The sequence below is a fragment of the Camelus dromedarius genome, chromosome 8 (assembly GCF_036321535.1).
Source record: "Camelus dromedarius isolate mCamDro1 chromosome 8, mCamDro1.pat, whole genome shotgun sequence".
Classification (NCBI taxonomy): Eukaryota; Metazoa; Chordata; class Mammalia; order Artiodactyla; family Camelidae; genus Camelus; species Camelus dromedarius.
The window spans coordinates 77024244-77096332 of record NC_087443.1 but is presented as its reverse complement, the minus strand read 5'-3'; the positions used below and the strand labels follow the sequence as shown (position 1 = coordinate 77096332).

The 72089-nt window shown below is 40.8% G+C and overlaps 2 protein-coding genes across 3 annotated transcripts; one reads left to right on the top strand and one right to left on the bottom strand.

The window, feature by feature from the left end:
- Positions 1-24434: 24434 nt before the first annotated feature.
- Positions 24435-47744, bottom strand: ABRAXAS2 (abraxas 2, BRISC complex subunit). The gene is made up of 9 exons (XM_010993273.3): positions 47632-47744; positions 43814-43904; positions 39966-40002; positions 37542-37608; positions 31788-31978; positions 30837-30956; positions 30219-30303; positions 28504-28618; positions 24435-26596 (listed from the first exon to the last, which is right to left on the bottom strand). The coding sequence occupies exons 1-9, from the start codon at positions 47728-47730 to the stop codon at positions 26127-26129; spliced, it is 1275 nt and encodes a 424-aa protein (XP_010991575.3). The 5' UTR covers positions 47731-47744; the 3' UTR covers positions 24435-26126.
- Positions 47745-51396: 3652 nt separating this feature from the next.
- Positions 51397-68280, top strand: EEF1AKMT2 (EEF1A lysine methyltransferase 2). Of its 2 annotated transcripts, none has more exons than XM_031461959.2 (6): positions 51397-51552; positions 52669-52734; positions 53232-53346; positions 59988-60095; positions 62286-62502; positions 66448-68280. In XM_031461959.2, exons 1-6 carry the CDS (start codon positions 51443-51445, stop codon positions 66540-66542), a joined length of 711 nt encoding a protein of 236 aa, XP_031317819.1. In that variant the 5' UTR covers positions 51397-51442; the 3' UTR covers positions 66543-68280. The 2 variants fall into 2 exon arrangements, with proteins under 2 accessions (XP_031317819.1, XP_031317820.1); XM_031461960.2 differs by having other exon boundaries at positions 51483-51552; positions 53232-53350.
- The last annotated feature ends 3809 nt before the right edge of the window (positions 68281-72089 follow it).

Here is a 72089-nt window from a genome sequence, read left to right as displayed (position 1 = left end):
CACTGACACCACCAAATGCTGGTGAGAGTGTGGAGCTGCTGGAACTCTTGTTGCTGGCGAGAAAGCAAAATAGTCCAGCCTCTTTGGGAGACAGTTTGGTAGTTTCTTGCAAACCTAAATATGCTCTTACCATACAGTCCAGCAACCACAATCCTTGTAATTTACCCCAAGGAGTTGAAAACTTACGTCCACACAAAATACTTAATGACTGCAAAGGGGAAATCAGTAACTTTACAGTGAAGAAACCCAGCAGATACCACTTCAGCCAAGTGAACAAGGTTAACATAACACCGTGGGCTCGCGATGCACCAGAAGGTACCTCGCTCCTCAGTCTAATCAGGAGAAAACACCAGACAAATCCAAGCTGAGGGACATTCTACAAAATATCTGATCAGCACTCATTAAAAGTGTCAAGGGCATGAAAAACAAGGAAAGACTGAGGAACGATCACAGATGGGAAGAGAGACCAAGGAGACAGGACAGCTAAATACAAAGAGGAGTCCTGAACTGGATCTTGGACCAGAAAAAGGACGTTAGTGGAAAAACTGGTGAAACACGAATTAACTTCAGTACTTTAGTTGATAGTATGTACCACGCTTAACTCTTAGTTTTGATAATGATACTATGGTTATGTAAGAGGTTAATATGAGAAGAGTCTGGGTGACGGGAACATGGAAATTGGATTATCTCTGCAACTCTTCTATAAGACTTCAGCTCTCTCAAAATAAGGCTTTTTAAAAAAGGTATTTGTATTCTCTTTTCTGCGAACTGTCTGCTCACGTACACTCACTTTTTAAGTTTGGGTTTTTTTCCCTTTACATCAAAATTTCTAGGAATTCTTTCGTACATTAGGGAAAATGGGCTTTTGTCCTATGTGCTGCTTTTCTCCTGTCATTTACTTCTGATTTTGTTTCTGGTAAGTTTTAAGGCAAAAAAATTATTTCCTTTTTATATGGACAAATTGATTAGCCTTTCCTTTATGGTTTCTGTCTCATGTCTAGAAAGTTCTTTCCCACTTGGAAAATTTCCTTCTAGTATTTTTATGGGGTTTTTTGGGTTTGTTTTTTTTTTTTTTTTTGACATTTAAACCTTTTGTCCTTCTGGAATTTACTTTGGGATTTTTTTTTTTTTTGACTATCTAGTTTTTTCAATATTTTTACTAAATTATATACCTTTTTTTCTCACTGATTTGAAATACTACCTATATTATGTACATAATCATTGTCGATGCTGATTTTTTAAAAATTAGACAAACTGCTTCTGAGGCTTCGGTGAGTAAATATCCAAGAATAACCAGAAACATTCAGAGAAGGAAGTATTATGGAGGTAGAACTAACCCAACCGGGTATTAAAGTGTGTTATAAAGTTACTAGTAATTCTGAAAACTTGTTTCCTAGGCTGTGAGCTCATTAACCGCAGGACTGATTCATCTGTGTGCCTAGCACAGCCCTGGTGAGAGCAGGGAATTGATGTTTGTTGAATAACTAACTGACTGACTAAATGAATGAAGAGATTAGGAGAGATGAAAGAAACAATGTTGTTGACAGCCTACTGTGTCTCAGGTGCTTTACATTTGTGTTCTCCTTTTACCTCCATTTTTTACCCTGAGTCTACTCCTGAGCAAACAGGCTCATTATAGTCAGACCAGGACACTCAGCTGATGATAGGGTGGAGCTAAGATTTGGCCTGGACAGATGGCTCCCTGAGCTCCCAGAGCCTTGGAGAGGCATCACCTGCCGCTTGCCCAAGGGGGCCAGTTCCTCTAGCCTGGCCCAGGCCTAACGGAGCCAGTGCCTGTCTGGGGCTGGGTCTGCACCTCCAGACTGGCTGCCCACCCTGCTACAGAGTCTGACTTGGGCCAAGTCCCAGCTCTGCTGACAGGGGCTGGACCCTGGCCCAGGAGTCTGAGCCCAGCTGTCAAGGGGACCAGCTGCCATGCCCCAGGGGGCACCCAGGAATTTCTGTGGCTGCACCGGAGCCTCATGAGTCAGTCCTGGAAGCCACAAGACACCAGGTCTCAGATGGGCATGGACCAGGGGCCGGGCAGGTGTGGTTCTAACCCAAGCCCAGCTTCTGTGAGTCTCCAGTAAACCCTGAACCTCCCTGAGCCTTGTCTATACAGCGGGGATGTTTTCCTTTATTGAGCTAAAATTTACAAACTGTGAAATGCACAGACTTTAGCACAATTCAATGAGTTTTGCCAAAGTATAACCAAAACCCAAATCAAGACATAGAACATTTCCATAAGTCCAGTGAATTCTCTCAGTAAATTCCCCTGACGTTCAACCCCTTAGGCACTCATTGTCACCAGAGACTAATTTTGCCTTCTTGGGTTTCCTATTAATGGAAGCCTAGAATACACACTTTTCCGCGTCTGGCTTCTTTCTACAGAGTATTTTTGAGACTCATCCACAGTGTTGCAAGCCTGCATCAGCCCTTCATTCCTTCTGAGTCATACCTGCTGTTGTCTGGACAAACCACTCACATTCATGCATCCACCCATCTATGGATGGTTGGGTTGTTCCTAGTTGGTATGATTATGATAAAGGTGCTAAGAGCATTTTTGTTTAAGTTTTGGTGGATGTATATATCCTTTTCTTGCAAGTTAATACTTTTGTGCCACAGAAACACTCTGTTTGTGTCTCCTCTGAGAAAGCGTGCTGCTGGAGGTCCAGGTGGCCAACACCCCAGCACCGTCCCTCGGGACCCACCTCCCCTAGCTGCTCCCAGCCAGTGACTGAGCACAGAAGAGGGAGGCAATTTGCATCTGCCCATTCCTGCAGGATGCAGGATGTCCCCCTGGGAGCTGGGGCTCAGGGACTTTAGGGACTTTAGGGACTCTTCTAAAGCTGTGCCAAGAGCTGAGGCTCTTCCGAGCTCTTCTGGGATGCACTGTGTCCCCCCAAATCCATGTGTTGAAGTCCTAACCCCCAGGACCTCAGAATGCAACTGTATTTGAAGATAGAGCTGTTAAAAAGGTTTAAATTAAAATAACGTAATTAGCATGGGCCCTAATCCAATCTAACTGATGTCCTTCTAAGAAGAGGAGATTACGGCCCAGAGATGCATGCACAAAGAGAAAGGACCAGGTGAGGCCACAGAGAGAAGGTGGCCCGTGCAAGCCAAGCTCGAGAGAGGCCTCAAAAGAAAACCAAACTGCCAACATGTTGATCGGGGACTTGTAGCCTCCAGGACTGTGAGCAAACAGATTTCTGTTGTTCAGCCCACAGTCTGTGGCATTTTGTCCTGGCAGCCCAAGCAGACCAAGACACTACCCAACCTTCCTCCTGGCCCTTCCCTGGGCTCAACACTGAGGGCTCCCCACCCTCCAGCTCCCTCCCCCGCATCCTGCCCACGCATTTTCTCCCATCACTCTCTGTGTGTCTGACCCTGCCCCAGGTCTGCTTCTGGTGTCTGGCACAACCTGGGTTATGCATTACCCACATTTTGGGAAGGTCAAGGAATGAGGCCATGCCTGGCACAGGGTGGGTCCTCTACCTGGCAGGGTCAGCTGGGATTCTGGTCTAGCCGGGCAGGGAGGTGGTGTACGAGGCTCCTTTGCAGCCTGGAGGTGAGGCCAGATCCTTCCTCTCTTGCTGAGGCAATGCTGCCCTGGAAGGAGCAGGAACTCCCTGATTCGGGGGCAGCCGTCGGGGGTCTCCTCCCCTCAGCCTGGGACTTGCCCCAGCAGCAGGCGAGAGCAGCAATTGCAGAGCAGGCAAGGGCCTCAGAGGAGTCTCTGGAACGTGGAGAAACTGAGGCCAGGGTCAGGGCTCTGTGATGGAGGTCATCGGGCACACAGGCCTTCACGTGTTCCTCAACGGGCCCAGCCTTGGCCGACATGAGGCAGAAATAACACCCCCAGTGGCACTGCTCACCTGAGTTTGAGGTGGCCCTGCAGGTATGTGAGCTCTGGAGGCTGCGTTCAGCTCCATGCCCACCACCACGCTGCTTGAGCTGGGCCTCACCCCCACCAGCCATGTCCTTTAAGGCTCAGGGGAGCCAGTCCCCAAGCAGGAAGGTGATGCTGTGGGTGGGAGATGCTCAGCAGATGCTGCAGGGCTGGCTCAGGGATTCTCCGAGCTGCCATTGGGAGAGAAAGGTGGAGAAGCAGAGGCTTCCCCCAGAGGGAAGCCGGGGTCAGAGGCATTGCTGTCAAGAGTGAGGAGCGCAGGGCAGGCAGGAGGGGCGAGGTCTGAGGGGCTTTAATGGGAGAGAGAGAGAGGAAGGAAGGGAGGAGGAGGGAGGAAGAGAGGGAGGAACTTAGACACTGACAAATCATCTTGCTCTTTACAGGTTATGAAACACTTTCCCACACATTAGCTTTCTGATCTCACAACCACCCTGTGAAGAAGACAGACAATCACCCCTCATTAGCAGGTAAGAAACTGGGGATCTGGGGGGAAAGGTTTGGCAGCCCGTATGGGTCATCTCAGGTCCTCGAACTCCAGCCTCCAGCCTGTCCAGCTTCTAACCAGGCCTCTGTCACACACGCCGGCGCCCCCACCCACAGCGGGCTCTTCACACCGCCACGGGCTGGTTGGGAGCCGCTAGTCCCCACTGTCCACGTTTACTGGCCTTGCTTCAAAATGCTCATGTTCTGGGCTGACCCCAGCTTTACAGAGGAGCCCGAAACACCAAAGGCATCAAGGAAGTTCTGACATTTCTGAGAGAAGAGTTTGCTCCTAGCATCCTCCAGCCCCCACCCCAGGGTGACCGTGTTTCCAGGGCTGTGGCCCCGCATCTCACGCCAGGCCATTTGTTCAGTCATTCCTCTTGAGACCTCACTAGGCACCAGGCATTTTGCTAGACCCCAGGAACCTGTGGTGACCAAGACCAGCTGGACAGAATGAAGGAGCTGGGCCCACAACTCAGGCCCAGGGCTAACGCAGAGCCCCCGCCCACTGGGCCATCCTCTCCAGACTGTACAGCTGACACTTGAACAACAAGGATTTGAGTTGCACGGGCCCACTTATGTGCAGATTTTATTCGATAAATACATCGGAAAATTCTCTGGAGATTTGTGACCATTTGAAAAACTCACAAATACCAAAAAAATTAAGAATAAGTTAGCTATGTGGTAAATGCATAAAATACATGTAGATCTGGTCTAGCCTTACCTTGGCATAAGGTAAGTGAGTTTTTTTTCTTTATTAAAAAATTTTTCCTTCGTTCCAGTTTTATTGAGATATAATTGACATACAGAGCTGTATACTTTTTGAGGTGGGGTAGGTAATTAGGTGTTTTGTTTATTTTCTGAATGGAGATACTGGGGATTAAACCCCAGACTTCATGCTTGCTAGGCACGCACTCTACCTCTGAGCTGCAGCTTCTCCACCATGATATTTAATATAGAATTAATAATGTTTTAGTTTTCTTACTGTTTTATAACTTGGCTTTCCAAGAATTTCCTTATCATGCAATCTGCCTTTCTTGTAGTTGAAGAAACTGTTTACCAGCCTATTGTCTCAGGTAAGTGGTTTAAAAAAAAAGGTTTAAAAAACAATATTTCCAATACTGTATTATGAATAGCACTGTAATACTGGATGCCATGAAAATTTGTTTGTTTCTTTTTTTAAACATAGATGAAAATATTCTCATCAAAATATTAGCAAACAAAATTCACAAATACATTAAAAGGATCACACACCATGAGTAAGTGGTATTTATTCCACGGATGTAAAGATGGTTCAATATCTATAGATCAAACAATGGGATACACCACATTAACAAAATGAAGGATAAAAATCATGATCATCTCAACAGATGCAGAAAAAAACATTTGACAAAATTCAAACTCCATTTATGATAAAAAAAAAAATCTCAACAAAGTGGGTATAGAAGGAACATGCCTCAAAATAATAAAGGCCATGTAAGACAAGCTCACAGCTAGCATCGCGCTCCATGGTGGAAAGCTGGAAGCTCTCCCTCTCAGATCAGGAACAAGACAAGGAGGCTTACTCTTGACATTAATTCAACATTGCATTGGAAGTCCTAGCTAGAGCAGTTAGGCATTCAAAAGAGAAGAGGATGCCATAAAAATTATATAACGATTCATTCATTAGCGTATGGGCCAGGCTACCGTGACACAATCACATTGATTACACTAGGCGGCCACAGAGCATCCATATTACTGCTTTTCATTATCAGTGCAGGAATCGTTATACCTGTAAATAAATGTGAATTTCCTTTTCACATTATCTTTTCATTTTGGGGGGGAGGTAATTCAGTTTTAATTAATTCATTCATTTTTTAGTGGAGGTACTGGGGATTGAATCCAGGACCTAATGCATGCTAAGCACGGTCTCTACCACTGAGCTAGACCCTCCCCACCTTTATCTTTTCATTTTTGATGTCTAGTATCAGTAGCTCCTTAGGCACTCTCTCCCCAGTGTTTGGTCCTTCAGCCTCTGATGTGAATGGGGGGGGGGCTGACATCATTTCTGAGGGACCCTTAAGTCCGATTTTCTCCAGCTCCAGGTGCCTGAGCCCCACATGCCCATCATGTTGGAAGCTGAGTTTGACCGTGTGGCATCATCCATCTGCCCAGGATGCTCAGGCACAAAGCAGGATGCCAGCCTGCTCAGGAAGGACAGAAGGACAAGGCAGCCACACATCTCCAGCTGGAATTTCCTCTCATGCTTGTTCTGTGGTCACGGAGTAAAAACACTCCATTTTGAAGGTAAGGTCTTCACTCAATCAATATTTTCACAGTTGTTGGGGACGGTATCCATGTGTGAGCATCAAGGCGACCATTAACCACTGACATCGACCACGTAAACTGGGGCACCCCAACTAACGAAGAAGTTAATTCCACTGCTATTTCAGCAGCTGACTAACCGGGCTAATAGGGGGCATGTGGTCACATCATGACTCTCGACACCAAGGAGCCCTATGTCTAGAATAACAGGCTGTAAGGAAATGTGTGAGCATTGTAACAGCCAGAGTTTGGGAAGAATCTAGAAGGGATTTTCTTCTACCTTTTTGAATTTTCAAAATTTAGTGCATATGTATTACTTTTCTTATGAAAAGTTCGAAGCAATACTCTGCCCTGTATGACGTTAGAAACACAATTTTCCAGCTGTTCTTTTATCTCTATATCCCACCAGTGTTTGGTTGATGGGGTTATTAACCCACTAGTCATACCACATTTGTTTCATTTGCTAGTGTTCTTAAGGAAATGTTCTTAAAGTCCTTGGCTTTCATTTAGTCGTTTTGAAAAGCTTCATTTATCAAAATGACACACGTCTATTATAAAAAAAATAATAAAGAAACGTTCCAGGAAGAATGGGGAAATTGTCCAAATTCCTATACCCAGAGATAATCTCAGTGATCATTTTGGTGAATATCTTTGGTTTGCACAAACCCAGTCATTTTTCAATTGATTTTATTACATTTTTAGTGAATTATTTCTTGAACTAGTTATACATTCATAAGGTTCAAAATCAAATTTCAAAATATGCAAATGGATATACATATGTGCAAAAACTGAAAAGTGCATCTTCCTTACCAATGGATTTTGTTGCATTTTGGTAAATATGTAGATACACCTGGTTCTTTGGAAGGCAGGACCATATTCCATGGTATGGAGGTACTATAATTTATTGAACGCATCCTGGCTAAAAGATGTTTTGCCGAAATAATTTCACTCCTTTCACTCTGAAAGCACACACCACATGAGGAGCTTTCTGAAGTACACCATCAAGGCCTTTGCTTTGAAACTGGCCTGAATGAGACCCTCACCCTGTCCATGTCCAGCCCTCCTTGGCTTCATCAAGCCCAGCCTCGTGCATTTCAATGAAACACTATCTTTTGTAGGACCTTGATATCTGCTTTCCAGTTTTGCACAATGTTTGAGTAATAACTTGGCAAGAAGGAAAACTTCATCATCTACACACATCAAAGAGTTCTTTTCTCTCTCAATGTCTTGCCTCCCCATGAGGTTAAGGCCCTTACAAGGCAAATCCAATGAGCCGCACCTCTCACTGGTCTCACAGATGGTAAGATGTACACCTGTATTTTGCAAGTCCGAGACAAACTGAATGGGAAAAAAAAATCCATTTGGGCCTGGGGTGCTTGAAATTGTTCAGACACCTAGCACATTAGTAACAATCTTTTTTGGACTGTTGGCTCCCCTCGTTCAGAAGAGTAGTCACTGGCATGTGATGTTGTGGCTTTGACCTTTCTTCAGCACCCCCACCCCCGGAAGCAGCAATCTTGAGTCCGTTTCCTTGGCTAAATATTTCTCCCTCTCTTCCTCAAGGGCACGTGTATCCACACACATTTGTATTTGAGGGCCTGGACCGGATTGATTGTGGTTTGGAAAGATCAAATTTAAAAAAAAAAAAAAACGATAATTGCACATCAAAGGTTCCTTGAACTTTCTGGAGCTGATAGAAGAGCTGAAGGGGCCTTGGATACCAGACAAGGTCTCCCGTGTGGCAGGCACAGGAGAGGTGCCCTCGGGTCCAAGTGCAGGACCAAGGGCAGGGATGGAGCTGAGTAAGTGCCTGGCGGAGAGACAGGAGGTGGCAACCACACGTCCACATCTGCTGACACTGGTGATGTGTGATGTGCCCACGCTCTCACCACTCACACTTCCTGTCCACGCGAGGGGCATTTTCCAGAGCAAGCTCCTCCAGAGTCACAGGGAGGACAGCGCACAGGTAACCGGCCCTTTTCAGGAGGAACTGGATATTCAGGGAATTAGTCATTGTTATTCATCACAGGTTGAACCAGGAACCAGGTTCCCTGCCCACCTTTTCTGAAGGCAGTGAAACAGAAGTCAGGACACATCCGGGCTTGGGGAGGGAGTTCACGCTGTTTTGGGGAAGGCTGTTTCCCAGCTTGGATCAGCTGGTATTTCTCAGGATGGCCCCATGACTTTAAAGAAATGGCAGAGTGACTCAGGCTACAGGTTTAGAGCTAAGCTACCCGAGTTCTAGTCCTGGCTCCACCCAGCACTTAGAAGTCCTGTAGCCTAAGTTCATGCCAGTTAATTAATCTCTCGGTTTCCTTCACTGTACAGAGAGCTGACAATAGTAGCTTCCTCCTAGGCTGGTCTGAAGGTTAAATGAGAAAACTGCATGCCCTACAAGGCCGACTGTCCATAAGGGCTTGACAGATGTCTGCCATGGTTCTTACCCTGAGCATGCCACCAGGGACTGACCAGACTGGTCATTACCACATGCCAGGGATGAAGCGCGCAAGAGATCTCAAGTTTAGATGTGCTGTTCCTGCAGATGCCGGAAGTCAGAACCAGAGGGCCTTGGCGGTCAGCTGGCCAGGAGTTCAGAAGAGATCGAAGAGTTTCAAAGGTTAACAGACCAAAGAGCCCTCCGGGGCTCCTGATGGGTGGCCAGGCTAGTAGACGACAACGCTAGTCCAGTCCCCTCCCTGCACAGCTGGGGGATGGAGGTGCAGGGCAGGCAGGGGCCGGTCCGAGGGCCCACAGCCAGCTGATGCTCAGGCTGGGGCTACAGTCTGGTCCTCAGAACCCCCAGGTCTCTTCTTCCCCAGGGGCGTCCTGCAGCCATGAGGCCACGTGGGAAGACCAACAAGGATGCCTCGTGTCCTTCGAAGCATTTTTTTAACCCAAGAGGTAGAAGAGAGTATTTCCCGCCAGTATACTTAAACGCTTTCCTGTAAAAAAAAAGCAAGCCTCATGATGTTCAGATGCACCTGAATCTGAGTGGGAGGTGAGCCTTGCGCAGAGGACCCACTGGTCGCTGGGCTGCGCAGAGACCTGTTGAATTTAGAGGACTATTTCTCTTCAAATCAGGAGGATGTGTGCTCAGCCGTCTGTTTAAGAATTCGCTTATTTTCCGAGGATAAATATCAGCCTGTCGTTTTGAAAGGGAACATATGGGCATCAAATGACCATCATTTGCTTTTAACAACAGACACGTGTTAATGAATATGTAAATATCCAGAGGTGAGGCTGGGAAAGCTTGGCCGTCACTGGGCAGGATTTTGTAGTATTTTTTGTACGAGGACCAGATGGCATTTGGACTTCCAGAGACTGAGGGTCAGAGGAGCAGTCTCTACCCCTCTCTCCTCATCCTCCAGGGGCAGCCCCAGGGAGGGGCTCTGTTGTCTGACTTCTGTGCTCGTGGGCCTCCCTGGAAGGGAGGGTTAAGAGGACACACACAGGCTTCCGTGTTGGGATGATTCCTCCCACGTGGCCTCGGCCAAGTGGGCCTCGTTGTCATCACCATGGGGTGTGGGTGATGCCATCGATGTGACGCCTGTCAGGTGCCCAGGGCCAGACAGAACAGGGGACATGCCAGGAGTGACAACAGCTGCGGTCACTCAGGCCTGGACTCCACCCACCGGCGTGCCCTGGTTTAGGGCTGGGATGCTGGCTCACTGCCATGCTGTGCTCTAAAAAAGGGAATGGAGTGTCAGGCCACAGCCGCAGAGTGGCCAGGGCCGGAAATAGAGCCTGTTTGCCACCCTGTCATTACTGGCCCAAGTCTTCCCCCGAAGCCTGGACCGAGGTGCCCGGGGGCCCCGCCTGCCTCAGTGGGCTGCATACGTGAATGGCCGTGCCGACTGCTCGTTACAGCACCAGGTGAGCTCCTAACTATACCAGTGGCCCCAGCCCCACTCCAGACCAGGGAGATTCGCACCCCGGCGCTGGGGCCTGGTGTTGTTACAGCTAACACTCCCTGAGGATTAATATAGAGTGCAGCCAGGGTGGAGAACCATTGATAAACGTCCTTTCATGGAATTGATAGTTTGGATTCACAAATCCAAGGCCAAATGCTTTCAGGTGTGAATTTGGTGCCGCTGAGCCAACTAGCTCCATCCCCGCCACGGGGCCAAGTTACAGACTGTTTCACAAAGGCAGGACTTCAAGGCTCAGCCAGCAGGCCCTGCACTGCCTTAGACTGGAAGAGGTTGGGCACTTGCCCAGGATTCTGTTTTGGGTCAGAGGTCAAGCCTTACCTGGGCTGTGATCCTGGTAGGGCTGCCTTACACGTGCCCACAGGCCGTCCCTAAAAGGGTCCTGGTTCAACAGCACGCCTGCCCATGGCCTGAGAAGGGCAGCCCATTGCAGGATGGGACCAGCCTCATTCTGGCAGCTGGGCCAGCCAGGCCTCAGCCCTTACAGGTCTTTGGTGGTCTGGAAAATGCTGAGGATTGAGGTGTAGTGATTTTAACAATTTCATTATCATCCGTTTCTTGAAGGCTGCCTTAGAGTCTAACCAGTCCTACCTACTTCACATGCATTGGGCAAATTCTAGTTCCCACAGCATCCCAGCGAGGTAGGGGGTATGGTCCCTATTTCACAGATAAAGAAATAAGCTTGGTAGCTAGCTCAAGGTCTTACCGAGAGTAAGATTGCTAAGACACAATTCATTCCCTAGTCTGATGGGCCCAGTTGCTCCTGATCCTTCTGCCAAACCACCCTGCCCCCTGCTCCGCGTGTGGGCCCGAGACCACTGGGTAGCGAGCCCACTGCCCAGACTTGCATCTTGTCGGGACAAGTGAAGCTGGGATTCAAGTTCTTCACGTTTCATTTTTTCAGCCACTTGCAGCAAAGCTCAGTCTAAGAGATGGTCAGAGAATTCTGCTTCCAGCTCAAAGGCAGTAGCGTTTTTCCCACTGGAAACAACTAGAAAAACTGGGCAAAACCGACACACACAGACACACACACATACACACTCCAGGTCCATCTGGTTTCACCAGAGAATTCTTTCAAACAATGTAGGAAGACATGACTCCAGTCTGGCACAAACTCTTCCAGAAAATAGAAATACATGAAACACTGCCCAACTCATCTTGTAAAGCCAACATAACCTTGATTCCAAACCTGATAAGGACATTACAAGAAAGGAAAATTACGAAGGAATCTTTCATGAACACTGACGCAAAATCCCTTAGCAAAATATTAGCAAGCTAAATCGAGTGATATATGAAAAGGATAATGCCAGACAAGAAAGTTTATGCTACAAATGAAAGATCGTTTCAACATTAAAAAAGATCAATGTATTGTACTCCATTAAACTAAATAAGGGGTAAAATCATACACATTTAATAAAATTCAATCTTTATTCACAGTAATAAAAACTCTCGGAAAACTAGGATTAGAAGGTTATAGGAAGGTAAGAAAACCTCTTCAATCTGATGGAATATCTGCAAAAAAAGCACCTTAGTAAATGTGAAATGTTGAAAGCTCTCTCCCCGAGTTCAGGAACAAACTCAGGATGTATCCTACCAACGCTTCTACTTAGCATTAGCATTACCTGGAGGTACAGGCAAGAGCGAAAGGTAGGAGGGGTAACAGGTATGCAGGATGGAAGGGAAGAAATATGACAGTCATTATTCACAGGAAGCATGATTGTGTGCATAGAAAATCAAAAAACCTGTAGACAAACTCTTAGAATTAATAAGAGATTTAGCAAGATTGCCGAATACAAGGTCAGTATCAACAAAAATCAGTTGTATTTCAGTACACTAGTGACAAACCAGTAGAAATAAAATTCATAAATACTACTATTTATAATATTATGTGTGCAAGCACACCTCCCACACACACCCCCCACATCAAATGCCTTGGAATAAAACTAATGAAAGATAGGCGAGATGTCTACACAGAACGTTGTCAGTGTTGCAAGAAATGAATAAAGCCCTAAATAAATGGATGGGTGCATCTGGCTTGTGGAGTAGGAGACTCAGTATTGTAAAGATGTCAGCTCTTTCCAACTGATCCATAGGATCAAGGTGACCAAAATCCCAGCAAGATTTTGGGGGGGATGTGAATTCTAAAGTTTAAATGGAAGCGCAAAGAGCCAAGAATGGCCAAGAAGGACAAAGCTTAAGGATCTACACTACCAGATATCAACTGTGAAAACAGATGAAAATTCAGACACACTACGTGCATTTGACTTATGACAAACAAATGTGACAATGGGATGTTATGGGGAAAAGATTATTTTTAATTACTGGTGCTGAGTCCATGGGTTATTCATAGAGAAAAGATAAATTTTGACCCTTAGGCCATATAACATATAAAAGCTTTGACCCTTACTTCACACCACAGGCAAAAACCAAAATATGAAAAGTAAAACAATAAAGCTTCTAGAAGAAAACTCAGCAAAAACTTTTCATGGCATTGTGATAGGTAAAGTTTTCTTAAACCAGATGCGAAAAGCACTTAACCAAAGAGGAAAACAATTGGTAAATTGGATTAAATTAAAAATTTAAATTTCTGTTCAGCAAAAACACCTTTAAGAGAGAAAAAGAATAAGCCATTAAGCTGGAAAAAGAAGATAGATGGTTGCATATATGTGTGTATATGCATGCATACCACACACACATATATTTTTACTGCGTGTCTGGGATATATATGAACTCTTACAAATCAAAAAGAAAAAGGCAAACAACAGAACAGAAAAATGGGCTCAGACAATAACTTCAGAAAAGACGTTATTCGAATGGCCCACAGACACAGAGAATCATGCTCAAACTCACTAGTTTGGAGGCAGCGAATTTCAAACCACAGTGATTGCCACTCACACTAACCACAAGGGCTAAAATGTTTTAAACTGACAATAGCAAGTCTGGGGTGAGGGTGGGGCTCCTAGAACTCTCATACTTGGCTGCTGGGAATATGAATTGGGATGACAACACTCAAAAATTGTTGGCTGTATCTACCAGAGCTGAACAATTACAGACTCCGTAACTAGCAATTCTCTCAGATACGTACCCAAAAGAAATGTGGATGTAGGTCTACCAAAACACATGATGAGGGTGTTCCGATCTGCATTATTTGCACACCACCCCCGAGAAAACTCTCCAGCACCCATCCACAGTTAGACAGTTGCTGCCCTCAACAACGTGGATGAATCTTACAAATATAACGTTGAATAGACAGGCTTATAAACACACAAAGTTAATGTATGGTAAATTAGCTTATGGTGTCAGCTTTGGCGGCTCTAACAGAACACCATAGACCGGATGGTTTATAAACAATGGAAATGTACTGCTCACAGTTCTGGAGCCTGCAAGTCTGAGATCAGGGTGCCAGCATGGTCAGGTTCTGCTGAGGATCCTCTTCCTGGTTTGCAAGCGCTCTCATGTCTCCTCTTATATAAGGACCCTAATTCCATCACAAGGGTTCCACCCTCATGACCTAATCTAACCCTAATCATCTCCCAAAGGCCCCACCTCCAACTACTATGCCATTGAGGATTAGAGTTTCAACATACGCATTTTGAGAGGACACAAACATCCAGTCCATAACGGTGAGGGGTCAGGAGAGTAGGCGTAGTGGCTGAGAGGGGCATTCTAAGGTGCATTTTTTTAAAAAATTGGGGTATAATTGACATATGACATTCTATTAGTTTCAGGTGTACATCATGATTCACTATCTGTACCTACTGGAAAATGATCACCACAATCTGAGTAGTTCTTTGTGCTGATTTCATGGGAACATTTGCTTTTGAAAATTCAGCAATCCATACATTTATAATGGTGTCCTTTTCTGTATGTATGTTACACTTTGATAAAAAATTTACTCAAACAATAGAGAAGGGAAGGGGGAAGAGGGAGGGGGTGGAGAATAAAAAAAGAGAGAGGGAGGAAGGAGAGAAGATGCCACTTCCCCCAACCACCAAGGAAATGGGGCGACAATTGGTCCCACCAGGTCTCCAGGAGCCTGGAGCACAATTTCCCAGCATCGGCAAAGCACACTCAGGCTGGATTTGGTCGGGAACAGATGGCTGGAGAAAGGTGCCAGCGATCTCGCACCATCCCCCTTCTCCTGAGGGCTTGGATGTCACTCAGCCTCACTCGTCACTCCGTGCCCACTCTCCCTGGGTGGGTGGAGATTTGAATGCCAAACTCCGGATAAAGAGCGGGGATTAATTTGATCCTCCACCTGCGTACCTCTGAGTGGGCAGGCCTAGGGAACGGGCAGGTGGGCTGTGTGCGTGAGCTGCAGAGATGTGGCTGACCTCCACCTTGATCCTACCCTTCCTGTCCAAGCTGGGGCAGGGAAGGCAGGTGCGGGTCCGGAATGGGGTCACCGAGATCGCCGCTGCCCAGGGGAGGTGCCCTGATCCCTGCCCAGCTCTGGCCCGCCCACATCTGTGGTGCCAGGACACCACAAAGGGCATTGCAGGCCCAGCCGAGGACAGCCAAGCTTCCTGTGCAGGGTGCCAAACCCCACGGGGGCTCCCGAGTGAATGCTCCAGCCTGTTCTTTGTTTCCTTCAATCTGGGACAAATGTTGCCCGAGCTGATCTCTTACCGAGCTGACATTCTGAGCCTGCGATGGTCTGAAGCAGACACAGCTGAAAGAGGAGGCAGGAGGCCTGGTTACTCTGCTGCTTTCACTGGCTTTGTGGCCTGGGGCCCATCACAGGGCTGCCCTTGCCTCAGTCCCCTCTTTAGGACACAAGGGGTTAGTGTTTTGTGCTGCCCAACATGGTAGCCCTATATTGGCACGTGGCTGTTTAACTCTAAATTCAAATTAGTTAAAACTAAATAAATAGAAAAACCCAGTTTTTTTTGGAGGGGGGCAGGTAATTAGGTTTATTTATTCATGATTTATTTTTAATGGAGGTACTGGGGATTGAACCCAGGACCTTGTGCACGCTAAGCATGCACTCTACCATTGAGCTATGCCCTCCCCCTCCAAAACCCGCAAAACTCAGCTCTTCCATCGTGCTAGCCCACAATGTGGCTAGTGGCCACTATATTGGACAGTGCAGATGCAGAACATTTTCATTATCACACAAAGTTCTACTGGGCAGTGCTGGGCTAGACCAGTCTGTGGTTTCATGACCTTTTTTTTATTACCCAAAGACCAATGTAGTCAACAGATAAACTGAGAAAGAGGCAACCAGAGCCCCCTGAGGGTCTTCGTATCTCATTGTGTCTCCCAGACTCTTCCATGGGGGCCCCCATCTGTGGAAATGCTCCCAGCACCAGTGCATGCTGATGTATTATCTGCAAACCTGCATGTCTGGGATGAAGACGTAGTTTGAGACAACTTTAGTCACAGGTTATCAGTATCTGTTGCCTTTGGGGCTTTGTTTTCAGGATCTCATATACTCTGACTTAATCCTCCTAAAAACCTTGTGAAAAAGCTGTTACCTTTTATCTCTACCTACAGATGAGGCTCAGAGAGGTTGAGTAACTTGATCAGGGCACATAGTTAAGGAATTCAAATACCAGGTGATCCTGATTCCAAAGACCACCTCATGGTGCTGTTTTAAGGTACTTTCCAGGCCTAGGAGAGGTGACCAGAAAGCCCCTGAGGTCACTGCTCCATAGGAGGGGTCTCCATCACCACCACACAGGGAACGAGTTTGTGCAGCAAGTCTCAGTGCTTCCCTGGGCCAGTTGGTGTGCTGGGGGAAGGGGGCTCAGGAGAGAAGCCAGGACTGCATGGACGGGAATCCTTCCAGCTGGACCAGAGCTGATGGCCTGGACAGATGGTCGGGGAAGCCGAGGGGAAGGCAGAGAGGGTGCCTCTGTTCCAAAAGGAACAAGAATGCAAGGGTCACTCTTGAAGAACACCATGTGACAGGCGAGTTGGTCCTGATTACCTGGCGGACCCCGACTGGCAAAAAACATCCCACGGAGGCAGGACGGGTCTGTTCACTCTCCCATCCCACCCTATGCCCAGTGGATTTCTCACCTTTGGTTTTTCTTTAACTGATGTCACTGTTCATCAAGGCACGCTCATTTCTTCTTATCTATACAGCCTACCAGTGGATACATTCAATGTAGAGTTTTACTAGCCCTGATTGGCCCGGGATGTTACCAGGCTTTGCAATTTCCCCCCGGGAGGAACAGGCTGTTAAAGTAGGCTGGGAAAATCACCAGGGATTTTGATCCTACAAAATCACCAGTCCATAAATACCATTTAGATCCTTGAGTTCAGTTTAGAGACCAGTGGTAGGGGGAGCAAACATCTTGAGAAGTTTCCAAATGTGGGAATTTCAGCGCTAAAACCGGGAAGTCCTGGCAAACCAGGATGAATTAGCCAACCGAATTAGTGGCAACCCTCCAGGAACTACTCACCTTCTCTTTCCCAATGCTGCTGGTCCCAGGGGACTTCAGCACCTGACGGCACTTGGAGAACTGTCAGTGACGGGCCCCTGGGCTTGGCATGCAGGCTGTACTGCCACCAGTGTAGCCGGAAATGCCCACCTGGGAGCTCGGAACCTCTCAACAACGTGCAGTGGCTGAAACAGGAGCAGAAGGATGGGATCGCCAGCCACCGAGTAAGAGAGGCTGGCTTGGGAATAGGAGGCCCTGTGCTTCTGTTTTGAGAGGATCCGGAAATACTCTTTGACCTCGGGTGGAAAAGGGACGAGGAGAAAGCCCTCAGGTAGACTGTGTCCCCGGTTGAGTGGAAGATGTTTCATCTTTCTCACCTCTGGAAGGGAATCTGCTCTGGGTTTTGACCAGAAGAAACCTAAGTTAGAATAGCATTCCTCTAAATAACGGAGGCAGGGGCAGGTGGGGGGGGGGGCTTACTGGGGTAGTAATGCGGATTTTCTGGGGGCAGTGCATAACAGTTCACAAAGACCTGTCTTGAATCCTCTCAGGTAATTCTCATGACAACCCTGTTGGGTTGGGTATCTGTATCAGCCCATTCTAAAGGTGAGTAAACTGAGGCTCAGAAGGTTGCATAGCTAAGTGATGGGACCCAGTACACCAGTAACTTGCTCCATGTGTGGTTTCTGGCCTCCTAAAACCAAGACCCCATCCTCACATATCTCCCTCAAGATGGACATCCCTCTGTGGGCATCTTGTGACCTCTAGACCAGCTCCCATGCACTATGAGGAAAGCATCCATGTTCCAGCCACAGTGGGCCTCACCTGCCACAATTTCCTCCCTTGCATACTCAGTCCCAAAACTACTGGTCACCTGGATTAATAAACTCTGGTACCTCTAGACAATTAATGAACTCTGATACCCTCTAGGGGTCTTGGGGGACCTCTGTTGGGTGCTTTCTGGTGCTTTTTGGAATTCTAGACTGGAAATTCCTTGAAGGTTGTATATTAGCAAGGATTTTATAGTTGCAAGGAATAAAAACTAACCTTTTCTAACTTTGGCAAGAAAACAGGATGCACTGGGAAGATTCAGGGCTGGGCTGGGCAGGAGCTAGGACATCTCCAGGAATCTCAAGAGAAGGAAAACCTCGAGGCCTCTCTCCAGCTATGGCCACCAGGTGACTCACCAGCCACCTTCCAACTCTGTACATCTCTACTCAAGACAAATTTCTAGATTGGCCTAGTTTCGGTCATGTGCCCATCGCCGTGATTGGGGTGTCCTCTGAGAGCCCTTCTAGGACCACAGGGAAGGGGAGGGGGCAGGAAACAACATGTCCACTAACAGAGGGACTCTGTCTGGTGCACCTAACACTGCCTGACACGGCAGATGCTCAAGCAGTTGTAGATTCACACACATGAATGTGTGACTGCACAAAAATTAATAAAATTTAGCCACCTTATGTGACATTCTGACAAAATATTTTCAAGACAGTTGATAGTAGAGAAGTTGACTATATAAAAACTTTTCTATGATAAAAGCAAGAAAAATTCCAAAGGTAGGCGATTTGGGTTTAGCTGAGAGAGATTCCAGTGTCCAGAGCAAGTTGTTAATGATAAAAGTGATTCTCTACTTAGACGGTATGTCACCCAACCGCTATTAGTTTGGCAAGAAAACCACTGGAAAAGTTTGATGCAATTTCTAAGTCAGATGATGGGTCAGATCATGGCCCAGACAGGGGCGCCATTTAGCTAGTGACAGATGTGCCAAACAAAAGATCACACTGACGATTTCTAAACATCAAAAAATAATTTGGAAATTGTTGGAATAATGGGGTGAATAATTTATATGATGATATGTACCCCTTCGTTTCATATATGTGAAGTATCTTTATATATCTTAGGTTATTTTAAGAATAAAAGAAAATACATTAATTGTTGATTTTATATTTATTCATATTCCATGTCAGTCATTGAATATTTTTAATATCATCCTGCCTGTGAAACAGTGAAGTAGGCATTATCACCAGCCCTGTTTTATTTTTATTTTCCCCCAGCTTTTTATTATGTAAATTTTCAAACAGACAGAAAAGTAGAAGGAATACTACAACAGACACTCAGATACCCATCCCCTAGGTTCAGTAGCTGCTACCCTTTGCCATATCGTCTTTCTCTGTATATGTGGTTTTTGAGCCATTTGAACGCGAGTTGTAGACATCATGACTTTTCACCCCTAAACATACAGCCTGTATTTGCTAAAATCCAGGCGATTCTCTCACATAGCCATAACATCATAATTGTGCCTAAGAAAACTCACAATAATTCTCTAGTATCATCTAGCCCTGTCCCTATTCAAATTTCCCCTAATGTATAGTGTTTTTCAAAGTCAAAGCCAATCGAGGTTGCTGTGTTTCTATAATCTCTTTTAGTCAGAATGGTCCTTCCACCCTTTTTTTTCCCCCACCATGGCACTGACTGTTTTGAAGAAAGGAGGCCAATCACCTTGTAGAATGTCCCACGCTCTGGATCTGTCTGATTGCTTCCTCGTGATATTGTTTAACTTGATCTCATGTATTTCTTGTAAACTGGAAGTTAGACTTAAAGACTTGATTTGATTCAGTTAGAAAATGAGTAAGATTACTTCATAGGTGACATGCACTCATAACCAGGAGGCCCAAGATGACATTCTGGGTCCCTGTTAGTGGTGTTAAGATTAGTCACTTGATTAACAGGTGATAGTGAGATCTTTCCACTGTAAACAAAGATTTTGGAGACAACCAAGGACATTGGAACATGCGAAAAGTACTTGATAATATTAAGGAATTATGAATTTCATTAGGGGTAATAACGATGTGATTATGTAAGAAAATGCCCTTATTTTTTAGACATACACACAGAAGTATTTACGAATTGGCAAAAGGATGAGATGTTGGAGGTATATTTCAAAAGAACATGGCAATAATTACTTTTAAAAAAGCGGTAGGTTAAGCAAGGGTGTCAAATTGATAATCCTTGAAGGTGAGGGAGGAAAACAGTGCTTCATGTTATTCTATTTTGTGTATCTTTAAAACGTTCATGTTAAAAAAAAGAGAGAGAAAAAAATAAAAAAGAATGAGTGAATGATTTGGAGATGGTGAAGTCAAACACAGCTAAACCCTGAATATGTGTTGGCAACTAGTCCAAACCCAAATCCCATAATTACTGATGGCGACTTCACAGCACACCAAGCACGTGCCAGCGCAGCCAACTTTGTAAAACAGATCACAATATTTTCACAACTCATTTAAAGGGTAAAATACCTTTCTGCTATCTTAACTTTCTAAGTTCACTCACACTCGTTTGCCCAAGTGAAAGTTTATAAATTATTTTCCGAAACGGCTGAAGGACGAACTTTAAAACAGCAGCTGTTTCTAAACGGTAGCACCTTTCTGTCCTGCTGCTGGAGACAGTTGCGGGAGCCACTTTGGAAGCTTTGCCTTCACATGTGGTGGGAGAACCCCATCCTGGCCTTGGAGGAAAACACCATCAGTGCTAAAAACTCATGGGACTGCTTTCCTGGCCTTGTAGGTTTCTCCAGGGGACTTAGCGCGACTCTCTTCAAGATGGCCTTGGCCTCTCAGGGCACTTTACCTGGGAAGATGTTAAAATGAGATCTGGCCAGCTATCATGTAATTGCTTCCGTGAGGCTTTACAGTTTACAAAGGCTTTTTAAAATGTTTCTCAGCTATTCTCTTAACCACCCCGCAGGGCAAGCAGCATCACCCATGAGTCCATTTTACAGATAAGATAATGGAGGCCCTGAAGGGAAATCTGGCTCTCAGTCATCTATCTTGCTCTAGGCTCAGCTGAGCTTGGGCCTACCGTTGGGCACTGGGTAATGGTCCCAACAGGCCTAGGCAGGAAACTGTCAGGAAGCGTTTCATAACAAGGACAGTTTAAAGAAGTCAAAATTTTTACTAGTAACCTCTCAGATGATAATCTCTGTCTTCTTGCCTAATTCTTCAAGAATTAGTGTATCTCTGGTCAGTTTTATTGGATCCCCCTCCTTCATTCAACATTCAAGCAACAATTATTTATTGACACCCACTCTTCACCAGGCCTGTGCTGGTGCCGGGAATTCTGAGATGCCTGAGTCCTTCTCCTGCCCTCGAGGGCCTCATGTCCTACTGTCAAGTCAGACACATGACCTGTAACTCCCTATAATGTGCTGAGTGCTATGCCAATGTATGTGCAAGATGCCAGACAGAGGTTTGGAGAAGGTACTCAGGTTGTGTAGTCCTTCCAGGTGAGTCAGAAAGGTTTCCTAAAGGATGTGACATTTGAGCTGGGCCTTAAATAATACATAGATTGAGAAGATGCAGAACTTTTTAAGGATTCAAGCTGCATAAAATCAGCCTCAACTGTCCGTCTCACTGTGCCAGGGATCTACCGTGGACTCACTACAGTCATCCCTCAGTATCTCAACCCCTCCCCACTTATACCAAAACCCAAGGATGCTCAAGTCCCTAATAAAATGGTAGTGTTTGCATATAACCTTTGCACATCCTCCTCTATACTTTATTTATTTAATTAATTTTTTTGAAGGGAGGAGGTAATCGGATTGATTTATTTGATGGAGGTACTGAGGATTGAACCCAGGACCTCATGCATGCTAAGCATGCACTCTGCCACGGAGCTATAACGTCCCCTCTCCCCTATACTTTAAATCGTCTCTAGATTACTTATAATACCTAATCCAATGTAAATACTATGTAAATAGTTGCCAGTGCATGGCAAATTCAAGTGTGGCTTTTTTATTTCCAGATTTTTTTTAGAACTTTCTAGAAATTTTTTTTCTGAATATTTTCAATCTGAGATTGGTTGAATCCACAGATGCAGAATTCGCAGATATGGAGGGCCAACGGTATCTCTAGAGAGTGGTACTTATCGTCCCCAAATTTCTCCAACATACCCATACTCAAACTGTCTGAAAGGTGTTTTGGATGATCCACATTTTAGTACAGCTAAGCCACATCTGTTTGTAATCAGTCAAGATGAATGACTAACAGCCCCGAGCTCTATAAAGCAGTGCCCACAATTGGTTGGCCACAGCAAAAGTCCCAAGCAAGCATATATTTGTTTTGGAATCAAACACCTCGTGGACTTGTTTGTATGTGGACTGGACTATCAAGGGTCTACCCCTCCTAACACCTAACACAATCTAAGGCTCCCGGAGTAGGGAGGGCACCCTGTTAAGAATAACAGCAAGCAGGACACATGAATGTCAGAGTCATCTTCAAGACCAAGGAAATCATTCTTACATTTTGAGACTCCAAAAATCCCATTTTGTAGTGAGCACTGATGCCTTAGAGAAATAGCATTAGTGATTGCTTCAGTTTGGAACCACTTTCAATCTCAGAAAGCATTTCTTAAATGCTTCTTGGAAATTTAGGAAATGGATTCTGAACTAAGAAAGTTGGAATTGGCTCTAGGTTTATTAGGGGAAAAAAATCAGTGTCAATGCGAAACAAAGTGTAAGTACATGACTTCATCTGGAAATAAAATAAAAGTTGGATGCAGGGAAGTTAGCAGCATCAACAAGGCTGATCTTACATTGGCCACAAGTCTAAAAAAACTGATGTGTGGTGGTGACGAGACCCAGAGAACCGAGCGTTTCCAGAGTCACCTCGAGGGTGGTGGGTGTGAAATAATTCATGTAGCCAATGACCCAACATCTCTGAAGTCTTTTGTTACACACTTATTACAGAAATATTAGAAAATGCAAAAAAGTGAAGGATGGAAGAATTGCCATGATCTAGGGTCAACGATGATACCACTTTAGTGAATCCGTCTAGATTGTTTTCTATCAACAGGAATATTATAATACACATTTTTCCCACCACAAAAATCAGATCATACTTTACATACTATCTGGAAACGTGGCTTTCTTCATGTGGTATCTAGAAATCGTCTTTCCATGTCAAGAAATCTTTCTGACTTCTGCCCCAACATTTTTAGTAGCTGCAGACTATTTCTTCTGTGTGAGTACCAAAACTTAACCATCCCAGTATCATTAGCATTCATTTCCAGTTTTTCGCTATTAAAAAATGCTGTAATGAACTGCTTTTTGCTAAATCTACACCAACAGAAGGCCACTTCCAAGTGCTACACTCTGGACCCCTGGGCAGCATATCGGGACATCTCCCTGTGGATGTTCCAAAGCCTCACTGCTAGAGGGCGCCCCTCCCCCAACCTCTAGGGATCAGCGCAGCCCCAGAGTAAACCCAATTTGGATGGACCCTGTGTCCTGACTCTCCTGTCTTACTTACAGTATCACAAAAATCACTGTAAGAAAGAAGGCAGTTAAGTTCCAGAGCTTTTCCCAAATCTGTTTGTCATAAAGTTGAAAAGTAAACATTTTCCATTATTTATTAGCACCACATTTGCAGAACCGGTTGCCTTCAGGCGCTCTGTCTAGCAGAATTAAGGTTTGCTGTGGGAATGGATGAGGCAGAACCTTGTAACAGAGTGAAGATTTTAGTAACTGAAATGAAATCTACAGTCAAGGCAAATCAGACCCAGAACACAGTTAATAACCATTACTTCTTTCTATTGTATTTTAATTTTATTATTAAATTTTATTTTACTATTTAATTTTATTCTTTTTTTTAACCTCCTTAAAATACAGATTCAGAAGACGGTCAAGTTAAATCTTTTTATTAAAGCAGTTATGGTCACTGCCCTACAGTGTCTAGAATTTTAAAATATATATCCTTAGGGTTTGAATGTTTGGGGATGAGATTTCTGTTTTTACTTCTCCAGAAAGACCAAGTACAACATGTTACTAAGCACTTCCAGACTTCTAAGTAAGTTAAGAGAATCCAGTCTTCTTTTCTCTAAATTAGTTGGAGATACAAAGCAGGATCCTAAAAGGCTACAACCCATGTTTTAAAATCCTGGTAAACAGACTCTCACCTTGGATTCTGGAAGAGATACAGCACTCAACTAGAACGGCCCTCGCAGAATTCAGGACATACTTGTTAGCCAGCAGACGCTCATTCTGAAGCAATTCCGTAATTCCAGAGGCACTCTAAGGGCACCCAATTCTACGATATCTCAATCCTTAGGTGATTCAGGCTAAGGAGACTCTTCAAACAAGATCAGTGCTTATGTGAAAGGTACCTTTTGGGGACTAAGATTCCATTTTACACTCAACTGACACTCAGTTCTCTTGGTAACTTGATATTCAACACATTCTTGAAAACAGAAACGTTTTAGTAAATTGTTTTCTTGGATTTTCCCTGAAACCAGCGTGACAAAAAAAAAAAAACAAAACCTGTATGGAGATGAGTTTTCACACCTTTTGACTAAGAACTGCCAGAATGAGTAAACTGAGGCAAGACCTTGTCGGGTGTTGAGACAGACATTAAAACAATGGTACCATGATTAAATAAGTTTTTATTGTCACATTTAACTGCTTTGTCAGATATACATTGTAGGTTTCGGTATGGCATAAAAATAAAAATATTTTCCTGAATGTCAAAATCTGAACAGAAGAGATGGCAATGGCACTTAAAAAAAAATTAAATTCACACTGGTGCTGAAGCCGCTAGAAGGTAGCTGATAAAAACGGGAACACATTAGCAGATAAAGTGGTCTGCAACATTTCAAATCAAATGGCAGTGGTCTAAGGCCAACAGAACTGGAGAGCAGGAAGGTCCAGACCCCACAGAGCAGACGTCTGAGAATGGCAGTTTGAGCGCTCCATTTCCAGTCAGACTAAACTTCTCTCCTACAAAATGAAACCACTGTTTCAAAACCTGGATTTTAAGCCTCTTGAACAACTTCCTTCTTCCTACAGGTTTTAACTAGTCCAAAGGAAAGGCAGTCATACTCCAAAGTATTAACTTCATGGGCTGACCTCCTCATAAATGCGGGGAAGGGATGGGGGGCTTGTCATTTCCAAACCAGGAACATACCACACTCAAGAATGTCTTCAGTGGTTTCACACATTCTGGGCAAAACTAGAAAACAAGCAGTAATTAAATAAAAATGTAAGTGCACCCCAACAGTCTTTACACATTCTGCAGCTATCTTCCAAATGGCAACTTGAAAAAAAAAAAAAAGTATGGTGATTCAGATTTAAAACGAATCTTTACTCACCATGAGATTCCCAGTTCATTAAATGTCTTTCTTCTGCAAATAAAACTAACACTAGGATTTGTCAGAAGATCTAAACGGGTTATATTCCTTATGTATGAACTTGGCTAAATCCACTGTGTCTGGAATCTGTTCATCATAAAACTCAGGTCTGGAACATAACTCCTTTCTGTCACCCACTGCTGTGTGTCCTTCATTTAAGACTCCAGAACAGAGACCATAAATGTGGCCAGTGCAACATAGCAGTCACTGTAGTTCCCCAAAAGAAAAATAAGTCATTTATTTCATGACATACTTATTTGGATGATTACTTACTGGTAATTAGTATTTCTACATTTTTTTTTTTTTAAAGGCAACCATTTTAAGTGACAATACATATCAGGCTAGTAGAAAAAAGTTGAAACAAAGCCCTCTCTTTTGATCTCACAAAGCCATGCAGACAAAAGAAGGTACCTCTGATTTGCTCCAATCAGGCTTCTTGGAATTATCAAAATTTCTTTTCTGGCAAAGACGAATTTGGCTCATCATAGAAAGAAGGTTCTTTGAAGGCTGCTGCTAAACTAGTTTCCCTTTGAAAAAGTAAATTTCAAGGCATGACAGTGCAAGAGGTAAGGTTCTGATTTATAGAACGTTTATAGACTAATTGTGCTTAGTCTCTAAATTCCAATTTATTTTAAAGAACAGAAACTACATTGATAAGTTTATCTTTGCCTAAATTTACCAGTACATCCACGAATCGCACCAGAATTAGGACAATTTGATTATCTTAATGATTCTGTCTTGAAACCTACACACTGCGTCCACAGGCGAGGGCCCGCGGGTGTGAGGCTCCCACAAGTTCTGTGCCCAAGGACTCTCATCTTGGGAGTCCAGGGGTCGGAGAAAGCCATTCTCCCCCCAGATCAAGTCCTCAAAAAACTCCCAATAAGCGATTAAGAAAAACAGTGCTAAGTGGAGAGTTTCTTTGTTTAGTTAAATCTGGGAGGTCTGAGTGTTCCTGGAGCCCCCGTCCGGATGTGCCATGGGTCGAGAATCCCTCGAATGTGAGTACTCGCTATTAGAGGGCTCTGTAGGGTCAATCAAATTTTCATAATCACTGTCGTCTGATTCCTCCGCGCTGTCTCCAGCTGCTGCTTGGGAAGGAGGAGGGTCTGCCCCACTTCCAGGATACTTCAGTCCGGCACTGGTGGAAGCGTAACTGGAGGAGCCCACGGCTTGAGGTCGAGGCATAAAGACACTAGTTTCCATGCGAGAATGGCTCAAAGTACTTTCTTGATTATTTGGGTGAAGATCAGAATAAGGCGGAGGAGGATCAGAGGCTTCTGCATCTCCGAGTGTACTTCTCCCTCCAGCTGCGAACCCAGGATAGGGCATCCGAGGGCTGAAGGCCGGTTCCAAACTCTCAGACGTCATCTGTCTGCTCATCATTGCCTGCTGCAATCCTGGGTGAAAATATGAAGAAAACTGTCACACTCTCTGTATTTTCACAGCTTTGCATTTCACTACATTAAATGGTCAACCTGACTTCTGGAAAACAGCAACAACGCAGTGAAATTTATTGTTATTATTAATTATTTACTTTTGCATAGTACTTCATAATTGACAAAAGACTTTTCGATACATTAATTCATTTAAGCCTCAAAGCAGGCCTCTGAAGTATTATTGTCTTCCTTATTAATATTGTTGCTTCCATTATACAGACACAGAACCAGAGTTCAGGAAGAGTACGTGCCTTCACTAAGAGGACAGCGAGAAGTGGGGGCCCTGACACTCATAACACAGGTCTGTTAGCTCCAAACCTGGCGCTAGTTCCCTCACCTGCTGTGCACTGTGCTCAAAGACTGCGGGGACAGAAGGATAAAACAGTCCTTACCACCCTTGATGGTCATCTGAATGTGAGTTTTTCCTCGACAGGCCTCACATCAAAAGACATACTTCTTGACAACTGCCTGTCACAATATTCTTAAACATCTCTTTCTCCTTAAAAGTTCAAAGCCCTATGTTAAATAGCCAGTTTTCCAGTTTTTAGGCCATAATTTTACTGCATTTTTTTGGTGGTAAACTTGAAATAGCCCCATATCTATGAGTCTATGGCCTTTAAATTGTTTTTAACTACATTTCAAAAATATCATAAAAATGATACTCACGTACAAAATTTAGAAAAGAAAAAAGTAAACAAAAGTCATCCACAATTCTATCATCCACATAACACTGTTAAAATTTTGGTGAAAATAGCACAAGATTTGGGGTTTAAAGATGTAACTTTAGGTATCAGGCTCCCCAGTTTTTCCGAATTCCAGTTTTATTATCCACCCTTGAGTGTGTGTTTGTGTGTACAAGTATTTTAAACAGAGCAGAGATCATATGTTTATACCATTTTATATCCTAGTGTTTTTGTATAAGGCTATATATTATCTCGTGTCATTAAAAATTCACTTCAGTGGCTGCACAGTATTCCATAATATAGATACACCAAAATGTACTCAATTATCCTGTTGCTGTTTATTCAACTGCTCTAACAGGTTGTTTCCAAGATTTTGGAATTATAAAGTTGTGATTAACTAACTTTCTTATGCATAAATCCCTATCTGCATTTCTGATTATTTCTAGAAAAATGTTAACAGTAGAAAAGATTCAGACATCATTTACCTGGAAATATAAACTACATCTTAATTGGTTTGCAAATATTCCTATTAAATTAGAAAAGGTCGGTTATACCCTTATCTCTTTTACACTTGATATTATTTGCCATACATTTTATAGATTTTACTTACAAATGTTAAATCTGGTGGCATTACAGCAAATGTGTCTGTTACCATGCTGGAATTCATATAACAGACTCTCGGGCCTAATTCTTACTCAACCAGCTGGTTCCTTAATTTAACGGTATCCAGTCATCCACCCAAAATCAGACAGTTAAAGCCTTCACTGGGACCCTGCTTACGAATCAAACATAAAATTAAAATAGAATTTTCAGTAGCTCTTTTGTTTGGCTCTAATGAACACAGGACACAGTTCCTACCTGCTGGGCGTGCCAGGGTTAACCTAGTGAGAAATGTCACATCCACTGTAAATAGATCTTACCACTTCTTGGGATTTATTCTAACTTGCTTCAGCCTTTCTACCCTTTGGTCTTCTTTTTCTTCCAGTTGCAGAGACTTGAGAGAGATACCATGAAGAACAGTACTTCTCTTCTGGAAAAGCCTACAGACAAGTGAATGCTCTCTCCCAAAAAGCCTCACCCAGGGCTTGATGAGTGTAGAAGAAGTCACATAATTTATCGTATAATTTGATGTTTAAAACCAGACATTTCCCTGATACTGAATGGTAAAATTAATAGGAAACTTACTTCTTTCTTGTTCCTTTTCATTCTTTCTCTGGGTAATTTGTCTTCTTAATTTGTTCACTTCTGCCTGACAGGATTCAACAACTCGCTCGCTCTTTTCTACGTCTGCACACACTGCCTGAGGGAAAAATGACAACAAGAACAATTAGTTTCAAATCCAAGTACGAGGCATCTCATGAGACAGCATCGGTCACAACCCTAGGAAGAGCCCGGAGACTTTATCAGGTAAGAAAGCAGACACCTAAGGCAGATCAAAACCACGAGGGTCCAAGAGACCAGTATTACTGTTATCCATGAACTGCTTTCTTAATTTTGTTAAGATGATTATGCTATTTAGGGAACACATTCTCCAAAGAGGAGGGTAAGATGGGAAAGACTGCATCTCTCCCCTTGCTGACTCATCTTTACTGACATGAAAAGGGAATATCTGACACCAGTCTAGTGTGGGGGGACGAACAAAATACAGGAATGAGAATCTTTCAACTTTTATTTATAATCAACAATCAAAAATCAGATGACATAAAGTTTTTTTTTAACAGAAACTATTTCTAATTAGGGAAAGTTGAAAAAGAAAATAAGCTTCAAAGTCAAGATTTAATAAAAGGTAACTATTTGAGACCATATCAATGCAATTTAACCATTCCTATCAGGGCACTGATATGATATTGGTGTTTGCAGGACAGGCCTTATTCGACAGGCAATGAATGTGTAAGAGCCACTTTGAAGCCTGCCAGACAGTGCCGACAGTCTGAAAATAGCATGGTCATGAATTCAGGACAAAAAGCTGTTTTTCACCGCACGTTCCTCCCATAGCAGAAATACCAGACACCGCCGGCAAGGAGGCCGGTCACAGCGAGTGAGGCTGTATGGAGTCCCTTCTGCGGCTACGTGTACCGTGACCCTAACTGGGAACACTAACACTGGAAACTGCCCTCTGCGCGCTTTCTTCTTCGCCCCAGGCTGACCTCCGTCTGCTCTCCTCTTCCTCAGTAGCTGCCTTCATCCCTCTCTACTCCTTGGGGCTGTGCTCCTCACGCGAGGCTTTCTCCAGGCCTGGGACAGCTTCTTCAGCTCCACTGCTTTCCTTCTCGTCCTCAAAGGCTCTTTTGTTCTTAGGGCTTTACAGCAAATGACTCCTAAGAGTAACTTCGGGGGTGATGAAAAGAACGTGGGAAAGTCCTGCTAGCACCTAGTTCAGGACCTGGCTTGCAGGAGATGTTTCCATAAATATTTGTTGCATGAATGGCTAGGAATGAACAGGCTCCGCTGCATCCTCCCACTTGGGGGAGGCGGCTGGGGGCAGGGTGAGTGAACTGGAATTAGGAAGCAGAGCGTTACGGGTGCCTCTGGGTGCGGTCTCCACTTAGAGCACAACTTAAGAGCATGGCTGTGTTCTCAGCAGTCCTTCTTTAAACTCAGAAATACACTTCCTTAGAAAAGACACTGTCATTAAAGAGGTCACGAGTATTTGAGTATTTAAAATACTGATATTAATACTGGACCTCAGAGTCTCAACTTCAGGCACGCAATGAGGGAGACAGGCTTTTGTAGGCTGGCATGAGTAACTACCCCACACATCTGATACTATTTTGGGAAAGCACATTCTGCTTTTTGGACCACAATTCATTTGTCAGTTGGGAGATGATTAAAAATTAAAGTACAATTAAAAGCATTTGGGCAATATAAATAAGAGGAAAATTAATAAACAAATCAGTTACCTGCACTTTCTCCTGAAGTGCATTATAAACCTGATAAATCGCCCTGATGTCTTTCATTACTCCATCCTTGTCAAAAAAGTCAGTACTAGAAGACAGACAAAAAAAGATTCACAAAGTGATTAGAACTGCCACGAACTGGAAGACACTTTCTCATCATTTCTACCTTAATCTTAATGCTACAACTCCAAGGTGACAGCGTTTCAGCAATAATGCCCAGACCCCTAGAATTACAGGAGAAAAATAAAAGAGAACCCAAGTTACCAAGACAACTGAAAAATAATTTAAATTTTTATTTTTTCCTAGTTTGCTCTGAACATTTTCAGTGACCACAGTAAGCTTTTAGATCCTCAGAAATACACATACCCTATCGAAACTTTTGTATCTACTGCAAAAAGAAAAAAATTGTGGTAAATGATTAAAAAAGTAAGTACGGGTAAAAGTAAACTTCCTCTCAGTAGGCGTAAGATTTTGACGCACAGTGGTGGTGGGCTAGAGAATCACCTTGCTGCATTTTTCAGTGTTAATCATATCAAACGACTTCGCACTTCTCTACAGACCTTTTAAATACTGTTAACAAAAGAAAGGAAAAAAAAACATTTATTTTACCTTTCAACTTACCCATGTTCTTTAATAACTTTGGCATAACTCTGAGAAGTATTTGGCACTGAAGACACTTTATACTCTTGCTGGCTAGTGTTGCCTAGATTGGGAATAGCAAGGGATATCCTTTGATTATACCTGTGGGGAGGATTGAGAGAGATCATGTTAAAAGCACTGCTCTGCTAGAAGGACAGGTCTTGGCAATAGGAGTCTGAGCCCCCACACTGGTGAACTAGTAACAGGTCTCATGGAGCACCTACTTCCACACCCACCCAGGGATACATGAATTAGCAATTTTCTCCCCTGCCTTAAAGTAGAAACTTAACTGTAAACTCCTTGAGGGCAGAGGTAATGTCCGATGCATCTTTTTAATCTCCACAGCAACTGACAGAGTGCTGAGGAAGTTTTAAGTGCTCAAGGACCTACTGATTAGTGAAATCTCACAAATGGCTATTTAACAATTAATAATTATTTTCACTGATGGTGATTTAATTTATTCTACTATGAGTACATTTCTGGGGGGAACCCTTTCTGTTGTTTACAGACACCATGATTTTTTTTTTCTTTAACAAGTTCACAATGCAAAACCCTCATTAACCAGTAGGTGGATCAGTTTTACAATTTTGTCTTTGAAATCTATGTTTTAAAATTACAATCAGACTTTGAGAGCAATAAAACTGTATTTCTACATAATGTATTATGGAGAAGCAAATGACAAATTTCCAGCTGTTTACTTCTATAAGAACTGATGCGTAATTAACATCTCGCTAATACCTCTTGATTCAAAAACAATTTAAATTATGTAACTGACAGGAAAATGCCTACTCTAACCACAAAGAAAACTAGCTAAAGGAGAAAAACACTTTTCTTTAAAGATGCTATAAAATGTACGTTTTCCAAGTCATAAATCTCAGTTACTTGTATCTGCATCTTTCGTTTACGTGAGGCTGGTGGGAATGCTTTCCTTACCTTCGATTTGGTCTAAAGAGAACATATTCTAAAGCGTGAGTGGAATTGTTGGCGGTGGAGATGAAGCTGAAGAGAAGGAATACGAGGTCAGGCACCCCGAGGATGCGCGTCAGCTGCTTATGGATAACCTGCTCTCTGTAAGACATCTGCTGCTGCGTGTTTCGCCGGAATCTGTACCACCCGATAACTTTCTACAACAAAAACAGAAGAAAAAAAAGTATTAAAGGTTGCGTGAAATCTTACAAATTTAATTCTGAACGCAGCCACACAAACACCTGTACACAAATGTTCGTAGTAGATTTCTGTGCGATAGCTCAAAACTGAAAACGACCTAATTGTCCATCAATGGGCGAATGGATAAATAAACCATGGGGTATCCACACAGTGGAATCCTGCTCGGTAATAAAAAAGAACAAATTACTGACATATACGACACGGATGGATTCCAGAATAATTATGCTGAGTGAAAGAAGCCAGACCAAAAATAATAATAAGGGCATGTGCTATAGGATTCTATTTCACATAAAATTCTAGAAAATGAAAGGAAATCTATAGTGACATAAAGCAGTGGCTGCCCAGGGAGAGGAGAGAAGGAGGGGCTAAGAAAAGGGCATGAGGAGACTTCTGCAGTGATAGGTGTGTTCATTATCTTATTTTGATGATGGCTTCATGCATGTAGATATATATCAAAATGTATCAAAGGTCTAAATATACGCAGTTTATCACATGTCAGTTACACCTCAATACAACAGTTTGTAAAGTTTCGCTTTGTCAGCTCTGACTGCAGCATACTTAATTGGTCAGCAAATTAAACTGACATGCACTTTGGAAGAGTACCTTTCACAGTGTGATCTGCTGGACATCTGGAAGACAGATGATGTAAGAGACATCTGGGAGTTCGCTACAGTGCTCCTGGGCCCCACCCACACCTGCAGAATCAGAATCTCTAAGGGTAGAGCCAGGAATCTGAATTTAAGATAAGTTCTCAAGTTTCTTCCCAATGCACATTAAAGTTTGAAAATCTCCATTGTAGAGATAATTAATTTTATCCTTTATAAGAAGAATAATCTTCATATAGCTTCTTTCTTGCCCCCAGCTGGCTATTACAAATATTTTTACTAATTGTCACAACAACCCTGGGAGATGGGTAATGTTTTCTCCACTGAGTTCATATCTCATGCAAGGAACTACAGGGAGCAAAGAAACAGTTCCTGCCCTTAGGGAGTGCTACTGAGAATAAAGCAATTATATTAAAGCAATTAATTCTGATATTCTTTAAATATAAAGAAAACCCAAACATTTCTGACAGTGTAACTCTTTTTTTCAAAAGAGATGTTTCATCCAAAGTCACAGAGCTAATGAGTGACAGCCAAAATCTGGAACCTGTCTGCCTGTCTTTTTCCACGGTACTCAATAACTTTAACATTCCACATTATTCACACAATGGTGGTCATGAAAGAGTGAAAAGCAGTTTTACTTAAAAAAAAAAGTGAGTAAAATTATCAAGTGGCTAGAGTTGCTAACGTCAAAGAACATGGCTTATTTCACACGGGGTCTCAGCACTCTCTATTTTATGTTGGATTAGCTCCTCTGCGGGACTTGACGCATCTCAGACCCACGGCATCCCTGCAGAGGCCTGAGCAGCACTCAGCACATGGGCTGTTCTCATGAAATACTTACTGATTAACAGAATCCTGCAAGTGGCTGCTGGATGAGTACTAACGCTTTTCATTTATGCTGATTCTAATTGTTTCATTCCATTTGTATTTTGTGAGAAGTGGTGGGGGGGCTATAAATTTATTTTGGATATCAACTGATAGTAATCAACTTACTCATTTGCTATTGGCTAAAAAGATAAACCCCTTCATTCTGATCAATGAAAGATGAGATGCCAAAATAACTCATAATGGTGACATCCATGATTTTACCTTTTAGAGCTAGCAAGCTGGTTGCAAGACCACTGAGAAACTAGGTCACTGATGTGGAAGACCACACTTTTGATAGCTGTGTTTGGGCCATGATAAAAAATTATGAATATCTTTCCTTAAAACCTTATTTCTGCTGAAGTTTCAGACAATATTTCACAAAGACTTTCCACTCTACTCTCTGCGCTAGACATTCACTTACATTTTCTGGAGCCAAAGCAATTATCCCCAATACTGGGCACATTTGTCATGTTTAGGTTGTGTTCTTTTTGGCCTCATGATGGTATGAAGATGGCAGTATGTTTATCATTATCATTTCAGAGCAGATGCTTCCAAGAAGGCAGAAATTCTCCTCTCACTTGCTTTTTTGGCCTTAGCTCAAAATCCGAGGCTCATCAAAACTTCATAAACTCAATAAGGATTCTGCCAGAGCAGTAACTGAGCACACAACCACGCTGCACCTACTAGGGGATTTTCATAGCAAAAACATTAGCCTCTATTTTAAGCCTTAAAAAAAAAATTCTTTCAGCAATGTTGTGCAGTTTCTATATTTAGGAGCCACACATTTTTTAGTAAACATATTTCTATGTATTTTATATATTAATTACTATTGTGACAAAAATCTTTATTAGCTTGCATTTTCTAATGGATAATTCTAAGACTAAAGGAACTTTTAAAATTATTATGTGCTTATTTTATAAGAGTTCAACTTACTAAACTTTTGTTCAATTCTTAGGATTTTGAATTAAAGATTAGATTTGAAGCCTGACTAACAAAGAGTCAATTTTTGAAGTTTCCATCAGTACTTTCTTAATAGTCTTTTTTTTTTTTTTTTTTTTTTTGGTTAAGTGGAGGTACTGGGGACTGAACCCAGGGCCCTGTGCATGCTAAGCATGCCTCTACCACTGAACTATACCTTCCCACTTCCATCAGTACTTTCTTGGAGAGTTAAGAATAACTAAAAATATTTTTATATATCAGATACTGTTTAAAGTACACATGTATTTTTAAGCCTAACATTTTAAATGCAACTTTGTAGGTAGTACCATAACCCTTCGGAGGTGAAGATACAATTTTGTACCATTCCTGGGGGAAAAACCCCAAACTAGAAACAACTATAAAGCTTTTCAGTCTGAATGCTATATATCATCGTTGCTATGGGGCCAAGAATTTGGATTTTGAAAAAAACCCTTAACAAGTTTATATTATGTATAAAGTGCCACAGGAAACACAATGAATGTAAAATACGGTCCCTGCCTTTACCAAATACCATGGAAAATAAAATAATTTCCAAGTCAACTGAGGCAACAAATTCCTATCTTTAATTGCAAAGGAAAATATAAACATTCGTTTAAGCACAAAGGTCTACAAAATTAAGACTGTAGATCAACTTTTAACTGTTTTGAGAATCCTGGCCCCAGGAAAAGCAAAGTTCACTCCAGTTAACAACCTACCACTGGTCTTCTGTGTCTCAAAACAGAAAACCCAATTTTAAAATCCCCAAATTGATTTGGAAATGTGTCCCTATCACCTACTGAAAACACTACATAGTAGAGTCCTTTTCTTTCTCAGTTTATTTTCAACGTCAAATACAAGTTTAAAACCCTCATCATGTGCAGTCTCCCCTCAGCAGCAGCATCTCTGCTCCACTTCCCAGAGTAACCACTGTTAGGTTGGTTGGTTTCCTTCCAGATCTTTTTCTGTACATGTAAACACTCATTCAGACGTTTGTTTTTACAAAACTAGGTTCAAATTACAATACTATTCTTTTCACTTAACTTCAAGATCTTTTTATGTCACATTACATGCGAATCACCCTCTCTTTTTAACGGCTGTTTCATATCCCATAGTATGGAGGTACCAATTTAATTTATACAACCACCCCCAACTGGTGGACATTTAGATTGCTCTCAAAATTCTCACTATTAAGCAAAGATGCAACAACATCTTTGTATGCTGAATTAAGAGGCCAGACTGCTGGGTTTAAATCTTGGCATGAACACTACCTGCTGGCAACCTTAAGCAAGTTACTTATCCTTAGTTGCCTCAGCTGTAAAATGGGGATGATGGTAACAGCCATTTACCTCACAGGCTGTTACAAGGATTAAATGTGTCAATACGTGGAAGGTGCTTAGAACATGGCCTGGCACAGAGTTAAAGTGTTCAATAATGCCAGCTTTTCATCTTTGTGCCTAGATGCAATTATTTACTTGGGCCAGATTCCTAGAGATGAAACTGCATATTTAAAATTCTGTTATTGCAAAACTCTCCCCTTAAATGTCTGTGTCAACATACATTCCACCAACTATAGCTTCCCCATTTCCTGTGACCTTGCCGACACTGGATATAGAAATCCTTTTATACTTTTGCCAATCTAATGGGCAAAAAACCAGTATTATGTTTTGATTTACATTTCCTGATTGAAGATGAACACCTTTCCATTTACTTCTTGGCCATTTGTGGATTTCTTTTCTCTTTTCATAGTCTTTATTCATTTTTCTCACTTTAAATTTTTTTCATTTATTATAAAAATATTTCCTGGTACTTTTACTATGTAGTGAGTGCTCTAGACAACTGTGTTTCAGTAAGAATTCTCATGGAATAAATTTTAGTTTTACGAAGTATAATAAAGGTTCATTATCTAAAATATGAAACTAAATGGAATGAGGAGGTGAGGTGGTGGTTGGGGGAGGAAGATGGACTAAGACGCCAGAATATATGCTGCAGGCAAGTCACTGAAAATGAGAGAGCTCGACCGTCGCCTGTGGCTCCTCTAACCCACTTTCGCAGTTGGGCAGGTGACTAGGTTAGACTCTCTGCCAATATCGAGCATGTCCTGAGCTTGTTATCATCTGAAAAGCCATTTGTCCTTTCCTCAAACCTACCCCTCACACTTCCCAGTTTTCCTTTTATCTTACCCGCGTCTCTTTCTGCCTTTCCGCCCGACAGCGGTGCTGGGGGAGTACACTGGAAAGGCTGCTGACCTGCTCTAACTGCACTCAACTTCTGACGCCTTAGCAGTCCCACGCTGCCAGGATTATTTTTATGCACAGGTAATCTTTGAAAAGCTTTTTTATAATACATGCTTCTAACAAAGGCATTTTGTTTTCGTTTGACAAGTTGAAAACTTTCATTGGTACTTTTTTCCCCTCAAGTGATGTTTTAGTAACCAATCTATTTTTCTGGGATTACTACACCAAGGTGAAAAAGTAAAACCCTCACATAGTACAACAGAGTAAATTATAAATGAGACCATCAGATGATGGTGCAGCAATAAAACTTTGCTTCACTGTCAGTTCTGTTCAGACTTGCTTCCCATCCACAATCAGAACATCATATGCATGTGTTGACAGAAATAATAAACACATGACCTTTTGGAAAAGCATCTATATTCAACATTAATTGAACTTGAAAGAGTAACATATCCAAAGATATTTAACTGCAATTTACATTTTTTAGAAGTATTTTCCTGATTATAAAATTAATGCATGTATATTAAATATTGGCAAAATTATTTTTTTAATTACAAAATAGTAAGATAGAACCACCCAGAATCAACTCAACTATTGGTATCTTTCTGGATTATAGTTGTTTTTTTTTACTTCTGATTTTTACATAATGGAATCATATGTCTAAATTTTGTTCTATTGCTATACTGTACACATTGTGTCATATCCACAATTTACCTTTAAAATCTACTTAAGTTAACAGAACTCTTATATTAACATCAAATCACATTGTTTCATCTTATATTCCTTTCTGATTTTAAGTTAGGGTAGTAAGATAAGGAGTGATTTCCAAATCAGACTGGGCGACAAACAGAACGTACCTTTCTCCGATCTTTAAGAATCCTGTCCAAACTCTCTTCATTAACTTTGCTTGCATAGTCATAAAAACTGTTTTTTTTAAAGAGAAAAAAATATTTTATTAAAATTACATAGTACTTTTACATGAACATGGTTAGCAACATGTGTCTATGGATCATCTAACCCTAAAAGTTGGTACTAAAGATGTAATTGTTTCTCTTCGATAGATATTTAAAGAGAAATCAATTTAAATGCCTTAGTGATATGAGGCATCTTTTGTGTCAAAGAATACTCAAGAGACTGCTACATTCAAAGCAAGCAATTATGAAACGTGTGGTTTCAAATGGATGTGACATCTTTTCTTTGTTTCTAAGTATCAATTACCTATGGAAAAAAAACACAGAAGCTCATTTTCTGAGAAATGAAGAAGGGAAATGAGTATTTGTTGAATCCTTAATAAGACACTCAGCTGCACGCTTCCTCATGTCAATTCCTTTCATTCTTGCCTAATGCTGGGAGGTAAGTACCAGTTCAGCCCAACAAGTCAAGACGTTTTATTCCCAGATAAAGATACTGAGGTTAAGTGACTTGCCCCAAATCACAGAGCTGGTAGATGGAAGAGCTGGGATGTGAAGCCAGGTCTGGCTAGTTTCAAACTGAACGCACTTCACCCCTAAAAGAGACCAGCCTGCCCAGGATGCTGTGGTGAGCAGTCTGGGCATAACGATGTGTGGGCTTCTCTACCACTGGTCATGGTTTTAGGAATGCCACCCTTTCTCCCCTCCCCCTAACACCAGAAGTCCAGGTCTTCTAAGGCAGGCAGGAGTTCACGATATAGTAAAAACACTGAATTAGGAGCCAGGAGATACCAGCTCCAGCTCAGTTCTGCTCCTCACTGTGTGATTTTAGGCAAGTCACTTTAACCTATCTGGCCTCCATTTCCTGTTTTGCAAAATAAAATTTGGAGTAGACAGAAGATTTCTAAAATTTCTTCCAGCTCTCAGAATTATCAGTCTATGATTTGAATTACAAGTTTATGAGTCTATGTTCTGGTACTACTTTGCTGACAGTATTTTAAGGAACCCCTCAGAAGGACAAGGCGGGGTATGCCTAGCAAAGCTTTGAATAGTCAGGGCCAAACAGGACCCTCTCGTGAACCAAAGGCTGTGTGTGGGACCAGGGCCTGACTCATTTCATTTGCTCTGAGATTCTTTTCAAATGAACTGCTGGTTCCTTGTTTCATTTCCTGCTCCTCTTTTTAGTTGTGTGTAAATCTAAGAGAGAGGAGGTTCTAAGCTACCCTGAGGCTTTGTTCACAGACAGCGGTCTTGCATAGTGACAATCCTCTGAAATAATGGGTAAGTGTGTGCGGGAGGGATGGGGGTTAGGTGGATGGCGAACATGACATAAGTCCCCAGGGGTTCTTGGGTGCAAGGGGGCTGGGTGCTCGGGGCAGCTGAGAGTGAGAGAGGGGTCAAGGTAAAAGCTGCAGGGAACACACAGCAGGAACAGCCAGGCACAAGGGGTTGGCAGGTGTTAAAGAAGGAAGTGCTGACCAGGAACGCTGAGTTGAACTAGCACGGGCAGCACTGCAAGGGAAGCCCTGGCCTGAATTTTGGGGAAGCAGAAGAATAGGACATCGGAGTTTTCAGAAACACAAGAGTTGAAATCATCACACCAGCCATCAGGTGGAAGGGCTTGGGGCTGAGAGTGAAGACAGAGGCTGGACTTGCGGTTTGGGGAGCAGAAGTCCAGCGTGTGGGAGACACTGGCTTTTTTCTTCCTCGCTGTTTGCCCTCCGTATGTTCTCTGTCATTTGCTCTCTCCCTCTGAATGTGTCTCCTCCCCTTTCTTTCTCTTTCTGTCCTTCAGTTGGTCATAATATGCTACTGGTGTGTATTAACCACAAAAAAGTAAGTTTCATGTTCCCTTTCCTGAAGTTTTAAAGTTGAACACTGAACATTTTTGTTTTTTGTTTGTTTGGGGGTTTTTTGGTGGGGAGGACATAATTAGGTTTATTTTTTATTTTTTTAATGGAGGTACTGGGGATTGAACCCAGGATTTCATGCATGCTAGGCATGTACTCTACCACTCAGCTATACCCTCCCCCCCACAACACTGAACACTTTTTATTCCTTTTAAAAACATTAACTATTTTTATCTGTATGTATCCGTGATTAACTTCCTTCTCTACGGTTGAAGAGCCCTTGTTAGGGAAGCTGGCAGAGACTTCCATTCTAAACTACTGAGGCCAAGATCTACACTGTCCCCCCACCCTCTTCCTAACTTAACACAGTGCCACATATACAATAAATGAGTGAATTTGGATGCCCTCAGTTATACTTCTAACTTTATAGCTATAATCATATACTGGTCCAAATTCACTAGTTTTTAATCAATTAATCTTTTAATAAGGACAAAAAGCTACAAAGAACAATGTGGCTTACCTAAAAAGTTTTGAACAAGGCTGATGATTATGAATTTCTGTAATTAGAAAGAAGAAATACATCTCAGTTAGTCATGTAAGATACACACAACTATAAAATAGCTCAGGATTAAAAAAAAACTTTAACCAAAATTTCAGACAATAAAAAGAGTTTTCCTCTCCCAAACAGTACGTGCACTAGTGGAGGCAGTGTGTCTTTTTGACACTTAAACTCAGGGACGCATTCTCAGAACGAAGTAAACTGGAGAATGAGCATTCTGTTTCCATTTGTCCATGTGTGATGAGCACGCATCTGAAAGCTTTTATTCAGGAACATGCGCTACTCTGTGCCCTTATTCAATCTTACCTATTTAAACAAAGCCTAAGAGAAAAAAGTAACCACTGACTGGAAGCTATTAATCAAGGTGGGTAAAAGCTGTGAGCACAGTTCGGGGAGAGGAGGGCCTTAACCACCCTGCTGCCATCAGTAACCTGCCAACGACACAGGACAACTGGGCAAGGTGTTTTGAAGTGGAAGGGAGGAAACTCTCCAAGTTTATTAACCCTTTCAAAGATTTTCAGCACTAAGGGAAACAGTCATTTATAAGGCAGATCCTAATGGCTCTGAAAAGACTGCTGTGATTAACCATACTGAACAATGTCTTCAAGTCATCAGGGGGCTTAGGGTCTGGGTGGCTTTATAAGACTATGAAACTAATTAACCACGCAAATCTATTATTAACATTCTTCTAGACAGTGACTGTTGTCACCTGCTGTTTATAAAGCCACAGCCACAGAGTTCTAGCTGCAACTGTAGCTCAATTAAAATGAAACCACCACTCTGAAGGTCATGAGGCCGGGCCCATTAGCTTCTGTCCTGATGTCAGTGCTGCCAAAATGCACGCAGAAATGCCAATTCTTTCACAGGAAAGAAAAGTTCATGTGCCTGGTATAACTGCGGACATAGGGATGCAAATAAAATCTCATCTAGAAATAGTTCTTTCTTTTATCATCAAAGATGGTACAGTACACCATCATAAGTTATTTCAGAGATACTGTTAGTGAAGTAATTAAAATGTGGAACGTTTGTAGTAAAAACGATAGAGTTCAGGGAAAAGGCAAAAAAAAAAAAAATCCCCCATCTTCAACTTTAAAGGAAAGAATATTTTGCTTAAGAAAATCCCTAGAGTAAATTCTGAGCTTTGCATACACACTCCTGTCATCAATCCGCCGCAGCGGGCTTCTTCCATGATTTACACCCTGGATTAGAGGCACACTGCAGATACGCTCTAGATACCATGCGGTATTTTCTAAAGGAAGTTAAAGCTTTCCTGTACATGATTTTTGCAATACCTAACAAAGCACTCCGTGGACAAAACAGGGTGACGGTCTCAAACACGAAAAGCTGCAGACTGGAAGGAAGCTGGCGGGCACGGCAGCTGCCAGGTAGGTTTCTGGAGGCAGGCGGAGACGGGGCAGCCTTGTAGGGGATTCTAGAGTGTTCTCTTCCTGCAGAGCTCGTCCACACGGTAGACGCCTCTTCCTGTACATGTGCCGTCTCTGCAGTCATTTCTCTAGAAATCCCACTGGGACACACTGCTGGGCTTGCTCATCCTGCCGGTGGGTGAGCTTCACAGCTCCCGTGCCGCTCCCTTCCGCGCATGGCCCCGTTAACTAAGGGAGCGCTTCTGCTGCTGCCTCCGCCCTGCCACTGCCAGCACTAAGGGCGGACAGCGCCGCTTAAAGTGAGCACAGCTTTAAAAATTAATACGTATTCAAAACAAGAGGCAGATACTTCGTGCTCAAAATGTGATATTCTATGCAAAGCCCTCCTTGCTATATAGTCAGGTAGGGTGTCTGTGCATGGATTCAGACTTTTTCAACAAATGAGAAATTTGGCCAATTTATTTTATTGAGAACACTTTATTCTGGAGGTTAAGCTATGCCAGAAAATTTCTTCACACTGGTGGTATGGAATACTAATCACAGCACGTTACCTAATGTTTGGCCTTTCAATCCAGGTTTTCCAGAGGCCCTGGTTTACATTTTCTAATATGCATTTATTTTTAAAAGAAGAATATTACAGTGATAACAATACATTTATGATAATACTAGCAAATACTTTGTTCATGAGATCCATGATGGTTTCAAACAATGAACTAAATGTAGCTAATAAATTAAACACTGAACAGCAAAAGATGGTTGTCATGGCACTGTGCTAGCTGGGACCTCTACTGATTGGTGATTCCCCGTATCTACCGTCCCATGGAAACTGGCATTTACTGCAAGAACTCAAAGGTTTATGAATCAAAGATACAGTATACTATGCTGGAGAATTTGCATTACTTTACCATTACTATTTCTTTAAAGATAAATGGCCAAAACACTCATCAGAAGTGCTACTTCTGTGATCATGCCAGGCAAGAGAGCTCTTTCTTGCATGGTTTGCTGTCAGGTGTATCTGGCATTTTAGCCTTCATATCCCAAACTGCTTTTGAAAACCCAAGGGCAAACAATAAATAACTGCGCAAATGGCCAAAGAAATCTAATTTTCTATTTTAGGACTTTAAAGAGTTAAGCAAAATAAGACACAAAAACAAAACCTCAATGGAAGAATAGCTATACATAGTATGTCAAGTGCCAAGTATTTATGTAACAAGCCAATATTGTGGGGAGTGGTTTTTAGAGTTCTGGGCCTGTGGGAAACAGCTGTCCCTCATTTTGCCCCAATCCTGAGCACCTCAGTCCCTTCCCCTGGCCCCTGACCCCGGCACTAGAGGGCTGTGGGGACAGGCTGAGACTGATGATCCGGCCTCAGCACAACCGAACCTGCCACAAACCACTCACCTTCAATCATTCTGTTTCCGTCACACAGGAACACGCCAGACTCCCTGCATGTTTTACGCGCTCTTTGCTCTGTGATCTCCTGAACTTACCGCCCACTTGCCCTAAGTTCACCTCCTTCGTGGCATCTCTACTGATTTAACCCACTAGTAGTTTTTTTTTCTCAAACTCATGAGATTCTCTGTTTCCTCCTTACAGCTCTCATTGTGCACTCTGGCGTTTTCTCTGCTCCTCTCATCCTCGCCCTAGTCCTGGAAGGCAGGAAGGATCCGGAAACCCTTCTCACCGCCAGCAAATGCCTCGCACCACGGACGTCCTTCCATAATTGTTGGCTGCATGAATGAGTGAAATGTCCCTTGCTTTGCTTTGAGCGTCAGGATATGTTGTTTGATGATACGCTCAAGGTGCAGCTGAAAGGACTACGACCCCTATTTATTAAGAGGAGACTGATCCAAAGAGAGTGGATGCATCTACAAATATTCCTTCATTTTCCCCAGCAACCTCCCCCAAAACCAACTGTTCGGCTTATTTCTTGGAAGGCTGGGGAGGGTTAACAAACATCTCACATAAACAAGCATAAACATCTCTGCCGGAGCCCTCCAGGAAGGACCAGCACAGCACAGTCTTTCATTACAGTACGAGGTGATGCTGACAATGGGCAGAGCCCGGGGTGCAGACGTGAAGTCCACGGTGGTTGTGGAGACAATCAGCACAGCACCGCATGGCAACCAGCCGGGCTGGCCCCCTAGTGGGTGAGGGGCAGCTTCACCGAACACCTCAACTTCCAGCCACGCACTGTGAGTTTACACGGACTTACAAAAACATGTCCTATCATTTAGTAATGCAAATCATCGGCACTATGATTTGAGTGGCTTTCTATGTACTCTTTTAATCTATTATTAGATTAAAAATCAAAGGCCAAAATTAATTAAAAATTAATGAAAATAATTAAAAATTAAGGGCCAAAGAACAAAACAAGCAGCATATACATGAGAAGAGTATTTCTAAGGCCAGTGATAAACTCACCAATTACTTGCAGAAATTCTGTGTTGCTGATTTGGGAGTCACTGATGCTGAAGGTTTCCTCTTGTCTTACCTCTCCCAGCAAAAATCCTTCCTAAAAGTAATAAATGAAAATAGTTGCGACTAAAAGTAAAAATGACTTTTACTGGAATTAAGAGGAATTGAGGACATAATAATTTTAACAATAATCCAAATAAGCTTGCCATGTACTATTCCATAAGCCAACAAGTAAGACTAAAGCAATTTGAGATATAGCTATTAACTGGATTATTCCAAAAAAGGATTCTACGACAGGATGAAATATTATTTTAATCCCTTCCCCCAAAACTCTGGTTTTTTTGAAGTGAAAATAAGAAGAGTAAATTCATCACCTAAATCCTACTAAATGTAACAACCAATGTTAAAAAAGTTTAGAAAGCAGAAATATTCCAAGGCTGTTTTCTTAAAGCAGCATGTAATTTATTTCTCCTTGTTATAAAAACACTGCTAATGACAAAAGGATAAAGAAGTTAATACAATGCACAATTAATTGCTCTTGTATAGGCTGGTATGGGAGCTTAGGATCTCATCAAATAAATTTCTTATCACTCACATGAAAGTTTTCTCTCATAAATGCTGTGGTTAACTGACTTACACCCCTGGAGGACACACACCACTACCATCAAGTCTGGATTACTCAGCAGCATACAACCTACTGTTTGAGTACTTGCTGCAGTGTTCACCACAAGCACAGTTGGAGAACATACACTCTAAGTGTCAAAATAACTTCCCTGCAGGTGGTGAACTAATAGGCTGTCCTGGACTCCCCTTCCCGGAATATCCACGTGACTTACTCCTTCCCTCCATCCAGCTCTTCACTCTTCTGGCACTTATCAGAGAGCCCTTCCCTGGCCAGTGTAACAGAAACAGAGCATGCCAGACACGCTGTTCCCTTCACCCTGCATCCCTTTTCTTCTTTGTCTTCTCACTATCTGCCATGTTACATATTCATATGTATTGACAAATGCCTACTCCCAGTAAGATATACGCTCCATGAAAGCAGGGACCCTGTGCTTGTTCACTGTGTATCTCAGCACCCAGCACATGAGGTGTCAAATAAATGCTGGTCGAGTACATCTGTTGAAACAATGTCCTTTCTATTCTAGGTTGACCCTTCGAATCAATGAAAGAAGTTTCCTTGTTTAAAAACATTCCCAGTTGGAATCAGTGGGAGTGAGGAGGGAGAGACAGATGCTTTACAGCATAGCTTTGTATTGGATTAGGGGTGTGGATTATCCTAACATCCCAAATACCATGTACAGGGCATCTCTCAAATGTGAGTAATATATAGATCCCCTTAAAAAAAAATTCTCTCAGACTCAGAGTGTCCATGACTACTAGTCTTGAAAAACACTGACTAAAGAGGCTTGTTTTATCCTATGGAAGTCTTTCAATTATGAGTTCTCACTACAAAAGCCAAGCTTTGTCTTTGTAACAGGTTAAAAAAATTTTTTAATCAATGTGAAAAATACAATTTAAGATTCCTACAGAACTTTAGACTTCAAGAACATAACTACACCTAACTACCTCCCTCCCTCCTACTAAAAAACAGAAGGAAAAAAAAAAGAACATATCTACAGATTCCTAGTGTTGAATAGTTCAAGGTTGTCAGATTTAGCAAACAAAAATGCAGGACACCCAGAAAAATTTGAATTTCAGATAAACAATGGATAATTTTTATGTAATAAATGGGATATACTTATACTGAAAAATAATTTACTACTTCTGAAATTCCAATTTTTCTGGGTGCCCTATATTTTATCTGGCAACCCTACCACAAGCCTCAGTTTGAAAAAGTCAACAGTGACATCAAGACATTCCAAAGCCAAGGAAAACATAAATGTTTATTTATCTACTGGTCTGGATTATCTGGGCTACTGTTACTTTATAACTGCAGGCAAGCTATGGTGTGTAGGCTAAATCCAGTCTAATGCCTGTTATTGTATGGGATTACAAGCTAAGACTCGTTTCTACACTTTTAAATTGTTGAAGAAAAAATAAAAAATAGGAATAATATTTCATGACAAGTGAAAATTAGATGAAATTAAAATTTTCAGTGTCCATCAATAAAGTTTTGTTGCAAACAGTCATCCTAATTTATTGTCTATGGCTGCTTTCTCCCTACGACAGCAGAGCTGAGTAGTTGCTAATGAGACCACACGGCTCACGAAGCCTAAAACATTTACTGAATGACCCTTTACAGAAAAAGTTTGCTAACTCCAGCTCTACTGAAGAATGAGTGGTTTTAAACGAATTCTTGCCAAGACAAAACAAGAATGTACTACAAAAACTAAGTTTGGTTCTTCAGCTTCAAAATATATGAAATTAAAATTAAAGTATTCCACTTCTATAACTGTAGCAGGGTTACTATAAACAGGTATTTTCGTGTAAGATACAAGTTGCAAACTACTACCATTGGTGAAAATTTCTATGAAGTCTAGCACCATGCCTGGAACAGCATAGATAGTAAAGAGTCATCTCTTGAATTAAATTAATAGCAATCTAAGTAACATGGCCATCTCAACGCAGTTTGTAAAAAAAAAGATCCATTTCAACAGGTTGCTTATTCTTACAGTAATTTTACCTTATACACAAACTGTGACATTAGTAGGCACTCCAAGAACTAGAGAGGTTAAAAAGCATTATTGAAACCATATTTAATACTTCCATGGGGCACCAGGAGTATCACAAACCACCTATACATGAACTGCATTACATTATTGAATAGCTGGCTGCAGTATCAAAGGCCTTAGTATCCAGAGACAGGAGCTGCCACTGGAAAAACCCATGCTGTGCATATTCGTATCATTAATCTCTACCATCAAACTGAAGAGATGAAAGGTGCCATCCAACTTACTAATGGAATCACCTATGAAATCAGTTTTTATTAATGGACGCTAAGATTGCAGACATCAAACCACATCCAGTTCCTTCTTCTGCAGTGTATCATTTTGCTTTGTAATGACAACCACAACACCCTCCCCACGTTTATTTAATGACTTTGAATAATCACTACTAAAATCATTGAAAACAATCCCTCAATTTAGTGGGCAAATACTTAAAAATAAAAATTACCTAGTTTCACAAACAATTTCCATCCAGAGGCCAATAACATTAAAAATGCATTTCCTATCACTCATACGCAGGCCTGTCACTTCCCTATTTCACTGCGACTAGTTCCGTGGTGTTAGAACATTCGCCAAAGAATTAAACATGCAACTTCAAGGCAAGTAGACCCCACACCTAACACTCCGGGTTACATTCTCCATTTTCCACGAGGCGAAGAAAACACAGGATCGAATCTAAAAGTATGAATAGTGACAGCCATGGTTTCCCTTGTCGCACCCCACAACAACCTGTCAGACCAGCGGGCGCGGCTGGGTGCCTCGGCTCGCAGGCTAAAGCCGGGTCACTCGACTCCTTCCCGACCCCGGACGCCCCTCACAACTCTAAAAGCCTGACTCTCAGGGAGGGGCAGGCGCTCGGTTTCCACTAAGCGACTCCTGACACTACCGGCGGCCGGCCGGGAAAGCTTTGCTACATAGGAGGCTGCTGTCTCGGGACGGACAGGCGGCGGAAGGCACCGACCAAGGGGGCCCATCTCGGGGGCGAAGAAGCCCCGGGCAGCAGGGGTTCGCCGGGGGCGGGAGCCTTCTGGGTCACCAGTTCCTCAGGCCAGCCCGAGGGGCGAGCCGCGAGTGATCCCGGCTTGGCCGCAGGCGCGGGCCTGAGACCGAGGCTGTAGGCCCCCCAGCAGCCGCGGCGGGGGGCCCAGCACCTACGTGGTCGGCGTTGCTGTTGGCGCTGTGGAAACACACAGCGCTGAAGGTGTAGCCCGAAATGGAAGCCGCCATGATGGAAATCTCCAACTCCCCCATCATGCCCCGCGGAGGGTACATAGCCTTCCGGCTGGCCCTGCCCCTTGGCATCCTGGGAAATGAAGTCTTCGGAGGGTGAGGTCAAGGGGCCTGAGCGCCTGGGAGACCAGAGATCAGAATCGATCCCAGCACTGTACCCTCCGCTTGGGTCTCGCGCCCAGCACATCCCAGACACTGCCTCTTCTCTACAGCTCTTTGTAGTTCCCCAAACAGGTTTTTCTCTCGACAACCGAGACTTTTAGTATTAAAAGCCAGCATTTGCCATGTTCAAGGATAAAAAGATGTGATTTCAATTTTTACTTGACCACTCTGGCTTTAGTGTAGAGAAAACAGTGCCTGGAAGGGAGAGCAGGAAAGGGAGGCTATCCCAAATAATCCAGAAGTTGGATGACAGTGGTTTGGAGGTGGTTAGCAGTGAGATGGTGGTAGCAATGGAGGTGTTAAGAAGCAATTGGTTTCTGGGTACAAAAGAAGACAAATTTAATGAAAAATCATGGAAAGAAGATAAAAACAACAAATAATAATAACATAAATAATAAATAACAGGGAAGATGAACTACAACTAGCTTCAGGGAAAAACAGTAATCTTTCTAATCATTATTCTTCAATTTGTTCAGTCTTTCAGGTTCAAAACTGGGCTTTTAATCTCTCACAAAGCTCTTTCTGTCACACTTTTCCCAAGCTCAGCAAACAACTGTATTCTGACAGCAGCACAGGCCAACAACCTTGGAATATTCTCGATGTTTTCCTTTGATCAGTCGGCACAGTCTTCAAAATATATCCAGAATCCTACAACTCACCACCACCAGCACACATATCACAGTGGTGCAAGCCATCATCACAGCCCCTAACTCAAGGGGTTTGAACTGGAGGCAATTTTGCAGCTTGGGACATTTTGCAAAATTGAGACATTTTTGGATGACACGACTAGGGGAGGGTCCTACTGGTTTTTTACTGGTTACGGGCCAAGGATGCTGCTAAACATCCTACAATGTACAGGACATCCCCTTACCACAAAGAATAATCCCACCCAAAATGTCAATTAAATGAGGTTGAGAAGCCCTATCTATATCCCCACTTCTGCCTTTAACCCTTTCCCTGCCAAGTCTATCCTCAACATACTAGCCAAAATGGTCATGCCAAAGCTTAAATTTAAATCATGTTGCTTTTTGGTCAAATCCCAAAACTTACAATGACCTAACTCCTTTGTTTCCTGCTGCTGTCCCCTTTGTTCACTCTGCTACAGCTACACTAGTCTTCTTTCTGCTTCCTGGATATCCCTATCTTGTTCTACCGCAGGCATTTTGGACTCACAGTTCCTTTTGCCTGGAACACTCTTCTCCCGGAAAGCTGCAAGGTTTACTCCATTATCTCTGCTCTAGATGTGGTGATGTGCAACCCAGACCTCCCCTTGCAGGACTGACTGAATTATTATCCCTGCTGCTGGGGAAGTTGTCCTCTCCTGGAATTATTCTTAGTGGAAGAGAGTCTCATTGCCCAAGGTCAATCCTCCTTTTCTGAGCAAACAAGCATTCAATGTCGGGTCAGTGTAGGTGAACAAAGGCCCAGATCCTGCAATCCAACTTGGGAAAATTCCAAAGGATCATCCCAGCTTCACAGTGCCCTGTCAGGGGAGTGGGTGTTAGCTAAGGCTCTGCTGTGATGGTCCCCCAGCCTCACAACTTCCTCTAATTCTGCTTCTTTCTCTTTCACAACAGGTGGTGATCTTGAGAGCACTCCCTAATAAATTTCTTTCATGTTCATCTCATTCTTACACTCTGCTTCCCTGGGGACATAACTTGTGACAAACTCTTTTAGGTTTTCACTCACCCTCTCAGAGAAACCTTCTCTTATGACCCAAACCAGGATTGCCTGGAACTTGATTGTTGTTTTACCAATTGGGAAGCATTTGAGAACTCTTGAAAGCATGGTTTCAGAGAAGTTGTAGGTGAGCAGGGTTCCAGGCTGCAGGGATGCACAGAGTGAGAGGGACACAGGCAACGCAGGGTACTCTCGGAGCCTCCCTCTGCCTCATGTAACAGGCACCTGGTGGGAGGGACTGTGTTACTTGGCACATTCCAGCTTCTCCCTGGTGATGGGCAGTTCTGTTGGGATCAAGCTTCTTCACACCCCTCCCTGCCCCAAGAATCTGTTACCCTGGGTAATCAGAGGTGGTGCCCCACACCGCCTTCAGGACTAAACAGCCAGAGCAATCCTGGAGCCAGAGAAGGAACTCTGTATAAACCGTGGTTTTTTTCCAGGGCTCCATACCAACAACTGTTTATAGCATTCATCACACACAGCAAAATCAGCTTAAGTGTTGGCAAGACATCAGATTGAAGACGGCTTTATCTTTCATGGGTGCTTCTTAATGAGAAGCTAAAACTTTTTAAGACCTATTCAGTCACATTCAAGCTACTCTCTCAAGCATCGAGTCTAGAAAAGATCAAAACAACCATTTGCTCAGGGCAGCACTAATTGGCTGTGGCATCCGCTGGTTTTATTACTCTGTAATAAGGTTACTTACGCACTTTCTTGAGTTCTTTAATCACCATACACATAGATTCCCATCTGTCTTTTACCGTATTCTATCACCAGCAGTTGCCTGAAGATCTTGGAACATCTTGCATCAGAGGAGATGCACATGCGGTCCTAATCGGGGTTTCTGTGCTCTGGAAAGGCAACGGTTGATGCTGGTTACCTCCAGGGACTTGTTACTGGGCTTGTCTGCCATGTCAACGGAAACGTGGCCTAGGAAACAGACGTTTTCGTTGGAAGGCAGCCTTGCTAGGGGCCTTTGAGATGCTTGCCTAGGGCATTGGACTACAAGTATTTCATTGCCACTACAGAAGTCCCCCTAGACCTTTGATGGATAAGATCTCTGGCATTATGCCGCAGAACATCCAATATCAGTCCCACCAGGCAGCGTATGCATTTCAGGCTCACTGGTTGGAAGCAATCTATTTCCTGTGAGGTACAGGTGAGGAAATTGAAGCACACAGAGCTTAGGAGTCTCGGACAGGGCCAGGTGTCTGGTTAGGGGCAGAGCTGAGACCGGCTCTTTCTTCCCACTTAGCACTCAGATACCCGTGATTGGCCTACTGGGGAGGGCGCAGGGTGTGTAGGGCATTCATTTCACCGGGCATAAATTTTCTTGTCCACTTGTGACATCAAATCAGAAGAGGCTAGAGTGCTATTTTCAAGGCAGAATGCCAGCCACAAATGGAATTACCCTTCGGCAGGGAAGCCAAGTAATGCGATGAACTGTCCCACCCATTTCTCAGATCTGCTCGCAACGTGGCGAGATGAGGTGATCTGTACACTTGGGTTCAGCAGTATAGGCTTAGGTACTTAGTGTGGCTCCCCCACCGCTAGCCTTTTTCCAAAATACAATACCTTGAAGAGTCACTTAAAAACGGTAGTTCCCAAATACAGTGGCAGTTCGAGGAAGGGAGTGCATCTGACGCTGGCTGGAGGGAGACTGGGGACCAAGGCGAGGCCCGGCCCCGCCCACGCCTGGGCTTAGGACCTGGGACTCGCGACCCGGGACCAAAGCGGCGCCGGGAGAAGCGCAGAAAGACTGTGGACCCCAGCAGGGGCCGGGAGCAGTAGAGAGGGCGGCCTCCCGCCTCCTAGAGGCGCCAGCCCGTCCGTCCGCTCTGCCCGCGCTTCATCTCTATGACGGTCCCAACGGCCGTCCGGGGCGCTGAGCGCGATGAGCGAAGGCGCGGACCACGGCGGCGGAGCTGGGGCCGCGGCGTGGTCCCGAGGGGGCAGTCCCGGAGGGGATGGTTTCGCCCCGTCGGCGCTGGGGACCCGCGAGCAGTGAGTGTAGGGCAGGGAAGGGTGAGCGGCGCTGCCCGGACTGGGCCCCGGGAGGGGACGGTGGGATGGGGCCCTGGGGGTCGCGAAAGATGGAGGAAGCCCAGGGGGCGTGACGAGAGGAAGCCTAAAGGGACGCCTTGGGAAAGGGTCCGGGCGAGCGTAGGGATGGAATCCCGAGGGACCACGCTGGGGGCGGTAAAGAGGTATTTCAAGGGGTTGGCGTCTAAGGGGCTCGTCGGTTGCGGGACGGGCTCTAAAGCTCTTGGGGACGCTTTTTAGGGGGCTTGAACCTTTGGGGAAAGGGAGAGGAAGGGCTGACCAATAGGGCTGGTGGGCAAGAGTAGGAGGCCGGAGGAGACCTGTCCGGCAGGGATCTAAAAAAGGTTAAGGGGATGAGGACCGAGACGTGGAAGCTGGAAGGGGGGGAGTGGGAAGATGGCCTCAGGAGGAAGCAAGGAGATAGTGGGCATCTTGGGGTAGGAGAAAGTGATTTGACCTAAGGCAGACGCTCAGTAATTATTTAATGGATTAAAAGATGGGTGAATGAATGACTGGGGAAAGGTAAGGATGAGAGATAACTTGGAGGGGTGAGGGGGAGCAGAGATTCTAGAGAGCTGAAATAGGAAGAGAAGGCAATTGATGGGGGAGGTAGAACTGTCCCTAAAAGGAGTAAGTCTTAAACGTAAAACTTAACCCTTTAACGAGAGCTTATCTTTGGTGAATTCCGTGAGTAACCACCTAATTGGTAGAAAATCCTTGTGTTTGCATATTTTAGACTGAAATGCGCTGTAATGATACTACGACTGTATAGTCAAGTTTTGGACTTGTGTTTGGGACTTAGGCATCCTTGGACAGATACTTCTTTGTATTTTTTAAGCTAAAACATATAACATTTTAAATGTCAGGCATTGTTATAAGTGCTTTACATGTATAAATTTACTGTCTTTCATTCTTTTAACACAGGGATGTTAAAGAGATTGAGCTATGTGCTCAACTTATCAACACTAATGTTTTAAATTTCTGTGGTAACTGTCCCAATAATGTATTAGAAATATACACTTAATTCATAATATGGTTTAATTCACTAATTTGCTTTGCATTTGATTATTTATATAGTTGGGATGCTGTCTATGAGAGAGAACTGCAAACCTTCCAAGAATATGGGGATACAGGAGAAATCTGGTGAGTTAGAAAAAGTAGTAAGATTATGATCCAGAAGATTGTGTTAAGTGTGTGTGTCTTTTAAGTGCTTACCCTAGAGAAAGCCTGACAATCTTGGGAACCTTGGGCTGATTCTGGCTTTAGTGGTAGATTTAAAGAATCTCTCTCTTTTAATGGCCCAGATTTAAATTTGTTGACAGTATTAGGAAATTACCCTTACCCTATAATTGTCCTTTTTTAATAAGCAGTGCAGTTTTGAGCCACCAGCATGTACAAGTGTCAATGCTGTTGTAGATAAACATTGATAAGTAACATACCAGCCTTATCTGTTTTATTCTTGGGGGTGTTTTCTCTTAAATAATAGTGGCGATGCAGATTAACCGGTTACATATATTACTTCTTACTGTCAAAAAAGACTTAATCGAGCATACTGAATAAGCTCCTTAAGTGGAATATAGTTGTAACCTTTGTTCTATATCTCTCTCTTGTTTGATTAACTGATTCTCTGTTTCTAATAGGTTTGGAGAAGAGAGTATGGCTCGACTGATAAGGTGGATGCAAAATCACAAGATTCCATTGGATGCTTCAGTGCTTGATATTGGAACTGGAAATGGTGTTTTCCTGGTTGAACTTGTTGGTACTTTTAGTATTCATGTGTTACAGCCAAATTTAAAAATGAAGTTAAGAAAAATCTTGCAATTGAGGCTACTAGGCATTAAATCTAAAGTAGTAAAGCAGTCATATCACGTACGTTGAGAAGTCACATGGTACAAAGGGGAGGCTGCATGGATTGTGGGAAAGCACTAAGTGAGAAGCCAGGGGCTCTGAGTCCTAGTCTTGGACCTTCTTGCTATATCCTCGACCTTGAGCAAGCCTCTCTTTGTTTCCTGGGCTTCAGTTCTTTCCTAAAGATTTTGACTAGGTGATCTCTATTGGTTTCTTCTAGCTCAAAACTCCGGAAATCTGTATGTATAAAAGGAAGATGGTTTTTGCACTTCCACTAGGACATATATCCCTTTCCTTAGGTGAGCATATGGTTTGGAGAGTGTTTTGCATATGGTTCGGGAAGAGCATTTTGCCTGTAGTCTATTCACTGCTGTGCCAAGTGCTGTGGAGGAAATGTAAGCCTTAGGCTTCATCCTAGATGGTTTTACTGTTTTAATTTGTAAGGATATATACATAACGGTGAAATATATTAAGTGACTGTCACGTGCCAAGCCTTGTGCTAGGCATTGGCAATAAGAAAATTCAGATCTTGTGCTTGATTTGTTGACAGTACAGTAGAGAATAGACTGATATAGACATTAATAGCTAATGCATATTTTGGTGCGTGCGATAATAGATATACTGAGTGTTGGAAGGGGAGTGATTAACTTTGGGAGAGAGGAATAGGAAGGGTTTTGGAGAAGCTAATATCCAAGCTGGGTGGAAATTGTGTTGAGTGTGGGTAGAGTATAAAAAGAGAGAATTTCAAGAAATGGAATCAAATATCTAAAGGCATGAAACAGCATAACATGTACTGGCCCTATAATTTGGTAAATTAGAGTATAAAGTGTGTGCAGGGGATAAAATGAGGATTAAGTTAAAGATAGGAGCTGTATACACAGGCCATGCCTAAGAGCTTAGATTTTACTTTTAGGCTCTGGGGAGCCACTGAGTAGTGTGAAGCAGTGGAATATGGTTAGAAAAAATTCCAACAAACTTTTTTGAAACATTGAGGTGTAGCATATGTACATTAAATTGTGCAAATCAAGAGTATGGTTCGCTGAGTTACCACGAAGTGAACACACCTATGTCACCCTAATCATGAAGTAGAATATTACAGAGCCTAGAAACCCCCCTGAACTCCTTGCTGATCCTCCCAGAATCCCCGCCTCCTTCCTTTCAAGGTGACTGGTGTCCACCAGCCTGGAGAAGCTTTAGCATTGTAGATTAATCTGCCTGTTTGAAGTCTTCAGTAATAATAAAGCAAATCAATAACTCAGTAATAATAAATCAAAGTCTTCAGTACTTGTTCTTTCTGGTTCTTTCACACAACATTCTGTGATAGTCACTCATCTTGTTGCACATAGCAGTGCATTTTTGTTGCAGTATGTGATTCTTTTATATGATTACACCAGTTTTATTTATTCAGTCTTCTGTTGACCTGTAGATTTTTTTGGATTTTAATAGCTTACTTGTAGAGGCTAATGATGTATCTTTTGAGACTAATAATTTAACTATAGATTGTTTTACATTTTCTGCATATGTAATTATGCAAACTGAATAATGGTAGTTTTATTTCTCACTTTCTAATCCTTTGTAACGTTTCTCCCCTTATTGCACTGTTTGGGACTTTTGGGAGAAGGTTTAAAAGAAGTGATGACAGAAGGCATTCTTTCTTTTCTCCTTTTCAGAGAATGCATTCAGTGTTACACTCTTAGGTTTGATGTTACCTTGTAAATTAGTTTTTTGGTAGATAACTCTGTTACCAGACTAAGGAAGTTTCCTCCTGTTCCTCCTTTGCTAAGGGTATGTGTGTGTGTGTGTTGTTATTGTTGCTTATCAAATGTTTCTCCTGTGTCTATTAAGATAATCATAAGAATTTTGTCCTTTAGTCTATTTGTGTAGGTGAATTACAGTGATCATTTTCAAATATTAAGTGCATTTCTGGAATAAACCCAACTTATATATGTTTATTGGGTTCAGTTTGTTAATATTTTGTTTAGGATTTTTGCAGCTTTGTCCATGAGGAAGATTGTCCTGTAATTTTGCTTTCTTGTCGGGTTTTGATATCAGGTTATGCTGGCATCATTAAATGAGAAAGATTTTGAAAGAGTTTGTTAACAGTTGTTGTTTTTCCTTCCTCAAATGTTTGGTAGAATTCCCTGGTGAAATCACTTTGGGAACTTTTTTCTTTTGTGATGTGAACTTATTAAATAAAGTATAATATGTATATAGAAAAGTGAACTAGTCCTAAGTGTACTGTTTTTACAAGCTTTGTGTAACTCACTGACCTGATCAAGAAGTAAAATGTGATTAACACCATAGAGGAAGCCCCCTTGTGCCCTCTCCCACTCATTGCCTTCTGAAGGTAACTACTATATTGACTTCTATCATCATAAGTTAGGCTGTTTTTGGTATTAGCTGTACTGGTTTCTAATTGTGGTTTTAATTAGCATTTCCCTAATGACTAATGATGCTGAGAACCTTTTCATGTACTTATTAGCCATCTGAATATCTTTGGTGAAATGTGTGTTCAAATCTTTGGCCTATTTTTAAATTGGGTTGCATGTTTATGTATTAAGATTTGAGGATTCTTTATGTATTGTGGATATGAATTCCTTGTTATGTGATTTGCAAAAGTTTTCTCTCATTCTTTGGTTTGTTTTTTTCATTCTCTTTAACAGTATCTTTTGAAGAGCAGAAGTATTACTTTTTTCTTATATGGATTGTGCTTTTGTTGTCACATTAAAGAACTCATTGCTTAACCCAAGATCACATAGGTCTATACTCTATATTTTCCTCTGAAAATGGTAAAGTTTTGCATTTTAGATTTAGAGTTATTATTTGTTTTGAATTAGGTTTTGTAGAAGGTTTGAGATACTGGTTGGGGTTAATTTTTTTTTTTTTTTTTTGGCACTTGAATGTTGAATTGTTCCATCTGTCATTTGTTAAAAAGATTATCCTTTCTCCATGTCGTTGAGCTTTGCCTCTTTTTGACTTGGTGTAAATGGTATGTATCACTGGGTATGCACTTAATTTTTTTAATATGGCTTCTTTTACTGAACATGGATTTGTGAGGCTTATCCACATTCTTTCACGTTGTGTGTAGCACTAGATTGCTTCATTTCATTGTGGTTAGTACCATACTATATGAAAATACCACAGTTTTATTTATTGATTTAGTCATTCATTCATTTATTCATTCATTCTCCTGTTGATGGACATTAGCTCATTTCCAGTATTGGGTTATTATGAATACTGCCAAAGAATTTTCCAAATTGGTTGTACTGGTTTGCACTCCTACTGGCAGTGTGTGAGAATTCTGGTTTCTCCATGTCCTGGCCAACCCCTGCTCTTTTCAGCTGATCCAATTTCAGTGATTCTGGTAGATGTGTAGTGGTATCTTAAGACTTTATTCTCATTTCCCTGCTGACTAAGGATGTTGAGCATGTTTCCATATGCTTTTTTGGCTATTCTTTTTTGTGATATGCTGTTCAAGTTTTTGCTTGTTTATAAATTGGGTTGCCTTTCTTTTTCTTACTGATTTGTAGGAGTTCTTTGTATATTCTGTTTATATAACCTTTGTATCACAAATACCTTCATCTAGTGTGTGGCTTGTCTTTTCACTTTCATAATAGTATCTTTTGATGAACAGAAGTTCTTTAATTTTACTAAAGTTTAATATATCATTTAAAAATGATTAGTGCTTTTGAATATTGTAAAGTAAATCTGCCTATCCAGAGTCATGGAGATATTTTCTTATGTGTTCTTTTAGAAGCTTTATTGTTTTCCTTTTCACATTTAGGTCTCAGTTACTGTGTATGTTGTGAGGTAGAAGTCGAGGTTTCTTTTTTTTCCCTATGAATATCCAGATAACCCAGCACCATTTATTGAAATATCCATCCTTTTCCCCACTGCACTGTAGTGGTACCTCTGTCATAAGTCAAGTAATGGTGTATGTTTGGGTCTCTTTCTGGATCCTCTATTTTATTCCTTTGGGTCTGTTTATCGTTATGCCAATGACATGTTGTCTCAATTAGTGCAGTTTTATAAATCTTCATGTTTGGTTAATGTACTTTCTCCAACTTTGCTCTCTTTTCCACTGCTGTCTTGGATGTTGTTAGTTAGCTCTCTGTATATTTATTTAAATTTTAGAATCATCCTATCACTTTTCAGGAAAAAAAACCCTCTGATTTTGATTAAGATTGCATTGAATTTATAGATCAATTCAAGGAGTATTTACATCTTACAACATTGAGTCTCTGAATCCATGAACATAATGTATTCTTCCATTTATTTAGTTCTTAATTTTCTCTCAGTAGTATTTTATAGTTTTCTCTGTAGAGATCTTATATATCTTTTCTTGATTGATTCCTAGATTTTTTATTGTTGTAGTTCTTATTTTTATGCTTTTAAAATTTCATTTTCTAATAGTTTATTGCTGGTATATAGAAGTACAACAGATTTTTATATATATATTTTTTAACAGATTTTTATATTGATCTTGTTTCCAGTAATTCACATATTAATTCTAATAGTTTATTTCTATTCTTTTGTGTTTTCTATATAGACTGTAGTATCATACATATGTAAATAGTAGTTGTGTTTCTTCTATTCCATTCTTAATACTCTGTTTATTAAAATGCTTTGTACTCTCAAGGTCAGTGTTGAATAGAAATCGTGAAGGCAGGTAGCCTTGTAACACTGCCTGTTATAAGAGGAAACCTTCTGATATTTCACAGTTAAATGTGATGTTAACCCTAGGTTTTTATAGATAATCTTTATCAGATTGAGGATGTTCCTTTCTAGTTTGTTAAAAAGTTTTTAATCATAATGGGTGTTGAATTTAATCATTTGCTTTCTTGGATATCCACTGAGATGATCAGATGATTTTTCTTCTTGATTCTTTTAGAGTTGATTCATTTTGGGGGGAGGGGGGCTCAGTTTTTTAAATGACTTCTTTTTTACTTTTAGTTATCTTTCATTATGTAGAATTATTACAGTTCGACTGCACATACACATTATATTGCATGTATATACGTATATACAGTATACTGCACTTTTTTTAGTTTACATATATGTACTAATTATTGTTTCTAAGAATAGAGTAGATCTTTGACTTTTTAAACTTACATAGTTATCAAAGGAATAAAGCCAACTTCAAAATAAGGATCAACAGAATGCAGTAATCCAGTCATAAAGGACAGTCAAATGTGCTTACACATTCAAGAAATCAAAGTAATAGATAGTTCATTTGTGTCATTAATGTTGTTACTGTTATTTAGATTCTTCATATAAATGATGCCTTATGGCATTTTTCTTTCTCTTTCTGGCCCACTTTGCTTAGAATGACAATTTTCAGGTCCATCCAATTGAGGCAAATGGCATTATTTATTCTTTTTTTTTATGGCTGAGTAGTGTTCCATTGTATATATGTACCACATCTTCTTTATCCAGTCATCTGTTGATGGACATTTGGGTTGTTTCTCTGTCTTGGCTAGCATAAATAGTGCTGCTATGAACATTGGGGTGCATGTATCTTTTTGAATTATATGTTTCTCTGGGTATATGCCCAGGAATGGAGTGGGATTGCTGGATCATATGGTAAGACTATTTTTAGTTTTTTACAGAAACTATACTGTCCTCCATAGTGGCTGCACCAATCTACACTCCCACCATTAGTGTAGGAGGGTTCCTTTTTCTCCACATCCTCTCCAGCATTTATCATTTGTAGACTTTTTAGTGATGGCCATTCTGGTTGGTGTGAGGTGATACCTCACTGTAGTTTTTGATTTGCATTTCTCTAACAGTTAGTGATGTTGAGCATCTTTTCATGTGCTTGTTGGCCATCTGTCTGTCTTCTTTGGAGAGATGTCTGTTTAGGTCTTCTGCCCATTTTTTGATTGGGTTGCTTCTTTTTTTGACATTAAGGTGTATGAGCTGTTTGTATATTTTGGAAATTAGTTCCCTTGTTGGTCGAATCAATTGCAAATATTTTCTCCCATTCTGCCTCGGCAGATTTTTTAGAGATCTGTTGGAATGTATGAAATATTTCAAAAGCAAAAAATGTGTAGTGGTTAGTAATCACATGGCTAGTGGAGAATTGCAAGATTTAAATTACACTGAAGGAAAAATTTTAAAATCAAGAACTTATTACATGTGCATTTATTTAACTTATTCATTTAACTTAATTGTTTTAAGTAAAATGTATGACAGATTATATATGAATTAGAGCGTATCAACATCAGCAGATTTTAATACTACATTTTTTGCTTTAGGGCAGAAATATACATATGTTCTCACTGTCTTTGAGAAAATGAATTTTCTTTTGAAAAAGAAATCAAATGTTATAAAAGCAAATGAATTGTCACACTATACAATTTAAACTTTCAGTTTCTATTTAGATTCTACAGTAAAACTTAAACGTTGTAGATTATTGGATGGTATATGTCATTTGATATATTAAAAAATAAAGCAGCTGCAGTTCCAAAGGAGTATTACAATTCACAGTTAAAACGGTAATTAAAACTTCTAAAAACTAAAGTATAAAATTATTTCTCTGTCTCTAGGCAAAATTTGGTTTCTCTAATATTGCTGGAATTGATTACTCTCCTTCTGCAATACAGCTCTCTGGGAGTATAATAGAGAAAGAAGGTTTATGTAACATTAAGTTGAAGGTAACTATAGTAACTGTTACTTTTATTTATAATAAAAGTTACAAAGTTTAAATGTTTCTGAAATATATAATTTGCTGACATCTTTGAGCTCATATAAATTAAGGATCAATCATAAATAAACCAAAATGATACATTTTTTAAATAACTGTATTAAAATTTTCAGTTTAGTCAGTTTGGGGAAGTTTTCTTTTCTTTCTTGTGTGCAAGTGTGTTCATTCTGTCTCTCTCTGGCTCTCTCTCATTTGCAAACACACAAATAATAGCCAACTTTAGATTAACTAGATCAAAAAGTTATAAATGTGTAAACCGGTATAATGCCACCAAAGCACTTAGTGTACTTTTGTGCCCTTGATCTGTGACGCTTCTGTCACGCTTCTTTCCCATCTCGGTTAGTGACACCACTGTTGATTCATGTGTTGAACTATCCCAAATACAAGGAGTCATCCTTGATTCTTTTCTTTCCTTAAATCCTGTATCCAGTTTTATTGGTTTTATCTTCAGAATATATCAGGAATGTGATCATTCACTGATATTTCCACTACTACCTCCCAGATCCAAGCCACCATCATTTCCTGCCTAGATGACTATAGTAGCCACTTACTTGGCCTTCCCGTTTCCACTCTTGCCACCCTGCTGTCCATTACCACAGGGCAGCCAGAGTGATTTTTTAAAATATAAATCAGCTTGTGTCACTTCCTCGCTAACCAGCCTCCAAGGGCTTCCCTTGCATTCAGAATGAATCTGAACCCCCACCCAGTCTTACAAAACCCCTCATTTCTTACCTCTTTCCTTCTGTGTCACCAATGCTCCAGTCACACTGGCTTGCTTTCTGCTCCTGATACATGTCACCCTATTTTTTTCCAGTCTTTATACCTGCTGCTCTCTGCCTAGAATGTTCTTGCCCCAGATCTTAGCTTGTTTGGCTCGTCATTCAGATCTCTGCTCAAATATCACCTTCTTGAAGAGGTCTTTCCTGACAAACTTTTCCAGAAACATTCCTCTGCCTAATCACTCACTGTCTTCATTACTCTGGTTTTATTTTCTTCATAGCACTTTGTCTGAAATAATTTGATTAGTTTATTTATTGTTTGCCTCTCCTTTTAGAGAATATAACATATATTCTCATACAGGGACCTTTTCTGTTTTGTTTGCAGTTATATTAGGGCCTGAAAAGTTCCTGCATGTAATAGGAGTCTATGAAATATTTGTTGAATACATGAATACTTGTATAAAGGCATTTAGGATAAGAACTTCTCCAAACTCGACTCTTAAGAGTGGTAGTCATTATTTTGCTTCAGGTATAATGAATATTTGGATGTGAGGCAGGGGTAGGAAACCTATGTTCAAATGTATGTAAACATACAATCCACACTTTTAAGTCAGACAATAAGAGATTTTTAGATAGAGATTTTTATGATTTTTTTAAGTTTATATGAATAATCACGAGCTAACTGCTTAATTACTTTTTTAAAGTAGCTTTCAGAATTAAGTTCATTGGCAAATTATTTTGAATATTTTGTGGAATTGAGGCAGATCACTATTTCAAATGCTTAGTTACTGAAGTTACTGAAAATGGATGAGATGCTGACATATGACTTTCAAAATCTGAAGTGCATGATAATTATAAAGTTAAGTAATTGCAGTGTAAATAATCCTTTAATTTCTTAAGCTTTGTGCCATGTATCCATTAGTTGCTTCCTAAGCTACTGAGTCAAGGCAGAAGAACTTTTGATTTACCGTGTTTATTTTAGGTCACACAACTAGTAATATCAGCTAAAAATCATCTTATTTCCAGTGACCTGTTTGAGTTCCAGTTTTTTTTTTTTTTTCATTTTAAAAAATACGTCAAATATTCTATTGTTCAACAGAAATAACTTTTTCATAAACCCGACTTGTGTGCTCCATTACGTGCTGGTATTATTAGGCAATACACCTGGCTTTGATTTGTTTCCAAATTTGTAGAGATTTAGAATGTCCAGGAAACACTGTCAGTCTCACTAATCTTAGCTTTAATGATCTTGGAATGAAGCACATAAAAGTTGGCTATAAAATTGAAACTATGTTTATTCTATATAAAATGCCATCATAGTTAGTTGGTCCTTTTATCTATAACTTTTTACAGATTGTCACTTAAATTCAGTACAGATTGTGTGTGAATTGTTCTCACAGAGACATTGATTTTTTATATAGGTAGAAGACTTTTTGAATCCTTCCACAGAGCTGTCTGGATTTCATATTTGTATTGACAAAGGGACTTTTGATGCCATAAGCCTTAATCCTGACAATGCAGTTGAGAAGAGGAAGCAGTATGTGAAATCTCTCTCCAGGGTGTTGAAAGTAAAAGGCTTTTTTCTAATAACCTCATGTAATTGGACCAAGGAAGAGTTGCTAAATGAATTCAGTGAAGGTAAATGGCTGTATGTTGTTTAAATGTGTGTTTACCTCAGATTTAATGCACTTAAATAGTTTTTTTTTATTGGTGTTATGGAGTTTTACTTTTCTATTTGTGGGATTTGTCAGCTTTTCTTCTTTGTTAATAACCATGGTAATACTTTTAACTGTATATGCAAAGAACAAAGAAATAATATTGGTTGAGATCCAGAGTCCTTTTTAAAATTTTCCAAGAAATCCTGGCAGTTAAGTACTAAAATTCATGATCCTGTAAAAATCAAGTTCTTTATTTAAGATGTTTAATCTATTATTTAGAGAATCAAGCAAAGAAAAGCACATATTGTGCTTCTGACTTCAATATACTGTTATACTGGTGATTAGTAATAATAGTAATCATAATAATGCAGATGGTAGTAATGTTTTTTAAAGTCTTGTAGGATGAGAGTTTTAATTTTATAGCTACTTTGTCTTGCCTAGTGGTGATTTATTTTAGGATTTGTCTTCTTATTTTCAGTGAATATAGAACAATTCTTTTTTAACATTGCACAGAAATAAAACGTAGGAACTTGATAGAAGAAGTACTGCCTACTAATTTTTGAGGAAGTCTCTGCTTTTTGCAAGATTTTGGTGCCAAGACAGGATCCTTTTTTGCCCCATTAGCAAAGTATAATTAGTGCTGTGTCTCCTAAGCGGGGGTCTTGTGAGAATTGAGAATCTAACCTAAACACAAATATTTTGAGTTCTTTGGCAGACTGTTCCTTGTATGTTTTAAGGATCATTTTTACCTATCACTTTATTCATGCTCATGCAGTACACAGGCATTTCTGAGAAAGTACCATGAGAATCTATAACTAGATATTTGCTTATTCTTCCTGAGACTCCTTTTCCGATTAGTATTAAGTTTGTTAAAGGAATGGGAGGAATTTTCAGAGTGGTATGTTAACAAATGATATGGTACTAAATTTGTGGTTAAATTTTGAACCTCAGTTGTCACAAGCTAATGTGAAATGAATTTATAACTATATTGCACGCACTTTATCTTAGAGTTTGTTTTCTTTTTGGTAGTAAGGGAATAGGCAATAGGAGGGAGAACACTTAACACATGTCCTTTTGTGTGCATTCAATAGCTTTGGCAGCTGATATAATGTAAAACCTAAAGTGTTTGAGACCTGAAACGTGAGCTTGTGGCTTCATTACTGTTGCCTCTGGAAAACAAGAATTATGTGTGATTTATTGTCTTTTATTTCATGCCATTAGTTTTATTATCTTTTATGTTAAATTTGCTTCCTTTAGAACTATTGAGGCTCCATATCAATAGTCTTTCTTCTTGCAGCTTGACAGTTTTAATAAATGCTCAGAGTTCCACTGTGTAGGGCAAGTTCCTTTCCTGGTTTTAAAATACAGGTGTTCTCTTTTACCCCTGGAACCACCAGACAAAAACATATTTGTCTGTCTTTGATAATGAGGAACAGACTTCAGCCTGGTAAAAAGTGCTTAAAAATGTGTCTGTGTCTGAGAACTACTTAACTTATATTCAGTTTTAGAGCTTAATGTAGAATTTAGGTAAGTGAAATGTTACAAGAGGAATTATTAAAGAAATAATTATATAAAATTGAAGACATTTATAGGCATGTTTCTCTTAGAAAGTGGTTTTTGGAGTTAGATACAGGACAGTAAGAGAATACACTGCCACACACCACTGCTGAGGGCTTGTCATTAGCTTTTTAGATTGGCTTCTCTGGTCCTTTTTGCAGAGAATAAAGCTTGCTTCACTAATCTTTTAAGATTCTTTGCTTCTTTCCTTATTTGAAATGTAAATGTTCATAAATCTGTTGAAATGAATCTTTCATTTTTCCTTTGTAGCCCTATTTATATAAATATTTTGTGTCATCATTTGTTTTGGTGAGGATTACTTGAATCATTTGCCACATACTAGGATATTCTAATTTGATGTCCAAGGAACTTGACTTTCTTATAACCAGTGAATTAAAAAAAACCAAAAACCCCAAACCTATCTTACTACAAAAGTAATCCAGATTCATTATGAAAAAAAATTTTAAGTATCAGTTACCCCAACACATAAGCATATAGATTAAAATAATTAAAATTTAATAATCACTTTTAACATTTTGATGTATATATACTGAAATATAATAATTTAAATTCTTGAGGATTAGTCCAGGGATTTAAAAGATTAGTCCTAGAAAATTCAGACAGCTCTATTTTCTCTTGAAAATTTTTATTATAAAATATTTTAAGCATATGTAAAATTTCATAAAAAAATATAGGTGTATACCCATGTACCCGCCACAGTGGCTCCATTTTTTTTTAACAGCTTTATTGTGGTATGGTTCCTGTACAGTAAACTACACATATTTCAAATGTACAATTTGATGAATTTTGATAGATGTATACACCAATGAAACCACTACCACAATCAAGATAGCTAACATTTCCATCGTTCTCCAAGAGGTGCAACTTTCGAATTATCAATTTATCCCTTCCCACCCACTTCAGCCCTGGGTAACCATAAGTTTGTTCTGTATGTCTGTGAGTCTGTTCCATTTTTGTAGATATGTTCATTTGTGTCCTTTTTTTTTTTTTTAAGATTAGTGGCTCCATTTTTTAGCACCAACATATATCATGTTATTTAAAAGGCTTGGCCTTCTTTGGGAAAGTTATGATCAGTTTTTAATGAGCATTATAATATTTAGTTATAAAGATTTGGTGAAATTTAAGAATATGAATTATGAAATATAAATATAAAAAAGACAAAATATAAAAGACCAATTGATACAGTAATGTCTGTTCTTTTAAGCATTTTTGTTTACAAGAGTTATTTGAGCTCAAGCTCAAGGCATGGAAACTTAGAAAATGGAGACACCTTTTCCCCCAAAAGAAAAATAATTCTCCCAAACTAATAAATAGTTCCATTACTGAGGGAAAACCATGGTTAACTAAGAGTGACCTTCTACCCTCATTTGTCTTATTTTTTTAAAAACAAAATTATAAAATATTAAATTTCCATTCTGTTTTATAGTTTAAGAGAACATCACGTTTCTGCATTTTGATCTTCACAGAATCTCTGAGTTAGATAGGGGCATTGATGCCTGTAACCTCCTTGCACAGACACTGAGGATCCTGGTTAAGGTAAATTGACCAGCATATCTTTCACCTAGTAAGTGGTAGAACTGGGGCTTGAACCCAGCATTTCTGAATCCATTTTAGTTAAAAAAAAAAAAAAGTCACCCTATGCTGCTTTCAAAGTTACTACTTCCTTGTCCCCAAGTTCGGTTTAGTTTGGGTCTTGATCTTTGGTTACAAATTCTTTTTTATTGTGGTAAAATATACATAACATAAAATTTACCACTTAGCCATTTTTAAGTGTATAGATATGTGGCATTGAATACATCTTCCTTGTGCAACCATCATCTCCAACCGTCTCCAGGACTTTTTCATTTTTATTTCCATGTTATTTGACCTTTCTGTATTAAGCGCTTTTATGTGTGTGATATGGATTAATTGAGTTACTGCATATAAAGCACTCAAAACAGTGCCTGATCCATGGTAAGACCTTAACACATGATAGCTGCTTCCTACAACTAGAGGTAAAGGAGGCCAGTGGAGAAGACACAGAGTTGAAGGGATGATAAGCAGGAAGTGGAGGAAATGGGGGGTAGATGGAAAACCTCTTTTCTTCAATTTGATTTTGTGTGTTCCTTGTTCATTTTATAGTGTTTTTGGGTGTATACACATACTGTGTACACATATAGTAGAATTGAAAAATTGTAAAGTGAGATTTAGTCACAATTTAGAGTTTGGAATTACATTGTTTTATACAAGGTTCGAAAGTACATTGTTATTCCCCCTGCCCCAAAAGTACGTTGTACGTTGTTAATACAAATATCCCATAACTGTGGGATTCTGACCCTAATAAAAGTATTTTAATTTTGTCTGACAGGATTTGAACTCTTCGAAGAGCTGCCAACACCCAGGTTCAGCTTTGGGGGCAGATCTGGAAACAGTGTGGCAGCACTGGTTTTCCAAAAAACATGAGACTTTCTATTGGACAAATTCAGTTAGCTTTTTAAAGAAGCTCCACATCAAAGTAAACCTGACACAGAAAATGCAAGTGCAAACAAATGTTTAGTAAGTACCCAGGATGCACGTGTTGAATAGATACAGTGGGTTGGTGAAAAAAAATCATGAGTGTAAGTGGTTGGGTTTTTGAGATCAACAAAGAATACTTTAAAATTTTCTTTTGTATTTGAGATGTAAATTTTTTTTTTCTGATTTAAAAAAAATTTCTGTAACTTCTGAACAGTTAAAAACTTTAAAGCAGTAAATGAATTTACAGAAAGCATGTATTCTTGATTTTTGTGCCTTGGTAAAGTTGAATTGAATATAGCTATTCGTGACGATTTGACCAAGCTATTCCAGGGCCAGAAATAATAAGCCAAACAACATTCTTAAGGTTTTATTAGACTATTAGAAAACATAATAAGTATAAAATTTTGGGTTGAATGGTGAGTTTTTAAAAAAGTTGTTTAATACCTGAGGAAATCCCCTAGCCTTTATGTATATAATTAAACAAAGTCAGATAAATGTATCAGTTGATTAAGAAATATTTATTGAGCTTGTATTTTGTGGCTGAAGGTCTTCTGCAAACTGTGAGGGATAAATAGGTAGTAGAATGTAAAGCAGCTAAGAGTTACTGTTAAAAGCTGGCACTCTGTTAAGTTGTATTGTCTTACAAAGTCATTGAATCCCCTCAATATCTCCTTGAGGCATGTATTCCTTGTTCCTGTTTCTGTACATTGGATGGCTAGTCAGAATGGAGTCAGGATTCTTCTCTGGGTCTGACTCCAAAACCTATTCTCTCCGCCTGGCATATTTGCCTTCCAGGTGTAAGTCTCTGCCTTTATGGCACTTAACTGTTTAATTGGGAACTAGGGCTGGTACGTAGAAAATTGTGTTAGAGAAGTTGGGCAGTTATTTTTAGGAGTTCTGCAGCTCTTTCTTAGTGACTGTTGATCTATGGACTGTGAGAACAGTGAAACATCCTTCATTACTTTTCACCATCTCCCTACTTGTCTTAGAAGACTTGCCTAATCAAGAACTGAATTGTGCCATTCCGTGAATAGTGGTTTAAGTTTTATATATATATACACACACACCTTCAGGAATATGGGGACGAAGATGTTCTAGTTAGGGCCTGATTAGCAAAAGAGAAATAGTTTATTTAATGTTTTTGAAAAGATAAGGTTTATTAATACTTAATGCTATTTTGTATTTTGGCTAGTATTTTAATATTGAAGTCACAATACAGGTTTTTTAAAAAGTGATACAATTTTTATGATTTTCAGCTTTGGGGGCCTGTTGGGTTTAAAAACGAACAGAATTTTTGTTTGTTTGGCAAATGTTACTCCTGTACTGAGTAAATCTAGCATTCATCCTTTTTCTTTTCATTTTTGCCCCAGAGCTGGGCAGGGGGAGAAGGGTGGTTTGATTTAGATCAACATTAATCAACCATTAAGATTATTCTCTGCCTTGCACAAGTTAACTGAAGGCGTTTACATAAACTTTCAGCACAAATTACATTTTTGGAAAAGCTTTAATTTTTAACATGTAAAAAGTGAAAAATTATTTTAAAATATATGTGATTTAAATGTGTAAAATTATAGATTTTATAAACTGGACTAGGGGTCTTAAACTATAGAAACATATAGTTTTATAATTTATTGAAGAGATCTTGTCTTTGTTGTTTTTTCGCATTAATATTTATTGATTTTAATGATTTTTTTCTCTTGTGGTTTGTTTGTTTTTTTTTAATGAAGGGGAGGTAACTGGGTTTATTTATTTATATTTGGAGAAGGTACTAGGGATTGAACCCAGGACCTCGTGCATGCTAAGCATGCCCTCTACCGCTTGAGCTATATACCCAACTCCCTCAATATTTGTTGATTTTAAATATGGTGATACTGTTTAAGTACATTTTTAGAATTCTGAGTTGTTTAAGTATATGCTATTTATTTATTGAAGTATAGTCAGTTACAATGTGTCAGTTTCTGGTGTATAGCACAGTGTCCCAGTCATGCATATACACATATATATTCATTTTCATATTCTCTTTCAGTATATGCTATTTTAAGGCATCAATGGGACAGAATAGGCTTTCTGTGCACCCAGACTGAGACATTGGATTTGATTCACTGATGGCTTGGAGTGGGCCTCTGTTGAGAAGCTCCTTGAGTTACTATTGTGGGCGTATGTGTGTTCCATTCGTAAAGATGTGGGACTTTCGATGGGGAATCATGGAGCTGTCGATAAAGTTAGGAAAAGAGAGTTGCCATTTCTTCTTACCAGTTTAATCCTGCTGGAAGCCAGCCTCTCGGAGGTTGAAATCAGAACAAGTGGAAGGCAGAAAAATGCTAACAATAAATTATTAGTATTTTCAAATAATACTGTACTTTAAAAATCAGGGTGATAAGTATCCCCAAGTTACTGAAGCAAGTCATAAATACATATTATTAAACTTAGTTTTGTTAGGTCATATAAATATGTGGGTAACTGTGAAATTATGCAGTTATAAAAGGACCAGTTAAGTTATGTAGTGAATGCTGTTTTATCTGGAATAAGAAGCTGGAATTGCAATTTTATTTCATCAAAAGACACCCTTATTTTGAGGAAACTTGTTTGAAATGCAAACGAGATTTTTCTGTGGAGCCTGCACAGAATTGTTGCTTTTCATTATGATGTTGTTGCTGCATAACAGGCCACTTCTGTGTGTAGGAAGCGCGTGTGCAAGTCCAAAGGGATCTGAGGCCTGAATGGGTGAGTTACACCAATTAAAAAAATAGAAAGTTTTCAGAGCATTTTGTTTTAAGCCAGGTGCACACTTTGAAGTTGCTTTTTGGGACTGGCATTTTTGCATTTGAGAATCAAACCTGACACTACTCTTGACAGCTTGACTAAAGCCATTTTAAAATAAGTAGCAAAAAAAAGTACAAACTGTCCTTGAATGATTTTTTTCTCATTGTAGTAGCAACAACTTTGCCTTTCTTCATCAGTGATATGCATGCAGTTTTCTATTTATTTTGGAGAAAGAAGGGAGCTAAACATATATGAAGGATTTTTAGTCTTTGTATGAATAATGCATTTCAATTCACTTACTATTTATTTTTAAATTTCTGTGATACTGTAATGCAGTACTATATGTCAACTTTAATTCATGTTCATCCGGAGTAGAATAGAAACCTTAATTTGAAGGAACCTATATGACTAAGTTTTATATGACTTTGAAATAATTTCTCTTAAATTGATATGCAAAGAAATACAGTATTCCTGCTCATGTGAATTGACTTTGACTTGTGTTCTCTTAAATAATTTTGTTTTATATATTTGTAATGTGTGTGTATCTGGTAGCCTACAATGAAACTACATATAAACGTGAAAAATTATTTGCTCTCTATGTCAACATTCTACTGCTGTGGGGAGACCTGCGTTTGATTTCCTATTTTTAGCACTGTAAGCTAGAAGGGACAGCCTTCTGCTTTGAGAGCAAGAGACCAAGTGTCTTGTGTTCCACTGTAGTAACCTCTTTAGCTCATTGTGTGTGTGTGTGTGTGTGTGTGTGTGTGTGTAGGGTCGGTGTTGCTGGGGTTTGAGTGGAATCTGAAAGGAGTCTTGTCTGGTACACCTCACTGGAGGGATACTGCCTGTGACCTAGACTTTGTGGGAGATGAGAAGCGTGGTAGGTTGAAGGACAATTGCATAGTGGGAACAAAATTAGGAAGCCCTGTCATTTCTGTTGGTTAGGCAGAAAACAGAGATGTCCTCAAAAGAAGGGGGAGCACATGAGCATGTTTTATTAACAGTTAATGGAAGAAAATTAATGCTAATTTATTCTTCATACATACCATGCAATTTGTTAGAAAAGTAAAAGAATAGTTTGAAATTCTTTGGTCAATTGATGGATTCCTATGTTAGGGGCATAGAAATGAAACTCAACATTAAGCAGACAAATACCCCCAAGCCCACAGGCTATGTAAATGCTGAATAAAACTAGCTCTACAATGGAACCCTGAAAAGCGAGGGGTAAGAAGCCTAATGAATGATTGAATATGACCTTAGCAAAATCCCTGGAGTGTTGTTGACAGATCATTCATTTCCAGCTTAGATGTCAAGATGGGCTCCAGTAACCAGAAAAAAAAGAGAGCTTGAGTCGGTACTTACTGAGTTTTAAAAATCTTTACAACACAGTGCATTAGACTAATCATTAAAAGGGCTTTTCTAACTGCATTTTGAGCTGTCACTGTATGGACCTGTGGTTTAGGCTCAGGGAAAACAAATTAAAAAGATAGGAATAAATCTCAAGACATGACTATCAATATCCTGCTTTTATGGAGTAAAACTTCAAAAACTGGGATGTAGAGGCTGGCAGAATGTACTTTTGTCTTGCTGATACCATTGTAAAACTTACAACCAAGAGATTTGCAAATTATTTGCCTAGTTTATTGGAGGAAGATATATTAAAAAAAGAAACCAAACTACTTTTTTCATTTTTAAGTGGCCCATTCTGAAGAAATGATAAATTCTTCTATATTATATTTTAAAATACTTATTGTTATTACTGCATCAGGCAATGATAAGTATGTTAGTGAGTGATTTTTACTGTGCATGCTATCTAGAAGCTTTTTAAGAAAAGTGAATCCAGCATTTGTTTTCTCAAATACCAAAAAATTTACACATGAGTCAGTCAATTAGCATATCCTGGAGATTATCTGAGGGGCTTAGAGAGAAATATGAAAATACTCTGGTTGAATAAGAGGACCATGAAATGTATTTATCACTTGTCATTAGCATACTTAGAGATGAAGCGGTTTATCATCCTGTGATTACAGCAGAGTGGAAGCGCCACTGGGCTAGTTGTGGTTCCCCTGCTGCTGCCATCCTTACCTCTTCAAAGACGGAATAGCCAGGGTGAGGAGGCTAAATGTGGAAGAGAGTGGGTGCTGCCAGTTCACATTTTTCTCCTAACCCCTCCTCTAAGATGAAAATGTCAGTCCTTTGTTCCCATCTAATTTTAGTACATCCTGGCTAAAAAAATGCTAGGATGATTTCCAACCGTGGAACTTGGAGGGGCGGGGTGGGAGAGGGGAGGAGTGGAGGAAAGAGCAGTTTACATTCCACATCCGTCTGCCTTTCTCTGACAGCATCTAGCCCCTGTTCTGTTGATTTTCATGATGAAATTAATTTAGATGCACTGGAGCAGTGCTAATTAGGTTTTCCTTCCATGTCCTTAACAAGAAGTCTAGTTGGAGTCTGAATGGGGAAAATCATAATATGGTATTTAATAAAACATACTGGGCTGAATTAAAGAGCTGTATGCAAGTTTTGGAAGAAAGGCCTGAAATTGTGAGTGAAAACGACATGTGTTATTTATAAATAAAACCTTTGAGGTCCATTTGTGATTCAGTGAAACTGCTTTTTTGCTGGTTTTTGAATGAGAATAATATTTGTTGATTTTTGAGACCCAGGCATTAGCAAAGCGCACAAGCCGTAACTGCTTTATTCCCTCTAGGACCCCGGACGGTCCAGGAG

Excerpts from the sequence above, each read along its gene's own strand:
- EEF1AKMT2 (XM_031461959.2), top strand. The coding sequence starts at position 51,443 with ATGAGCGAAGGCGCGGACCACGGCGGCGGAGCTGGGGCCGCGGCGTGG. Across the intron at positions 60,096-62,285 it reads TATGTAACATTAAGTTGAAG|GTAGAAGACTTTTTGAATCC; the intron begins GTAACTATAGTA and ends TTTTTTATATAG. Across the intron at positions 62,503-66,447 it reads GCTAAATGAATTCAGTGAAG|GATTTGAACTCTTCGAAGAG; the intron begins GTAAATGGCTGT and ends TTTGTCTGACAG.
- ABRAXAS2 (XM_010993273.3), bottom strand. The coding sequence starts at position 47,730 with ATGATGGGGGAGTTGGAGATTTCCATCATGGCGGCTTCCATTTCGGGC. Across the intron at positions 40,003-43,813 it reads AGAATTTCTGCAAGTAATTG|AAATTCATAATCATCAGCCT; the intron begins GTGAGTTTATCA and ends TTCTAATTACAG. Across the intron at positions 28,619-30,218 it reads CACTTCAGGAGAAAGTGCAG|GCAGTGTGTGCAGACGTAGA; the intron begins GTAACTGATTTG and ends TTTTTCCCTCAG.